At 35.7% G+C, this 72089-nt stretch overlaps 1 protein-coding gene across 2 annotated transcripts; it reads right to left on the bottom strand.

Annotated features, from left to right (window-relative positions):
• Positions 1–22704: 22704 nt before the first annotated feature.
• Positions 22705–60727, bottom strand: Plppr4 (phospholipid phosphatase related 4). Of its 2 annotated transcripts, XM_026401395.2 has the most exons (7): positions 60506–60727; positions 38131–38316; positions 31865–31994; positions 29585–29780; positions 27897–27954; positions 27093–27266; positions 22705–24030 (listed from the first exon to the last, which is right to left on the bottom strand). In XM_026401395.2, the coding sequence occupies exons 1-7, from the start codon at positions 60725–60727 to the stop codon at positions 22705–22707; spliced, it is 2292 nt and encodes a 763-aa protein (XP_026257180.2). The 2 variants fall into 2 exon arrangements, with proteins under 2 accessions (XP_026257180.2, XP_026257181.2); XM_026401396.2 differs by lacking the exon at positions 27093–27266 and having other exon boundaries at positions 60506–60583.
• Between the last annotated feature and the right edge of the window lie 11362 nt (positions 60728–72089).

Below are 72089 nucleotides of genomic sequence, written 5' to 3'. Positions count from 1 at the left end.
CTCCTATTTCTCCTATCCTCTCTAACACTTATCTTTTGATTTTTTTGTGGTAGTCATTCTAACAGGTATGAGGTGATATCTTACTGTGGTCTTAACTCACACTTCTCTAATGATTAATGATGTTGAACATTTTTTTTTCATATAACTGTTGACCATTTTCTCTGTCTCCTTTTGGGAAATGTTCATTTAAGTCCTATACTCATTTTTTAGTAAGTTTTTTTTCTTACTATCAACTTGTTTCACTTTCTTTTAGAATATTTTATGTTTTAGTCATTTATCAAATGTGTAGTGTGCAAATATTTTCTCCCATTCTACAAATGATCTTTGTACTCGGTTTCTTTTGTCATGCAGAAGTGTTTAATTTGATATAATCCCATTTGTCTATGATTGCTTTTGTTGCATGTGCTTTGGGGCTCATACTCAAGAACTAATTGCTCAAACCAATGTCAAGGAGATTCCTCTATGTTTTCTTCCAGTAGTTTTAGAGTTTCAGGTTTTATATTTAAGCCATTTTTAGTTGATATTATGTCTGGGGAGAGATAAGGAGTTGATTTCATTCTTCTGCACTTGGACATTCATTTTCCAGGACCATTTGTTGAAAAGATTGTTCTTTCCCAATGTATGTTCTTGACAACTTCCTCAAAAATCAGTTGACTGTATATGAGGATTTATTTCTGGTTGTTCTGTCATGTACCTTTGATTGATGTGTCTATACATAAAAAAATCCTGAAGATTCCATCAGGAAAATGTTAGAGTTGAATTTTAAAAAATACAGTAATGTTGCCGAATTAAAAAGAAAATATAAAAATCTGTAGCATTTTCTATACTTCAAGATCCTGGTAGCCAAAGCAATAGTGAGCAAAAAGTACTGAATTGGAGGCATCACATTACTTGATTTCAAAATATGTTATAAAGCTATTATAATTAAAAGTGCATATGGTCATAAAAATAGAGAGTTCATTATATATTTTAAATGAATGAATTAATAAGTGGTTACATTAAAGAGTATATAAGAAATAAGTTTTCAAAGATAATGCATTTTTGAAAGTTTTTACTTTTTAAAAATTTATTTGCTCTTTCTAGATATACATGACAGTAGAATGCATTTTGAAATTTATACATACACAGAATAAGTGTAACTTGTTCCAATTAGGATCCCATTATTGTGGTTGTACATGATGTGGAATTACATTGGTTGTGTATTCATACATAAGGGTAGGATAGGTATGTCCAATTCATTCTACTGTCTTTTTTATTCCCAAATCCACTCTTCCCTTCATTTCCCTTTGTCTATTCCGGTGAACTTCTAATCTTTTCCTCTCTTGTTGTGGGTTAGCATCCACTATATGAGAGAATATTCTGCCTATGGGTTTTGGGGCTGACTTATTTCACTTAGCATGATTTTGCCAGTTCCATCCATTTACTGCAAATGCTATAATTTCATTCTTTTTTATGGATGAGCAATATTTCATTGTGGGGCTGAGGTTGTAGCTCAGAGATATCATGCTTGTCTAGCATGTATGAGCCTCTGGGTTTGATTCTTAGCACTGCATATACGTAAATAAAGGTTCCTCAGCAAATAATTTTGTTTAATATTCCATTGTGTATATAGAAAACTACAGAAAGATTTTTTTTTTTTTGCAATGGAGGATTGAACCCAGGGCCTTGTGCATGTGGGGTAGGCACTCTACCAACTGAGCTATATACCCAGCCCCTAAAGAAAGAAATTGAAGAAGACCATAGAAAATGGAAAGATCTCCCATATTCTTGGACAGGTAGAATTAATATTGTCAAAATAGTCATACTATCAAAATGTCCATACAGATTTAAGGCAATTACTATCAAAATTCCAATGATGTTCTTTGTAGAAATAGAAAAACAGTCATATCATGAAATTCATTTGGAAAATAGGCCAAAGAAATCTTCAGCAAGAAAAGTGATGCAGAAGGCCTCACAATACAAGACCTTAAATTATACTACAGAGCTACAGTAACAAAAACATAATGGTATTGGCACCAAAATAGACATGAAGACAAATGGGAGAAAATAGAAGACACAGAGTCACACCCACATAAATACAGTTACAAAGGTGCCATAAACATCCATTGGAGAAAGGAGAGCCTCTTCAACAAGTGGTGCTGGGAAAACTGGAAATCCATATGTAGTATGGATTGAAATTGAACCTCAATTTCTCACCATGCACAAAAATTAACTCAAAGTAGATCAAGAATCTAGGTATTAGACTACAGACTCTATACCTACTAGAAGAAAAAATAGGCCCAACTCTACCATGATGACTTAGGAACTGACTTCCTCAGTAAGACTTCTAAAGCACAAGAAGTAAAATCAACAATCAATAATTGGGATAGCATCAAACTCAAAACTTCTTCACAGCAAAGGAAACAATCAAGAATGTGAACAGAGAATCTATGGAATGGGAGAAAATCTTTATCACCTGCACCTCAGATAGAGCATTAATCTCCAGGATATACAAAGAACTAAAAAACTTAACACCAAAAAGAAAAAAAAATAACGCAATCAATAAATGAGCAAAGGAACTGAACAGGCACTTCACAGTAGAAGAAATACAGATGGTCAAAAAAATGTATGAAAAAAATGTCTAACATCTCCAGCAATTAGAGAAATGTAAATCAGAACTATATTTCACCCTAGTCAGAATGGCAATTATCAAGAATACAAGTAACAATAAATGTTGGTTAGGATGTGGGGAAAAAGTTACACTCATATATTGCTGATGGGACTGCAAATTGGTGCAACCACTTTGGAAAGGAATATGGAGATACCTCAGAAAACTTGGAATAGAACCATCATTTGACCCAGTTATCCCACTCTTCCGTTTATACCCAAAGAACTTAAAATCAGCATACTGTAGTGAAGCAGCCACATCAATGTTTGTAGCAGCTCAATTTACAATAGCCAAACTATGGAACTAATCTAGGTGCCCAACAACAGATGAATGGAGAAATGTTTTCCTTTTATTAGTAAGTTTATGATTGGTGGGTATGTTTTCCTAGGTCAAAATTTTTTTTCTTAAGTATGAATTTTACTCTATTATCTTTTTACATCTAGTATTGATGATAAAAACTGATGCCATCTGATGACTTCTTTTCTTGTTCTCTTAGAAAAAATTAAAAATATTTTTATTGTTTTAAATTTCAATACAATATCTTGGTGTGTGTTTTTATTTTCACTAATTTGTTGAACTTTTGATGGGCTTTTTCAACTTTTAACCTTAGGTTCTTTGCTCCTGAGAAGTATTCTTTATTATTTAATTTTTATCTTAATATTAAACCAGTAACATTGCTATTCTCTGTGGGTATGCAGGTTGTAAGATTTCTTTATTTTACTTTTACACTAATATTGTTACCACTCTAGTATATGCTCTCTTACTTGCAAAATAATTTTAAAATACCATTAACTTATCTTGTGGGTAAATATATCTTTTTACATTCCTATATTTGCTTTACTGGAGTTTGGGAAGGAAGAGAAGTTACATATATGGCCAAGTGACTGTATTTAACTAGTCATTTTCCTTTCCTATTTCAAGTGAAAGAGGTGAGAAGTGATCAATATGTGTGGAACACCTGCTGCACAGTTAATGGGCTAAGATGTGTTGCAGAATCAGGATTTTGTTACTGCCACTATGCACTGTGTGATTCACAGGTGCAACTAGTCAGAGACCTGTTTCCATGGCAAGGGGCTGCTAGCCACCACTAGACATGCGTGATCTGTTCTGAGTGTTTGGAGAAGAGAATAACTCTTCCAATGATTTGTCATTTAGACTAAAATACTGTAGAAATTTCCTGTTCTAAATTTTATCAAGAGAGCATGCAGAAATCTTTGTCTTAATTTATAAAGCGGTGAGGAGTTGGAAGAGGGGATAAGATCAAATGCCAAAGAAACCTAAGGAAACTTCATTTCTCCCAGCTTTACATATTTTAGAAACCCTTTACTAAGTGGTTATTTTAGGGGGAAATAAACATAATCCATTGAATAGTCTTGGTGAAAATTTGGAAGAGGGGCTGAGGTAACATTATTGCATAAGCTTAGGTGAAAAATGATAACTTTCAGACTGTAAGAAGTTATAAAATTTACAATGAAATTTATGCTAAATGTAGCTTTAAGAGAAATCATTTCTGATCAAACGGTTATTTTTTCAGTTTTTTAATAATTTTTCAGACAATGAAATTTTTCAGAAAGAAAACTAAATATTTTTTAACTGAAGAGATCAGAATTAGGGAGAAGTTACCTCACTGAATCCATGGTTCAATTTATTATCCTGAATTCTCTTATGTAAAAATTATTGATTGATTTAGAATTTTTGAATTGTTATACTTAATGTTTATTTAATCAAAATTGCAGTTTACTTGCAAAAAAAACCTGTTAATTCTTGTTTTTATTATATTATACAGGATTTTTGTTTGTTTGTTTTTTGGTAGCAGGGATTGTATCCAGGGGAGCTTAACCACTGAGTCACATGATCAGCCCTTTATATATATATATATATATATATATATATATATATATATATATATATATATTTTTTTTTTTTTTTTGAGACAGGGTCTTGCTAAGTTTCTGAGGCTGGCCTAGAACTTGCAATCTTCCTACCTTAGCCTCCCAAGTGGCTGGGATTACAGGTGGATTCATCACACCTGGAGATATATATATATATATATATTGTGTGTGTGTGTGTGTGTGTGTGTGTGTGTGTGTATTTCCTGAATTTCTAACTGCTATCTACACCATTTAAATATAATGGTAATATCATATTTAAGTACACATTTTAATTTTAGCTGGGATTTCAGAATTTGATTAAGGAATTAATTAAAATGACATTGAAGAATTAGAAAAATAAAAAATGTGATAGGTCTCAGCATTTTGATAAGCAAAAATTGAAAGACCCAGGCTCAATATAATCTAGTAAATTATGTGTTTAAACAACAATGTAGACATTTTTGTTTAAGATAAAATGGCAGTGAAGATGTTTTCACACAGTCTCTGAACAATAGCTCAAATTTGAACTTGAGGCTTAATCAAGGAAAACCAACTGGGTTCTTAGGATTGGGGTGCAGGAGAAAAATACAGGAGCAAATAAACATGATAAACCTAGTGATAAACTTAAAACAAAGGAACACTAATCCTAGGAAAATCATGTTAAATAAGATGAAAGCTCATAAACACTTGTCCTTGAAAACTAAGAAACATAAAAGTCTAGTCTGAAGAAGAAATGTAAACACTCAGAGACAAGAAGGATAACTGAGATAGTGGTATTTAGAAAAGAAGCAAAAACAAAGTAAAATTTCAACCAGAGAAGCATTTAAGCCAGAGAGAGGGATGGTGGATATTCCTTAGTTACCCAGGTGGAAGAATTGGGGGACTTGTTTTCAGCTCATTCTGATGAATCTCAAAGCATCAAAATTTTATTTCTTGGTGGACTTGGACAGCCAAGATTCCTCAGACTCTGCCCTGACCCTCTCCTCCCAGGATGCTATTTGACACTTAGAAGCTTGAATAAATGTAGAGAGAATAGGGTGAAACCAGTTCATGTGGTAGGAGATGCATTTGCTCAACAGGGAATTAAAAAGAAGAAAAAGTACGTTTAAGAGACTTAAAGAAACAGAAGCAAAATGTGAAACTGAGGTAAGCAATGATGGGTCCTTTTGAAGAATTTAACTTCCTGGTTTCTTTTTCAACTGTAGGAAATAAACTTTGAGTGTGAAGTCTTAATATTTTTACCTCCTGGGTTTATAATTGCCTTTGGTCATTTAGATTCATTGAGATAGACTCATGTATAGTAGTGTGGAGAACAAAAGGGTAGAATAGTAATGAGAATTTACCTTCCCTATATTTCTACCTCATTAAACACAGTGAAGGAAACAGCACTGTGTTTAAGCCCCCATGTGCAAGAGCCCTTAATGGTGACAAGCAGGGAAGGCTGCAGGAATACAGCAGGAGCACCTATCACTACCACATGTTGAAAAGCAACTTAGTGAACTGCCTTTTGTCCCTAAAAATATTAGAAGGCTGTGACCCTTGAAATGGCTGATAAAAATGTCAGTGGGGTCTAAACTTATAATCTTATATTTATATTTTACTTAATTCTCACGACAGATAATTGGAAATAATCATCATTATCTTCTTTATAAATGAGGAATTCTCATGAAGGGTGAGGGCTGCCCAAGGTCATGGATCTGGTGAGTGATTTCCATTTATTAACTGAGTTCCATCCTCATTTGTGGCAGTGCCATCTGCTGCACACGTTGACCTCTTCCACCCAGGATCTGAAGTGGGGGCTCTTTCTGAGGAAGTGAATCCAGTGCTGAGCTTTATGAGAGCTCAGGTATTAGCTCTCCTGTTTGTTTTCCAGGTCTGCCATAGGATCCACAAGTTTGATGACTTGAATGATAGAAATTGTATTATGGTTTTGAGGTCTCTAAGTTTAAAATCAAGATTGTGGTCACGGTTGATTCCTTCTGAGGGCTGTGAGGTAAGGATTTCTTTCAGAACTCTCTCCTTGGCTTGTAGATGTAGATGGCTATCTTTTCTCTATTTTTTTTCAAATTGTCTTCCTCTGTATAAACCTTTATTTCTGAATTTTTCCTTTGCATATGACATTCAGTTATACTAGATTTGAACTCAAACATCTCACTGTAACTTTATTATCTCTATAAAAATTCTGTTTCCAATATGACCATATTCTGAAGTACAGACAGGTAGGACTTCAACATTTGAATTTTGGAGCCATAAAGTTCAATACATAATAGCTATTCTCAAAAGGGAGAATAACCCTGTGGGCAGTCAGGCAGAGGACACAAAAGCATGCTAACTTCCCAGGGTATGAGGCTCTATAGAGATGCTTCATTGCTGTCCCCACCCCTTAGCCTAGAACCATTATTCAGCAATACTCAAATTCACCTTCTCTTTATGCTTGGAGATATTCATGATGTGCTGCTGTTAGTTCCTTTTTGCTTTACTGTCTTTTATTGCTTCACTCACACCTCTGTGAAAAAATAAATAGTCCCTTTTTCCCAAATTTCCTCCATTAAACCCTTTAAGGATTCAATCCATTACCAACTGAGATTCTGACTGATATTTCTGTTTGATCCAATCCCTTGAAGTCTATTGTTCTCAATTTCAGGTTAGGTGAGAATTTAAGGATATTGCTATCACTGTTCATTCACAATTCACTTCTTTGGACCCTGATGGAATTTATATAGAACTCAAGAGTTCATCTTTGAAGATTAATTCCTTGACAATTCTGACATATTTTACTAAGTTGGCTTTTCACTGTCCAGGTCCGTTTTCTAATAGTAGAATTAGAAATCTCTTGTTTTTTTCTTAGCACCTGCCTTAATTCTATGTATATCCAACAACATTAGAGATTCTGCCCTGATTAGCTGATTGTGGTCATTGGAATAAGGATTTGATTATGGTGTATTGTCTGTTGAGGACAAAGCTATCAGAATTGCAGAGATAACCATGTTCCAATAATTATAATGATATACTTTGATTATGCATTTACTAAAAAATCTTCTCATTTCAGAGTAAAACTTTTCTTTTTGAATTTTAATGACTAAAATGATTCTAATGATTCTTTGTGTCCCAATTATACTTAGAGACCTATCACACTGAATGACCCTTTTGTTTTGTCTTTTTCTTCCCTACCAGTCTATGAACTCCTCATATAGAGAATTGGCATCTGATTCATACTCATAATATTTTATATAATGCTTGATGAATAAAAACAAAGAGGTTCATAAAAGCTGCCCACTATATCTTGGATCCCCCATGGCAACAGAAGTTTCTGCATATGTCCAGTAGACAAATAGAAGAGAGTGAGTTGTTGGGGTCAGCTATGGAGATTCTATTGAAAGAGATGAGCAAGATGATTCCATAGAAGGATTACCTCACCTGGAATGTGATTGAGCCTCTGAGAATGTGGAATTCCAGCAAGTGGAAGGATAAGACCACATCAGAGAAGGACAACCACAGGGTCCAAACACTGAAAAAACAAACAGTCACATAGTTCTGCTAAAAAATAAGGAAGTATAATAAAATAATAAATAAATGAGATCAATAAAGTAAAAATAAAGGATATAAGAATGTACATTTAAGGCCATTAGGTGGAATCCCACCAGCCAAGCCCACACGGACCCTTGGGCCGAGCACGGGATCTCAGAAGGGGAAGGAAGCGGTACAGTCCCATCCCCCACAGTGGACACTCCACCAAGGCAGTCAGCGGCCACCATCCGGGAAAGCTGAAGGATACACCGCCACTCTCCTTCAGAGTGAGTGCAACATCAAAACAGGTCGGTGTCATTCAGCTCACCCCCCAGACAGCGGGAATTCGCATAAAATCTCTCCTAGGCTTGCCGGGAGAGGGAGTATCAAGCTGAGCCTCCATAAAGACTAGGGGGAAACCAGAGACACCTGACCTCCAACCCCTCCTCCCAGTAGCAGCCAAAACGAAACCTGGCTAGCCAGCGCTGGGGGAGGGGCAAGCAGAAAAAAATCAAAGTGATAGAATGCCAGGGATCCCAGCAGCCTGCAGCAGGGCCCCGGAGATCCAGGCCAACTGATTCGCGTGGCCTGCCCTGCGGCTACAGAAGGCATGGCGCCTCAGTGAAGCCATTAATTAGCAAGCAGGGAGGTTAGGGAAGGCCATTAGGTGGAATCCCACCAGCCAAGCCCACACGGACCCTTGGGCCGAGCACGGATCTCAGAAGGGGAAGGAAGCGGTACAGTCCCATCCCCCACAGTGGACACTCCACCAAGGCAGTCAGCGGCCACCATCCGGGAAAGCTGAAGGATACACCGCCACTCTCCTTCAGAGTGAGTGCAACATCAAAACAGGTCGGTGTCATTCAGCTCACCCCCCAGACAGCGGGAATTCGCATAAAATCTCTCCTAGGCTTGCCGGGAGAGGGAGTATCAAGCTGAGCCTCCATAAAGACTAGGGGGAAACCAGAGACACCTGACCTCCAACCCCTCCTCCCAGTAGCAGCCAAAACGAAACCTGGCTAGCCAGCGCTGGGGGAGGGGCAAGCAGAAAAAAATCAAAGTGATAGAATGCCAGGGATCCCAGCAGCCTGCAGCAGGGCCCCGGAGATCCAGGCCAACTGATTCGCGTGGCCTGCCCTGCGGCTACAGAAGGCATGGCGCCTCAGTGAAGCCATTAATTAGCAAGCAGGGAGGTTAGGGAAGGCCATTAGGTGGAATCCCACCAGCCAAGCCCACACGGACCCTTGGGCCGAGCACGGATCTCAGAAGGGGAAGGAAGCGGTACAGTCCCATCCCCCACAGCGGACACTCCACCGAGGCAGTCAGCGGCCACCATCCGGGAAAGCTGAAGGATACACCGCCACTCTCCTTCAGAGTGCAACATCAAAACAGCGGACACTCCATCCAGGCAGTCAGCGGCCACCATCCGGGAAAGCTGAAGAATACACCACCACTCTCCAACAGCTTGCAACATCAAAACAGCCAGCAGCAGGACCCCGGAGATCCAGGCCAACTGATTCGCGCTGCCTGCCCCGAAGCTACAGAAGGCGTGGCGCCTCAGAGAAGCCATTAATTAGCAAGCAGGGAGGTTAGGGACTGCCATTAGGTGGAATCCCGCCAGCCAAGCCCACCGCCCACGCCTGGAACAGGCCCAGCGACCTGCCAGCATTGTAGTCACGACACCCCAATTGGAATAGGGACAGAGCAGAGCCGCCTTCCACTCCCGGAACAGGCCCAGAGAGCCGCCAGCGTGGTAGACACGTCACCCCAATTGGAGTAGGGGCACAGCCGCCGCCCGCACCTGCAAGGGAGACTTATCAAGTATACAAGATAGGGGGTAAATTTCAAAACACAACAGTTGCACCAAGCAGAAAGAAACTCGAGCAGTATGAAAAGACAAGGAAAGAAAGGACCACAAGCAATGCAGGTCAACTCAACTTTAGAAGAGGTAATAGCTGCAACAGATGGAATATCAGATAAAGAGTTCAGGATATATATGCTTCAGATGATCTGGAGTCTCAAGGAAGACATGAGACAGCAAAATCAGACAATGAAAGATCACATTGACAAACAAATCCAGGAAGTAAAAGATCAATTTCACAGGGAGATAGAGGTAATAAAAAACAAACAAATTGAAATTCTAGAAATGCAGGAAACAATAAACCAACTTAAAAACTCAATTGAGAATACTACCAGCAGAGTAGATCACTTAGAAGAGAGAACATCAGACAATGAAGACAAAGTATTTCAACTGGAAAAGAACATAGACAGCTCAGCAAGTCTGCTAAGAAACCATGAGCAGAACATCCAAGAATTATGGGACAATATCAAAAGACCAAATTTAAGAGTCATTGGGATACAGGAAGGCACAGAGCTCCATTCCAAAGGAATAAACAGTCTATTCAGTGACATAATACGAGAAAACTTCCCAGAATTGAAGATTGAGACAGAATCCCAAATCCTAGAAGCCTACAGGACGCCAAATGTGCAAAATCATAAGAGATCCACACCTAGACACATTATAATGAAGATGTCCAACATACAGAATAAGGAGAGAATTTTAAAAGCTGCAAGAGAAAGAAAGCAGATTACATTTAGGGGTAAACCAATCAGGATAACAGCTGATCTCTCAACACAGACTCTGAAAGCTAGAAGATCCTGGAATAACATATTTCAAACACTGAAAGACAATGGGCTCCAACCAAGAATCGTGTATCCGGCGAAATTAAGCTTCAGGTTAGAAGATGAAATTAAAACCTTCCACAATAAACAAAAGTTAAAAGAATTTGCAGCTAGAAAACCATCTCTTCAAAAAATCCTTGGCAAAACATTACAGGAAGAGGAAATGGAAAATAACATTGAAAACCAACAATGGGAGGTAGGACAGTAAAGGGGGGAAAGTAGTCAAAGAGGATAACAAATCAGGTTTAGTAACATCAATAAACAAATATGGATAGAAGAACAAACCATATCTCAATAATAACCCTAAATGTTAATGGCTTAAACTCACCAATTAAGAGACACAGGCTAGTAGAATGGATCAAAAAACAAGACCCAACAATATGCTGTCTACAGGAGACGCATTTGATAGGAAAAGATATACATAGACTGAAGGTGAAAGATTGGGAAAAATTGTATCACTCATATGGACCGCGGAAACAAGCAGGAGTGTCCATACTCATATCTAATAAAATAGATTTCAAGCCAAAGCTAATCAAAAGGGATATAGAAGGACACTTCATACTGCTCAAGGGAACCATACACCAACAAGACATAACAATCATAAATATATATGCCCCAAATAATGGTGCAGCTGTGTTCATCAAGCAAACTCTTCTCAAGTTCAAGAGTCTAATAGACCAACATACAATAATCATGGGAGACTTCAACACACCTCTCTCACCACTGGACAGATCTTCCAAACAAAAGTTAAATAAGGAAACTATAGAACTCAATAACACAATTAACAACCTAGACTTAATTGACATATATAGACTATACCACCCAACATCAAGTAGCTACACTTTTTTCTCAGCAGCACATGGAACCTTCTCAAAAATAGACCATATACTATGTCACAGGGCAACTCTTAGACAATACAAAGGGGTAGAGATAATACCATGCATCTTATCTGATCATAATGGAATGAAACTGAAAATCAATGATAAAAGAAGAAAGGAAAAATCAAGCATCACCTGGAGAATGAACAATAGGTTGCTGAGTGATCAATGGGTTTTAGAAGACATCAAGGAGGAAATTAAAAAATTCCTAGAGTTAAATGAAAACACAGACACAACATATCGGAATCTATGGGACACATTGAAAGCAGTTCTAAGAGGAAAATTCATTGCTTGGAGTTCATTCCTCAAAAAAAGAAAAAACCAAAAAATAAATGATCTCATACTTCATCTCAAAATCCTAGAAAAAGAAGAGCAAAACAACAGCAAAAGAAGTAGAAGGCAAGAAATAATTAAAATCAGAGCTGAAATTAATGAAATTGAAACAAAAGAAACAATTGAAAAAATTGACAAAACTAAAAGCTGGTTCTTTGAAAAAATAAATAAAATTGACAGACCCTTAGCCATGCTAACGAAGAGAAGAAGAGAGAGAACCCAAATTACTAGCATACGGGATGAAAAAGGCAATATCACAACAGACACTTCAGAAATACAGAAGATAATCAGAAATTACTTTGAATCCTTATACTCCAATAAAATAGAAGATAGTGAAGGCATAGATAAATTCCTTGAGTCCTATGATCTGCCCAGATTGAGCCAGGAGGATATAGACAATCTAAACAGACCAATAACAATAGAGGAAATAGAAGAAACCATCAAAAGACTACCAACTAAGAAAAGCCCAGGACCGGATGGGTATACAGCAGAGTTTTACAAAACCTTTAAAGAGGAACTAACACCAATACTTTTCAAGCTATTTCAGGAAATAGAAAAAGAGGGAGAACTTCCAAATTCATTCTACGAGGCCAACATCACCCTGATTCCGAAACCAGACAAAGACATATCAAAGAAGGAAAACTACAGACCAATATCTCTAATGAACCTTGATGCAAAAATCCTCAATAAAATTCTGGCGAATCGGATTCAAATACATATCAAAAAAATTATACATCATGATCAAGTAGGATTCATCCCTGGGATGCAAGGCTGGTTTAATATACGGAAATCAATAAATGTTATTAACCACATCAATAGACTTAAAAATAAGAACCATATGATCATCTCAATAGATGCAGAAAAAGCATTCGACAAAGTACAGCATCCCTTTATGTTCAAAACGCTAGAAAAATTAGGGATAACAGGATCATACCTCAACATTGTAAAAGCAATCTATGATAAGCCACAGACCAGCATCATTCTGAATGGAGAAAAATTGAAGGCATTCCCTCTAAGATCTGGTACAAGACAGGGATGCCCTCTCTCACCACTTCTGTTCAACATAGTCCTCGAAACACTGGCCAGAGCAATTAGACAGTCAAAAGAAATTAAAGGCATAAAAATAGGAAAAGAAGAACTTAAATTATCACTATTTGCAGATGATATGATTCTATACCTAGCAGACCCAAAAGGGTCTACAAAGAAGCTATTAGAGCTAATAAATGAATTCAGCAAAGTGGCAGGATATAAGATCAACACGCATAAATCAAAGGCATTCCTGTATATCAGCGACAAATCCTCTGAAACGGAAATGAGGACAACTACTCCATTCACAATATCCCCCAAAAAAATAAAACACTTGGGAATCAACCTAACAAAAGAGGTGAAAGATTTATACAATGAAAATTACAGAACCCTAAAGAAAGACATAGAAGAAGACCTTAGAAGATGGAAAAACATACCCTGCTCATGGATAGGCAGAACTAACATCATCAAAATGGCGATATTACCAAAAGTTCTCTATAAGTTCAATGCAATGCCAATCAAAATCCCAACAGCATATCTTGTAGAAATAGATAAAAGAATCATGAAATTCATATGGAATAATAAAAGACCCATAATAGCAAAAACAATACTAAGCAGGAAGTGTGAATCAGGCGGTATAGCGATACCAGACTTCAAACTATACTACAGAGCAATAGTAACAAAAACAGCATGGTACTGGTACCAAAACAGGCGGGTGGACCAATGATACAGAATAGAGGACACAGTAACCAATCCACAAAACTACAACTATCTTATATTTGATAAAGGGGCTAAAAGCATACAATGGAGGAAGGATAGCATCTTCAACAAATGGTGCTGGGAAAACTGGAAATCCATCTGCACCAAAATGAATCTGAATCCCTATCTCTCGCCGTGCACAAAAGTTAACTCAAAATGGATCAAGGAGCTTGATATTAAATCAGAGACACGGCATCTGATAGAAGAAAAAGTTGGTTATGATCTACACGCTGTGGGATCGGGCTCCAAATTCCTCAATAGGACACCCATAGCGCTAGAGTTAACAAATAGAATCAACAAATGGGACTTACTCAAACTAAAAAGTTTTTTCTCAGCAAAAGAAACAATAAGAGAGATAAACAGGGAGCCTACATCCTGGGAACAAATCTTTACTCCACACACTTCAGATAGAGCCCTAATAACCAGAATATACAAAGAACTCAAAAAATTAGACAATAAGATAACAAATATCCCAATCAATAAATGGGCCAAGGACCTGAACAGACACTTCTCAGAGGAGGACATACAATCAATCAACAAGTACATGAAACAATGCTCACCATCGCTAGCAGTCAGAGAAATGCAAATCAAAACTACCCTAAGATACCATCTCACTCCAGTAAGACTGGCAGCCATTAGGAAGTCAAACAACAATAAGTGCTGGAGAGGATGCGGGGAAAAGGGCACTCTTGTTCATTGCTGGTGGGACTGCAAATTGGTGCAGCCAATTTGGAAAGCAGTATGGAGATTTCTCGGAAAGCTGGGAATGGAACCACCATTTGACCCAGCTATTCCCCTTCTCGGTCTATTCTCTAAAGCCCTAACAAGAGCATGCTACAGGGACACTGCTACATTGATGTTCATAGCAGCTCAATTCACGATAGCAAGACTGTGGAACCAGCCTAGATGCCCTTCAATAGATGAATGGATAAAAAAAATGTGGCATTTATACACTATGGAGTATTACTCTGCATTAAAAAATGACAAAATCATAGAATTTGGAGGGAAATGGATGGCATTAGAGCAGATTATGCTAAGTGAAGCTAGTCAATCTTTAAAAAACAAATACCAAATGACTCCTTTGATATAAGGGGTGTAAACAAGGACAGGGTAGGGACGAAGAGCTTGAGAAGAATATTTACAGTAAACAGGGATGAGAGGTGGGAGGGAAAGGGAGTGAGAAGGGAAATTGCATGGAAATGGAAGGCGATCCTCAGGGTTATACAAAATGTCATATAAGAGGAAAGGAGGGGTAAGACAAGAGAATACAAATGGAAGAAATGATTTACAGTAGAAGGGGTAGAGAGAGAAAAGGGGAGGGGAGGGGAGGGGAGGGGAGGGGGGATAGTAGAGAATAGGACAGACATCAGAATACATCAGACACTAGAAAGGCAATATGTCAATCAATGGAAGGGTAACTGATGTGATACAGCAATTTGTATACGGGGTAAAAGCGGGAGTTCATAATCCACTTGAATCAAACCGTGTAATATGATGTATTAAGAACTATGTAATGTTATGAACGACCAATAAAAAAAAAAAGAATGTACATTTATATACTTCATGCTAAAATGCCACAATGCACTTTTTAAAAGTTTTAATGATAGCTAGTCATTTTATTCTCACAATTACACTACATTATTAATCCTATTAATAAAAAAAAACTGAATCCACTTAAAGACTCTTTTAATACTCTAAAATATCTAAAAACTATGTCCTATTAGCAGACTGGTTGAGAATTAGAGGCCAGTGGCTAGGCCAAATACCATGAAATCACTATAGGTCCTGGACTCTTATAGAATTTTGAGTTTAAAAAACAGACTCAAATGCCTGACTATCAAGAGTTTTCTTAGAATTTGGTTGTTGTTGTTTTTACTGATAGAATAAGCAGGTGCTCTTTATTTGCACTTGTCTTCACTACAGAAATCATGGTGGGGGTGAGAACATTTGAACAAACAACTGTTGCTAAGTCATAAATATTGTAAGGAGACAGCGTGTTCCAAGAACTTTAGTTTATACTATGTCAACACTTTTTAAAGATGCGTCAAATAAGAAAAGGGAGAAAAACATAATAGCATAAATTTGTTTTCAAAGTCTTAGAATGAATTTTCGAGAACTGTGAGACTTCAGAGAACAATCAAACAGCCATTTATTTTTCTTCCAAATCCTCTCATACTTCTCTTTATATGTTAATTCTATACTTTACTTGTTTTAATGACTTTTTTTTATTCACAGTAAAAGAGACATCCTGTATTCATTCAATTATTATACTTATTGAACACCTGTTGTGGTAAGAGCTACTTACAAAGAGCTTACGATTTTGTGAGCATTACATATGAAATGCCTCATTAATCAAATTGGTTAATAATAAAAATTATATGATTAAGTGAATATAGTGAACATGCACAACAAAGATCTATAAATATTCTCAAAAAGATTAGTTAGCCTTTTTGAGAAATGTGCTGTCTCTGGTATCAGAAGATTCATTCATCCAAAATGAGGTGAGTAATGTACTAATTGTGAGGGATTAAGAAGTGAACAAAAGACAGTGTCCCTTGCTGTCAGTGCTCTGGGAACACCTACAAGTTGTGTGACTGAGTATTTCACTTCTCTGTGTGTTTTACTTTTCTCATATGTAAAACATAGGTAATTATAGTGATTATACTTGAAAGGAGTAGTGATTTTGTGTAAAAGAAGATCGAAATTTAGCCTTGAAGGACAAAGGAGATTTTAGAAAGCCCCCCAGGAACCATTTTTATCTTCTTTGATCTAATTAGAGAAGGCACAAAATTTTAGCTGGTCCCAGAATTTCCTAGCTAAAGACTATATTCCTCACCTTCTCTTGTATCAAAGTTTGGGCTAGTTGGGTGGATTATAAAAGATGGATGCCACTTCTATGTCTTCTTGAAGACAAAGGTGCTCATTCTTGGCTTCCAACCTCCCTTCTGGGAAACTTGATAATTAAAGCAACCTTAAAAGCTACATGTTAAAGAATGAAAATTCCTCCCCTAGTGTGTGCTGCTTATATCTGTACTACTAATGTCACCAGATGGAATCACACAGTATGTAAAAGATTTATGTTGGCCTTTTCATTCAGCATAGTTCCCTGGAAATTCAATCAAGTTATTGTGTGTATCATTCCTTTTATTGCTGACTGATATTCTATGGTACAGTGTATAGCAGTCTGTTCAACCATTTACATATGGAAGAACCTTTAGGTTGTTCCAAGTCTTTGGCTGTTACTTCTAAAGAAGCTTTGAATAGATACGTACCAACTTTAATGTAAACATAAGTTTTCATTCATAAGAATAAATGCCCCAAACTGTAGGGCAAGTACATGTTTAGTTTCTTAAAGAAATTTCCAGATAGTTTTCCAGAGTTGGTTATACTATTTTACATTCCCATCAGCAATATATGAATGATTTAGGTTTACCACATTAATACTAGAATTTGATGTCACTATTTTTGACAGGTATGTAGATACATAGTAATATCTCTGATAGGTACGTAGTAATGGTTTTAAATTGCATTTCCCAAATAGCTAATGATGTTGAACATGTATTCATGTGGTTTTTTGCTCTCGGCGCATCCTCTTTGGTGAAATATGTGAATACCTTTTTATCCATTTTTATTTTACTGTTTTTTCTGTTTATTGTACTATTGTTTTTCTTTACTATTGAATTTTGATAATTCTTTATATATTCTGGATTTGACCTTAACAGAATGGCTCATAAAGAAAAAAAAATAAACTGGACCTCATCAAAATTAAGAACATTTGCTCAATGAATGACCCACTCAAGGAAATAGAATAGTAGTTGCTAGGGACTTGATTGAGATTGGGGGAAATGGGGATAAATGGTCAAAGGGTAAAAGGTTTCAGTAATGCAGGATGATGATTTTTCAGAGATTTACTGTGCAGCATTATGACTACAATTTGTACTATTGCATAAGTAGTACTATATTGTATATTTGAAATTTTCTAAAAGAGTAGATCTTAAATCTTCTCACCACACAAAAATGGTAACTGTGTACAATGATGGATATGTTAATTTGCTTAATGGGTAATCATTTCACAATATGTATTTATCAAAACATCACAGGATACATCTTAAATACATAAATTGTTGTCAATTATAAGCAATAAATTACATGTCCCTGGAAGGGGGCTCTGTTGAGCTCTGTTGAGAGGATGAAATGATAAATTACAGTCTCTGAAAAAATATTTGCAAACCAATATCCAATGAAGGACTAGTTCTATAAGCCAGGAATTTTCTTCTTCTTTTCTCTTAAAGTTTTATAATTTCATGCTTTGGAAATAAGTCCTTTAACTCATTTTTGAGATAATTTTTGAAAGTACTCTTTCTGTGAGTCTTTATACTCATTATTTAACCTAGTTCCAGAATGGGAAAGATTGATCTGGAGGTGGAGTGAATTATATTTTTCTAAAGATCACTACCTTTTCAAGATGTCATAGACTAAAATGTATAAGCCAAAGTAGGTGGAGGGAGGAGGAAAGTTTCTAACTACAGAAAATATCTCATCCAGTACTGCCTTACAAAGCATCCTGAGGTAAGTAAGAGAAAAAGAGATTTTGTGTGAACACAATTCTCATATATTTTGTTCTTCAAAAGCATTCACTTAAATGTCAGTTGTGCTACTTTTAAAAGGTAACTTCAGAATTTTAGTTAGTTTTCTTGTAGATAGTGACTAAGAATCTGAAGGTAGGAGATGTAAAAGAAATTAAATGGATGCTCAGCAATTTTCTCAAATAGAGTGGGTTGCGGAACCAAAGCTTCACTCATTTCTCCACTCTGTCATGGGCTGTGGTGCACAAATACACACAACTAGGGACTCTAATAATTGTCTAAGCAATGAAATAAAAATAATTTCTATTTCAAATGCTTCATCTAGATATTTTCTTGCATCCAGGTAGCATGGTCACTGAAGATTTCCTATAATTCGATCTTACTAGCATAATCCATATGCTGTTACTGAAATCTATGTTATCTTCAAACTGTGACATTTGACACTACAGAATTTTTGAAGATTTCTACAAAATAAAAGCAGAAAACACATTCAACAAACAGAGAAACTGATGTACTCAGTCATAAGCAGGCCATTCCCCATCATGCAGGCCCTGGTTTCCTTCTAGATTTAACCATCTCTATTCCTTTTGCTTTCTTTCAATAATATTCTTCTAATTTAAATTATTCTCTAAATCATGCATCAATTTCTATATTCCCTTTGAGTTGTAATATGAAATGACCCAAAGACATCAAAGACTTAACCTGTATAAGACAGAAATGACATGTCCTCTAATAATGGCTTCTTAGGTACATAACCCAGAATCATGCTTACCTTATTCCTCATGAGGAAGGTTCTAGAATGAGACATGAGGGTGTACAAGTCACTTACTTTGATATAGTATGTGGTAAAATGGCTGACTAGGTTTAGCAACCCAAATCAGTTTGCTTCTATTAAACTTGTGGTCAAAGAAGAGAATGCTACTTAGTCATTTTAGGCAAGTAAGTTATTTTTATTTTCTCATCAGTAGTTGTGATCACAGTATAAGATATGTGATACTAATTCATAGAAATGTAGAAAGGAATTTTGGATATACTTTAGAAAGGATAATATAGCTGAATGTCCTTATTTTAGAGATGAAAATATTAAGAACCAGGGAAGTTAATAGTGTATTTCAAACATTATGTGACACATATTGTTTTTTTCACATGACAACCTCTCTAAAATCAGGACATTTCCTATAATAAACAGCAGCTTATAAGGGCTGTTGGCTAGGCAGCAACTGTGATGTAATTGCTTGGTCTTCATAAATGCAATTTCTATTCAACAGTTGGACAAATTTGTTGGCATTTCTGGACAAGGGTAGCTTCCTGTTGCATTCAACATACCATTTAATGATAATTTGATGAAACCATAAATCCTGGTCATGGTCTAGAAACTTGTGCTAATACTTGCTAATGAGATGTTGAAGTTATCAGTAGTAAAACTCATATAATGGATGCTAATGGGTGGGAGAAAAGTCTAGAGCTAATAGTGAAGCAATTTTTAAAGAAAAACTGGCACAATGGATAATAATGTTAGGGGAAATATGTACATCAACTATTTTTAGTCAAAAATTGATGCAGAGTGTTGACCCTGACTCTTTCATATTTTCCTTTTTGTATGCTATAACATCAATAGCATCATAGAATTGATAGTGAAAAGGTGGATGTCTAAAAAAAATAGAATTCCTTTGCTAAGTACAAAATAAAATTTCTAGAAAAGGAAATGTGTTGTAGTTTGACAAACTCTTCTTAGTGCAATTCTTTCTTCTAAATAAATGTGAGTTAATCAATTCAGGTTCATTCTTATTTCCTCAGCAGTTTTCCTATCAGCTAACTTAATATCCATTCATACTTCGTCTGAAGTAAAAACCAAACCATTCCAATTTTGATGAAGAAATCTAATCTTTATTTCTATGATGTTAGCACAATATACTCACACAATAGCTCTGATCTGTAATTAACAAAATACATTTATAGCACTTTACAAACTTTATCAGTTTGGAAAACATTGCATAACATTTTATTAAACACAATACTTTATATATATATTATATATATTCATAATTTTATTTACTTTAAAAAGATAATTAACTCTCTTTATTCAATACTTGATTTTATCAATAAAGCACAGCCTAACAAAGGAAGAAGTGCTCCCATTAGCAAATAAGATAAATAGAACACTACGAAGAGATACCACCTGTTAGTCTGATTTATTTTAAATTAAGGTACCAGTGGAATGTAAACAAATTTTTTTGTAATCTTTTTTTTTTACAAAAGATGTGTTATCAAATATACATGCAGAGGTCTGAGTTCTAGTGTCTACCGTTATATTTCCTTAACAATGTGGTACAATTTGTTAAGTCATTAAAAACTGTAGCCTTTGGCACTTTGAGTAGAAAAAGAATATATCAATATTATGTAAAGAAAAAAAAATTCAATGACTAGAGAAGTACTTTAAAATCTTTTGTTAAGAAATAGGAAAGATTAGGAAATATCATCTGCACCTGAAATGCTGCAGCTTATTTCTTCTACAGAGTACTAAAACCAGTCCACCTTCCCCTCTGCACGCTGGCACCAGCCAGAAGGAATGTCATGATGGTGGTGATGGTAAGAAGTGGGGAAGGCAGCGGTTTACTCCCACTTCTCTCTCTGAGAAGGAAATTGCCAGAAGGGACATGGTTGAGTCTGTATTTTATTGCCAGGGTTTACAATTCTGCTGGTTTCAGCTAAATTCCTAATGCTTTAGGAGATTGGTATTTCTAGAAAGCTCTGCCCTTTTCATGTAGAAGCTGATATGATATGATAATATCCATCTCTGAACAATTCATGTTCGCATTGAAACCTGAGCTGAGATCAGATCAACCAGCTCTGTTTTTTTTTTTTCCTTTAATGCTCTTGGCAATCATCAATTGTACATTAGAATTCTTAAGAAATGGTGTAAAAAGGTTTAATACTAAATTCCAAGAACCAATATTCTTCATACCTTAAATATTTAACTTGGAAAACACTTCAAAATATTTTGTTTTCATCTTCTGGTTACTGATAGTATTGGTTTCCTTTGATTTAGGTTCAAGGCTTAACAAGATAGGTAGCAAAATCTTGTTGATGGTATGTTAAGCACGAAAACTGTGCCTTCAGATATTTTGAAGAAATACACTCTTTATTTATACAGTAAAATACTTTCACTTATCAATTTGCTTTTTTTTTCCAGATTCTTCCTGTTGGTGTCCAAAAAAAAAAATATTTTAGGGAAGGGGGTAAAATCCAACCACTCTGGCTGTAGATTTCTGGTCATCAGGATATTGGAAAAGGTTAATATCTAGGACAAAATGAAATTTTGGGATTATTATGATGGCAACCTAAGCCAGCTGGTTGGAGACACATAAGGATAGATTTGACCAACATTTCTGGCAAGATAACCCACAATGTCAAGTTTTGGCTCAGATTTCTTGTTTACAACTTCACAGCAGTCTACTCTGCTGAAGGAATGTCAGTTATTTTCACTTTTAGAGCAGGAAAACATATCATATAACATTAAATAAAATTAATAAATTAAGAGTCATAAAATGCAAAATATAAACACAACAATTTCAAAAGATTTTCTGAAACAATATGTATTTTTAAATTATGCAGATTTACTCACTGAAAATCAGATTCTTCATTAGCACTACCTGTACGTAAATAAAAAGCAGCAGAAAAACTATGCATAAAAGTACAAGTTACTTACTCCCATTCACTGAAAATATTCCTACACAAGTTTTGATGTTGAAGAAAGCATAATTTCGAAGAAGCACACATAAACCTTCCATTTTTCTGACTGTGAGAGCCACTACAGGGAAGCTGCGGTTATCCTATTCTAACACAAAGTAGCCAGCATCTTCTTAATAAAGGAGCATTTCTTTGACAAGGAATTGCACACCACTATTTCACAGCTAAATAGAGTTTGAGAGTTTACATGGTACATGTACTATAATAATCAGCACCACCCATATTGAGCTGTAGGTGCAGATTCTGCAAAATGAATATATAATACTGCATGGCCTCTGCTGTTGGGAAAACCTGTGTGTTTTGGATTCCCACAGCTAATTATAAAGAAAAATCCCCAAAGTTGGCACATTCAGGAAGTAAAATAGTATACATAGAAGGAAACCACTTTCTTTTAATACTGCCCTCTGCAAAACCTTTTGAATCTGATGATAGGTCTTAAGAAAACTCTTCACATTATCACATTAGTTAGGTTTTTGCATTGTGCTTTTCCCTCCCCCTGATGTTAAATCTACAAGTTTAGTGTGGTAGTTCTCAAGATGTAGAGAGTTCTGTGCGGATGGTGAACTATCTAATTTGGCGAGAAGGCTTTCCGACCCTCCGGAGCAGGTAGAATCAACACTCAGTCTTTTGGGAGTCGCCCCAATGATTGAATGAACGGTCATCACTCAATCCTTATAAGCCCGTGTTGGGGAGGTTCCTTTGTAGAAGATATTTCTAGTGTTTTCTGGGCTGTTGCTTCTCTCAGGGATTAAAATGATGTTGCCCTTTCTCCGAAGGGTGGAGTCGCGGGAAGAGGAAATGGACAGCGTCTCTGAGCCAATTTCACTGCCCTCCACTGGGGTGACACGAATGGTGGTGATCCCATGGTGGTGATGCTCATTGTTATCAATGTTGCTTCTCTTGCGATCTCCAGAACCAAAACTGTCTTTCAGGGACTCACAGCTTTCTGAGTCCCTGTTGAGATCGTTGAGCTCGTAAGTTTGGCGAAGGCTGCCCTTCTCAGGAGCCTTCCATTTCCAGGAGCCACTGCCTTCGCCTTCGGTGGACGGGATCTGGATGATGGGCCTGTTGTTCTCCGGGTGAGCCTCGACTCTCACGATCCCACTGGGTTCGTGGTCTGTCAAGGTTTTGTAGCGGATGGATCCGGTGCAGGAGACGGTGCTGCCCTCCGTGTTCTTGGGGCTACTCTGCAGGACGCCCTGCTGCTTGGACATGGCTATCACTTGCATGATTCGAGGCTGACTGTTGCTTCTGTTACAGGCCACGGTCTTCTCAGCTGCCTTCAACCACTTGGCCCGAGCGGAGCTACTCTTGGGGGAGGTGCTTATGTTTTCCTGGGTCTCCTCGGGGATGTGCACCAGCTGTGAGGAGCCAGGGCGGGACTGGATGGACACCCTTGGGCCTCCAGGCATGCTGTTGTTACACCCGGGGACAGTGCTCGGCTGGATCTTGAGGTACTGATTGCCAGGAGGGTGGTGGTCTCCATTCACCCCCACCCTGGATGGCTCTGAGCTTGACCTCATTTCTATGGATCTGGGGGGTGACTGCCCGGGCTCAGTCTCCATAACTTGCAGAGACAACTTCCGACTCTCATTCTTATTCTTCCACTGGGTGAGGAGCTGCTTGGATCGAGCGGAATCCATAGAGGCATGAATGCTCGCGTTTCTTCTGACAGGGTCTTCCACCGAGGGCGTGTTGGCTCTCGGCAGGGTGTTGCTGAAGGTAACCATGTTCTCCTTCCCCATGGGGCTCCGCGGAGTGATGATTTCCACGTCGGCGTTTGCCCTTTTGAGGTTTGTTAGGGAGCTGGCGTCTCGGTGGTTTCGGTTGAGGATGCCCTCGGTGTGAGCAATCCCATCACTGCTGCTGCCGTTTTTAGCGGCTAGAACCCGGCTGGGGTCCTGATTGAGATCTGTCAGAGACCGGAGGGCTTCTCTGTGCTGAAACATACCGTCTTCACTAGGCAGAAAATTCCCCACAGCATACAGGCCCTAGTTCAAGGCAAAACCATAAATATCATGCTCTAGGACGCATACCTGCTGTTTCCCCCAGAGTGCATGACTTGCATAAATAAGTCAGGTGCTAGGGGGAAGCTTTTTTTTTTTTTTTTTTTTTAACCACAAATAAACAAGACAATTATTTGGGAAAACAGTAAGCTCTGTCCTAATTAACTGAACTAATTGTACAGAAACACAGACACCATCTCTTTTTTTCCATCCTCCTGGATGTTTTTGACATTTACCCTGTGTATTTCTGAGAAGAAAAGGAGACAGTGAAAGAAATAAGGACATTTTGTTCTATCTTTCAAAACAACTCATTTTTTTTTTCAGGATTTGAGAACTTCCCTGTTGAGTGGCACCTTAAAAAATTTAAATGATTTATTTTGCCTTCTATTTTCAATCATACCTTATGTTGAAAAGCAGAAGAGTTGCAGAACAATGGATCATTCATAAAACGTGATTTCCGGTTTTGAAATGAGGTCAGAGAATATATTATCACAACTCATATTGAGGTCAGCCTTGCCTGTTTAGCCTTGTACAGGGTGCACTCAGCAGAGAGGGCAGAAGCCACTGCCAAAGTTGGTGGATCCATGTTCCTTCCAGATTTACCCTTGACCTTCAGTGGGGGAATCTTAATTAAGTTAATGCCACTACACTCAGTCTGAGCCAAATTTTACTTCATTTTGTCTTTCAATCTTTTTTGTTTGTTTGTTTGTTTTGTTTTGTTTTGTTTTGTTTTTTAGATTTGGGAAAAGGTAAAGGTAAAAGTTCAAAGTCAAAGTTATTTCTTTCTTTTTTTTTTTTTACATATAGTAGATTGAATCTTTACTGAGTTTTAAGATTTTGGGGAGGCTTTTAAGATTATGGAGCAGATATATACTTGGGTGCTTATTTCAACAGAAGGTAACCACTGTCAACCTTTTAAGATTAAACAATGGCATTTCATGGATTTAACATTATATAGAATGTTTCACAATGAAGAGCATCATGGACTTAGAACTGATAAATTTCCAATCTCAGGGCATGGAGTACAAACAAGAATGGAATAAAGTCAAGCTTCTGCCTCTATAGCTATTTTAATTCCTGATTAAAATCCTCTTAAATAGTATTCGTCTAAACTGTTACCATTGCAAGTCACCAGAAGAAGTGACCCAATGTTCTACTGATTGTATTTAAATTTGTAAGTTTGGACAACTCTTCCACTGGACAGTAAGCTCTGGATATTGTCCAATATAGTGCCCAGGATGCTTATCTCATTTTAAAATTCTTTTCATATTATGAGGCAAATAGTTATTATCCTCATTTTATAGATGAAGAAACAGGCTTCTAAGAGGCTATGTAACTTTCCCAAATGGGCAAGTTTCAGGAAAGTTGAAATTCATCCCCAATTTTTTGATCTGTAAGTCCCATACTAATTCCAGGACACTTACACCAGTGCAAAGGCAATGTATGAACTAGAGAGTGGCAGTTCTCAGCCTCTTTATTCCTACTGTAGCATTGCTGGCTTATGCACCATTTCCAGCACCATTTCCAGCACACAAATTTTAATGTGATCCCTTTCTACTCCACTGACGAAAACGTGAGTGAGAATGAGATGTAAAGTAACAATCCTGACTGTGCTAGTTTACAACATTGGAAAGTAAATCATTGCACACTTCAGTACTTTTACTATTTTTTGTAATCATCTTGTCTATTCTCAAGTGTAACAAGACCACATAATTTAGAACTCCTGCTATAGACAACTAACTTTTATTCTCTGTCAGGTCCTCTCAGTTTCCTTCATTATTACCTTTTTTTTTTTCTGCATGTTTCTTCCATATTGGTAATTCCTGGCTCCTTTTATTCTTATGATTTGGCAGTTTTATATGCTGCAAATAACTACTTTGATACTTCTACCTATAATATCCATCATTTAGAAATCTCAGTACTGATTGTTATTTTGAACCTCAGACACAACTATTGAGCTGCCTATTGATTAAATTGAACTCATCAACTCTCCTTTACCTGACCAACCTGTTTCCTCTATCATTTACCCATTCTGCTCATAAAGTTATCATTAGTTCATTCTTCCAAGCTATAAATCTGCCCCTTATCTCCCCTTCCTCCTGTTTCCTCACCCTCCACTCTTTCACATGGCCATATCCTTGAAGATGTAATTTCTTATTCTTGACTGCCCTCTTTCCTTCCTTACTCTAAGAAACTCTAATGTTTTTAATAATATAAACACATCAGGGCTGGGGTTCTGGCTCAGAGGTAGAGTGCTTGCCTACCATGCATGAGGCACTGGGTTCAATCCTCAGCACCATATAAAAATAAAATAGAGATATTGTGTCCACCTATAACTAAAATATAAATATTAAAAAACAAAAACAAACAAAAAAACATCATTTCTGTAAAGGCTTCTTCATGTTCCTTAGGCAGTTTGCTATTCCCAAAGGGCTTCATTTACACCTTATTATAACATTTAACATATTGCTAATGATAATCTTTATATTGTAAATTTCTAAAGAAAACCTCTTATTTTTCACTGTTTTAATAATCAGCACAATGCTAGAAAAGAGTGGATATTGAATATATGAAAAATGAATGAATGAATGAGCAAGTAAAATGGATAATCTCAGTTTCCTTATGCTGCAAATATTTATCTTGAAGATCAGGTTTGAAAGTAACACAATATTAGAGAATTTACAAAACAAAATTACATTTAGGTAACAACATCTGTGTTACTATGGAAATTAAACCTTCATTTTCACAAACCTTTCATAAATATTCACTTTTCTCATCTGTAAAGTTGTATTAATAATATTATATGTCATTGTTGTAAAGATAAAATACAGCAATTCTTAAATCACAACTTTCGGCTCAGAATAGAGTTCAATAAATTATTATACTGAAAGAGGGATGTGTAATTCGACTTAGAATGGAGACACAGCCTGAGCTTTGTCTCATGAACACAAAATACTTTTTGAGTAAATTATTATTGTGCAAAATATGGTATGTATAGTTCTCCATTTCAAACTATGGCTCATCAAAAATAATAATAAATTATTTACCAAATACAGTGCAATGCCTCCTCCAATTAAAAACCCACAGTAGACATCAACAGGGTGGTTCTTATACTGTGTTATCCGTGTTAGCCCGCAGATGATTCCACAGATGATAAATGTGAAGACCAAGAGGGGTTTCAGGAGCTTAGAGGAATCCGTTAATGTGGAATTGAAGTACATCTTAAAAATGAAAGAAATGGGTTAATTATGCTCGAACAGCTATTTTATTAGAAAATTCTTCTCTCTGCTATGGCTATTCTCCACCTGGTAAGAGGGGAAATGCATGACAAAATTCATCAAATAAATAACAGATCTCTCATTTAATTACATGGAAGTTTAAAAAAATGAGACAGTAGAATTAGATCACAATTTAATCTCCATGTTAGTTGTCACATAATTACAGTCCATTTTCCTCACAAAAGACTTACTGGGCTACAATGACTATTCATTGCCCAACATTTTCAAATTTACACTGACCTAGAACTCACTATTGTTATATAAATATTGAAAATTGTGTGTGTGTGTTTGTGTGTAATTCTTTTTTGTATTTTTAATATTCGTGTATTTCACAATACCCTCCCAACAAAGTATAATATTGCATTAAGAGGATACAAGATAAATAAATATAACTGTAGAAAAAAATTTACTGTACCATTTTTTTAATAGTAGCTTTTGATTCCTGCTTTTGATGCCATTGCATTGAAGGGATGCACTGTTCAAGCTTATGAACTAATTAGTCACCTGGAGACAATGATTGTTCCTCTGATTTTCTACAGGACACAATTTAATGAAAAAGAACTAACTACTTACCGAAACGTACACGGCTGCAAAGGCAGCGAGGGTCGCGTGTTGAGAAGGGAACGACTTTCTGCCAAAGGAAGACAGTCCAGTTATGTCTTTTAGCTTAGATACAATGTTAGCTGGGTGGTTAAAATGGTCAACTTAGGCCACAAGACAACAACGGTAACTTTAAGTTATGTATAGTTTTCTATGGAAAACCTGGCAATTAAAAAAAAAAAAACCTGCCACTGCTAATTACCATTAGTGTTAAAGAATACTAGGGATGTGCTTTCCTGTATTAATAAGTACCAGCTTGACAAAGGAACTTCTTGATTATGCCATTGAAATGATGTTGGAAAATAGAAATGGATTGGAAAAAAAGAAATGTTCTTCAGTATTAGAATTATGTTAAAGTAAAAGTTCATAAAAACCTAAAGATTTACAGCTTTAAAGCTTTTCTGTGATTTTAAGTATGCAATTTAATTTACAAAAAAAACTGTAAAAAGACAAAAGTATTTTCTCACAGCAGTAGATCTTCTATATTCTGGAAAGCCTAAGAAAAAATCCAATTTTAACAATATGTTTCTCAGTGTATTCCACTTTAAAATAATTATCGTCTCAAGAATGTCAGAGCTTTTTTATTTAGTTAAGCAATTAAAGGAGCAGGGTTGGTGTGCTGGATGACACACCAATAGTGGAAGAGATAACTGAAAAGGATGGTCCAAAAAGAAGACAGATTTTTTTGCTATGGGTTAAAAATTGAGAAAAATAAAATTCATGTATATTAGTGCTCTCCTAATTATTTGGTATTTATTATCAACACAGATGAAATAATATAATAGGACTGAGGAATCACTGAGGACAGTTCTTGATTATTGAAAGGTCATGAGAACTTGAATGTATATCATGAAATATTGAATTCTGATTCTTCAAGATTACTTATCAAAGTATTTTTCACTCTTCGGTAGATTTTTGAGAACTCACTGAATGACCAATCCAAATGTATCATAATCATTTATTTCCCCATATTCCTTTATAATTTATTTCTTGTAAATTTCTTAGGTAGTTTCTCCTGTCATAAAAGTTTATCTTTACTTTATTGATTGAAAAAAAATCAATGCATTAGTAGTTCTTGAGTTTTCCCTGTTCCTTATTTTCTGAAATGTAAAGCCAGAAGCTGTTCCAATCTTCTGTGTTCATTCAGAGAAAACAAATGACATTGTAGATGTTACCTCTTTCCAAACTCAACCAAAGTGAAAATTCTTGATTCTTTGTCCAAAAGATATGAGATAGATATTTACTACATTGGTGTTCAGTGTTCCACTTTAGCCAATATAAGATATATATATATATATATATATATATATATATATATATATTGACCATAAGCCATAAGTAGCCAAATATCCTAAAGTAAACCAATTGTGGTAACCTAAAATGAGTAGCAGTTTGCTTTTAGGTCATTCCAGTCATAAGGTGTGACTGGAATACTATGATATGAAGACTAGTAAGAGACTATAATGCTAAAATCTAGAGAATACAAGAAGGATTTGGAATGAGCCATCAATGGATTTCTGTACAAACACTAAAGAAATTGTTAAATTGGTGGGGGGAATCAAAGTTGTTATGACTGATATATCATGCTTAAGGTGATACCCCAAACAGTTACTGAATAATGAAAACGTTGCATGCAATGTTCTTAGATCTCAGTTTCTAACCTGCCACTGTTGATAACGGTAAGGTCAGATCCTGAGCAAATATCTTCCACAATGTAGGAATTTTCTTTGCAAGATACATTCAGAGAGGTATAGTTTGGCTTGCACACAGTCAGAAAGTATGGTGCCTGATATCCTGTGGACAGTTGTATGATATCTGTAATGAGAGCTGTAGAGCATAGTCCAAAGACATGAACACCTACAAGCAAAATGAAAAAAGCTGTTACCAAGTTGGTGGCCAGTGCCAATGCTGTATCAGCTTCAATCCTGCTTATTGCACCTTAACATGGAGACCTCAAAATCGCTTGTCATCATCAATTTCCCTAGGTTAATTTTGAGAAGATGGTATAGAAAATTTCTAAATTTCTTAACAGATACTTAAAAGCAAAATGATTATTTCCAAAGTAGTAATTTAAGGCATTTGTGTCAGTTTTGTTAAATAGGGCCAATCTTTAACATTGTCTACCATAGGCCACTTGTCAAACACCTTGCATATCTTAAGGTGACCAAATATGTGAATTGAGAGGGATTAAATTAGAAGAATGAATCAAAAATAAAAATAATTTAAAACTTGCTAGGCATTTTTTTATGCTGCCAGGACTTTCTTCTTGTGGTCCATCACTCTAGCCAACAGTTAAACCAAACTCTATCAAATCCATTCTCATTCCCTACATTCATGCTAGAATGCTAATTAAAACAGAGAAGAGGCTTGCAGGTTCTGTCATGGAAACAACAATCATAATGTAGGAACACAGCTATGGAGCCTCCCTCAGTGTTTGGAATTTGGGGATGATGTTTTTATATCTACCACCAAAATTCTATCTTTTTTTTGTCAAAAAATATGTCTGCTTGTGGTAGCTTGCTTGTCCTTGTCCTTAGGAGTCTTGCTCTGTGATTATGTACACATGGCCTGGAACTGACTGGCTCCCTACAGATTGTCTTGATTCCCTGAATTCACTCTTACTTGATTGCCTGATTCTGATTCATGAGTTACTCAGAAATCCTTAAGAAAGGCATCTGGGTAATTCTACACTAGACTCCTCTAGACCAAGAGCCCTGGCTTGCACATTACCCTGTTTTATATTTTTCTTCTCTATTTAATACCATCAAACTCACACTCTTTTAATTCCTGCTCTGCCCACACACCTGGGATTCATGACACAGAAATTTTATTTCCACCTTCTTATTCTTAGAAGTATGCAAGGACTTTTCGAAGAGTTTAAATAATAAGGGAAATGTACTTATGCTTTTGGAAAACTAGAATCTTTAGGTATACAGATGTTGAGGTGGTTGATAGCATTTCAGAGAAGGTAAATGCCCTTTTGTCCACACACTTGGTTATGTTAGGGAAAACTTTCTTTGAGATGAGCTTATGTGTCCTGGAGTTTTATTTCCTTGCCTTGGATCCTGCTAAGGGTCCTATTGTTTTCTTACCATTTCAATCTGATGCTTAGAGGAGCAGACTTTAGGAAATGATTTAGATCAGATATTTCCTCTTACAACAGAAAAGGTTGCATTTAATCATCTACCAGATATTAAATGTAGCTGCCTACTCCTTTGAACTGACATGTCAAACTTAAAAATAACTTTTACTGACTTTCTTGGAGTGAATATAAAACATTTAGGTTGGTGTGGTATATTGTGGGTGGTTACTTAACTCACTTATTAAAAAAAGGACAATGACTCAAACTAATTAATATGGTCCCATGCTAATTTAGAAGAGATGAAGACTTAGAAATTGATTCCGTTGCTGCTTAACTAGGCCTATAGATTTTCTACAGTTCTCATAGAAGAAACAAAAGAAGAGTCAGAGATTACAACCCAGGAAAAATAGCCATGATGCAGTATACTATTGTAACATTTTGACATTTCCACATAACTTCTGGATGAACACACTCCAAGAAATGGAATCACGGATGTGACTAAAGTAACTTCTGAAGAGTTATTGCACTGGCTTGCTCAAATTTTTTTTCTCCATTAAAAAAAAACGAACACACATTCAGTGAAACCATTTAAAGTAAATTCATGCTTCAACTTGAAGTAAGAAAAAAATACAATGAAATGCATGGCAAGTTAGCTTTCCAAACAAGGACCGTAACTGTAAATCATAGATTGCAGATAGCCTAAATTTTGGTGTTTTAACAGTTTCTTGTATAATGTAAAACACATCATGTACTTAAATTATACATCTAAATTATAGCTTTAGAGACTTAATATCTGTAATTAAATATAACATTTCTATTTGTAAAAACATTTCCTTTCTTTGTGACTCCTCACACCCACCAACAAATCTGACTGCTCTTCTAAGAAAAGAGTTGAAGTTGCAGCCTCCGGCATTAATGTTAGGTTCCAGTCCAACTCCATTTCTTCTTTTGGAGAGGCAACAGTAGAGAATTCCTTCTCCTACCATAATCTGAAAAAAAACAAAGGGAGTTCAGGAAAGGAGTGTTGGTATGCCTGTTATACAACAAATATAAAAGAATTATATATCATCTCAACACACCATCGGTTCAACAAAGCAAAGATGTATTTTTCTTAAAAGCTTTAGCAAAAATAAACCATTTCTCCTGGGTATCTGAACAAGTGATGAGAAGAAAACAAAATCAGGGCACTGTGAGATTTGCCTGGATCTTCTGTCCTCCTGAGCACTGCTCAAGGGTGTGAGAGCATCCTAGCATTTCAATGTGGCTGCAGCAATTGGGCTTTAACACTTTTCCCAACCATACGTAGGGATACCTACACAGTTAATCACAGGGTGAGTGATTCTATCCTAACTCTTAGAGCTTTGGTATTTCATCCCTAAAATTGTGAAAAGAAGATGAGTGGGAGAAGGTGAAATGAGAATTAGGAACCAGATTATTATATATATATATATATATATATATATATATTTGTAGATGGACACAACACCTTTATTTATTATTTATTTGTTTATTTTTTATGTGGTGCTGAGGACTGAAACCAGCACCTCACACATGCTAGGCAAATACTCCACTGCTGAGCCACAACTGCAGCCTGGAACCAGATTTTTTTCCTAGCAGATTAGGTTAACAAACCAACTTGGAATTTAGTAGAAGGACCAGTCTATGGAAAACACATGTGAGTATGAACAGGTACTACCTACAGCACAGCTGCCCCATAAAAATTTCTGCCAGGATCAAAATATGTTTTTCACTCTCTGATATGGTAGCCACTACTCACATGTAGCTGTTGAGGATCTGAAATGTAGTTACTGCAAATGAGCTGAGTACTTAATTTTATTTCCTTGTATTATAATACATTTTTAAAAATTAAATTAATTTAGACTTTAAATAGCCACAAATGGCCAGTGGTTATTTTATTGGAGAAGGCAGATGATAATAAGAGAATCCAGTTAAGCAGGTAGTATTTTTCTAGGTGGAAGACATTTAGACAATGTGTTTGAAATGGAGAGAGAACCATACCACAGAATCAGGACCGTCCTAAGGTAAGGAATGATGCACTTTGCTGCAGGATTTTAGGACATGGGAGATCTTTGAAGGAACTCAATATTACTTAAGCATTGTTTCTTTCAGGAGGTTTTCCTTGAACCCTCTTATTGTACCCTGAATTACATCTCTTTCTGTGTGGCTCGCTTAACACCTAGTCCTTTTCTCTAGCACAGCTTTATTCTAGAGCACTTTAATTGTTCATTTGATTGTCTCTCACTATGCTAGGACACTTATAAGGAAGAATCATTTCTTAGTTACCTTTTTCCTTACTGCCTCATGTATTGCCTGGCACTGCAGGATTTGTGTTTGTGACCTTGACCAAGAGACTCAGTTTTGCTAACTACCATGTACATTTGAGTTGTTACTTATTCTACACAATAAAAATAAGATTTGAATTTATGAGTTATATTTATGCAAAAATTTCAAATAGCCTAAGAAATTGTTGTGAAATTAGATAGATTTATATAAGTATAGGAATCTGAAGGAAGTAAGGTTTTATGACATAACAACTATATCTCATATATAAGAGATCATGTCAGTGTAAAGATTTAAACCAAAGTCCGGGCTAGAACTATTGTTAGATTTTCCAGGGGACCTTTCCCAGTTCTCATTACCAGTTTAGTATTTATTTTATGAAGTATTTAAAATTATAATACATAGTTTTTAAATGGCACTATGTTGGCAGTAAGCCTTTGACCTTCTCTTTCAAATGTTCAAATTGCTATACTTAGTTTTGTATGTAATGTGCCATATGTACCATTATAAAGAATTTAATTTGTATAAAAATTTAAAAAATAATTCTCCTAAAGGAACTCTGCCAATTTCATACATATGATAATCATATGGCACGAAAACCTCATTTAAGGCCAATCGGTATTGACAAAACCAAAAGAGATTTATTTTAAATAATGAAGCATTAAGTTAGCTATTTGTACTTCTTGACAAGCACCATCCTGTAGCAGCAGCACCTCAAGTCAGACGTGGAAATGTCTAGGTGCAACACTGTCTAGATAGATGTGATATCATACGCTGCTCACAAGGAATGGTATCATGACCATCTCAAACTCATCATTGGAAGAAAATTAACAGTGAAAGACACTGTTGTATGTTTAACAGAGATTGATTTCATCTTCACTTCTTCAATAACAATTCTGTGAATATTTTTGCTTTTCTCTTTCCAATTATGTGTAATAATTCACATGAATGCTAAATTACCTAAGAATTTATTGGTACAGTGCCACCAGGGAAATGTGTCTTATTATACAACACAACAGTCATTATCTCAAGTGACCTTGAGATTTCAACAGTTTTATTTTAGTTGCTTTAATATGCTTTTACTCCTATGTCAAGAAGGCATGTCAACAATGTTTGCCTTGATTATGAAATACAGAGAGAGGTTTCTGTCAGTATTTTGATGTTACTCAATTGTCCCTCTCGTGAAAGAAGACATCAATTTTCTTTTCATACTTGTATTCACTTAACCTCAATCTATATGCCATTGCATGAATTTTCAAAATGATTCAATCTGGTTTAAAGAGAATTCTCAGTGTAAGGAGACATGCTTCCTGGTGCATTTCCAAAGGCCCCAGTTTACTTCCCCCTTTTGGTTGGCATACTGACATGGTGTCAGGATTTAGGTTTGACAATAATGTTATTTGTTGCTATTGTTGTTTTAAACATAAAGCAGTTTATGACAAGTATCTTTTCACAATTGTCTGTTTTGCTCTGTACCCAAGCCTGAAAAGAAGCAACACAACTGTGTGTGTGTGTGTGTGTGTGTGTGTGTGAGTGTGAGTGTGTGTGTGTGTGTGTGTGTGTGAGAGAGAGAGAGAGAGAGAGAGAGAGAGAGAGAGAGAGAGAGAGAGAGAGAAATATCTTGGATGGGTTTTGGGAAGGTGTTTTGTAATGACTCTACTCCAGGGAAAATGTTAGAGGAAACATTGTGCTAATTATTATAAAACTCCCACCCTTAGAATAAACCCATAGGGAAAACTCACAATCCAAAAGTCTTTTTTGTGTGTGTTTTAGAAAAATAAAGCAAATCAACAAATACATTGTAATGCTTGTCATAGTGTGTTTAATGTTTAGATTTCCAATGAGTATTTTAGGAGCCCCAACACATTTAATACCCTACATGTTGGTTGTATAGTCTCCTGGATCCAAAATTAGACTCTAGGAACTATAATCAAATTATGATATAATTCGACTAGAAAATTAGATGTATGTTTCCTTTAACAATATGTAATAAAAATTATATTTCATATATATTTGCAATAAACACAGACATTTGGTGTTTTTTTCCTTAGAAATAATCTCTAAAGGACCTAAACAAAAATGAGTGTCTTATTTTTCACTCTAAAGTAAATGAACTTGAATGTTAAGAATAAAATTTTGTAACTTAAGGGCAATTTTGGAGAAAGAAAAATGTGCATTTCACAGACACCAAGGCATTTTAATTTCATGTATAATATCACAAAGACAATTAAAAATATCTAAGAAGCAAACACTAAAAGTTTTATTCTTAATTGCCTACACCAAAATCAGTGGATATTTTTCTCTGTTCATATGAAGATCCTCTTAAAGAATACTGCTGATGTGTTTGTTTTGCTTTCTCTTCTATTTGAATGAATGAACATAAAAAGCCCCTCTCTGCACAGTCTTCTTTAAAAGTCATTTCCAAATGAAGGGTTCCTCTTGCCTCCCAACTTCCTCTTCAACTGCATTTTTGGAACAATCTGATGTAGTCATAAAGATGAAAAGAAAATGGCATCCTTGACAATCAGAGAATAGAATGTTATTTTCATTTTCAGGGTCGGGAAAAAATTGGGGGAGTAATATGGGAAGGCTAGAGAAAGAATTATGATCCTAGAACAAGTTGATTACAGACACCACAGCATGGATGTAGAGAAAATGTGTGTTTTGTGCAATGTCTTCAAAAACAGAGGCAAATGAAATTGGAGTTGAATTTAGAAGTAGTGTATGTTTGAAGTGAAAGATATGAAAAACAATGTTTGAGATCAGTGATATCAAAATTTGTCTCACCTCCCAGTTCTTTACTAAAAACCTGTGAAATCAGTGTGGTAGAAAACAATTACTGACATCCTAAACTACTTTATGGCTTTCAAGTGACATGGGGGACAATCAGGGCCCCAAGATGCAAACAGTTGCCTAGTTTGCTTCCTTTCCCATTAAGGTGTGCCCAACACCCAACACCCATAGAGGTGCAACGGAGACGCCTTGTGGAAGGAATCGGTGCTGACATTCCTGGGTCACTCATTGGCAGGATTCCTGTCTCATTTCTCAGGGCTCCAGAAAGTAAGCTTTGACCCGACTCCCCTAAAGAGCATCCCTAAACTGTGTATTGAGATTTTGTTACAGGAAGTGAGGGAGTTAACAGAGGCAAGGACACAGTGATGAGGCCAAGGTCGTTGTCCCCAGGACATATAACAATGTCAGGAAATGAAGCTAGTTGAAATAAATGGTCCTGGCAGGGAGCATCACAATTAAATTTGCTTTCCAAGTGACTTGATAAGATACCCTGGTGAGCAACAACTTCCAGATATGTAAAAGGTAAGTTATTTAAATGATTAAATATCAACACAGTGTTTTTTTAGCACAGTCATGAATATTTGTGTAGTATTTTATATATTTTATTTCTAACATATCAATAGTAATAAATCTGGACACTATATCTCAATTAGGAGAAGTGGTTTTTGTTGTGATAGATTTAAAGAGAATATTCTTTCTTGTCTGGCCAAATGACTAAGTTATATATATATTCATTGAAAGTTTTTAGGAAAATGACATAAAGATACTATTATTTGGAGCCATTTCGCCCTCTAAAATGTTTCTCTGAAAGTCTCAGCTAGTTCCAAGGACATCATGAATAGTTCTAATCACCCTGAAGTCACTGTAGTTTGAATAACTCATTAATTTACAAAGTGTTTGAGTCCTTTTAAGTATGATACTAAAGTTGAGTGGAAAATTAATTTTCAGTTTTATCTTCTGAGAATATTTTATATAACTTGTTTATAGTATAATATCGCATTATGATTATTTAATGTAGGAAAAATTTTAAAAACAAATTCATAGCTATATGAAAATATGGAGTTTATAATGTTTTTGCAGAGTTTTCTAAAACTGCTGATGTATAGAAACCCAATAAGCCAATTTATTAAAATATCTTATGAAAACTCTATTTAAATGCAGCTTTTAATTAATAATTACTTTCTCTGACATTCATCAGTATCAGCAAAGCAAAATGAGAGTTTCTACTAGTAGGAATGGATATTATTATCCTTGAAACATGTTTCTGGTTCTTTAGATAGTAGTCTAGGGACAGAAGAAATGGTGAAAAGGCTTGGCTAATTTTATTTATTAATGAATTTATAAAAAATGTGTTATTTGTGATATGTGCTAATACATAAAAACAACTATGTTTTTTAATTCATTTCCAGTAGATACATGTTTTTAAATGTAAATGTCTATTCTGATTCTAAAATATCTTATTATGTATGTGCTCTCCAGGAATCTCAGTTGAATCCTTGTTAGAGTTGTTGAACCTCAGTGGTCATAATCAATAAAAAGTCTAATCTAGTTAAAATGAAACTGGAAATGATATAAAAATTCATTTTTGAGAAAAAAAAATGTGTTGGTTACTTAATTATTTTTTCCAATTTTCCAGACTTCAGATAGCAAATAAACACATGAAAGGCACATTAATTAGAAGTGCCTCAGAAATGTAAATAATAGCCATTCAAGGAGAATTATCCAATTAAAATTTTTCATAATGATTTATGTAAATCTTAATCTATTTCAACAGCTAGTAAACATGAGAGATAAATACATGTCCTAGATGTTTACTACATGCTTACTACATGTAGTTTATTAATTAACAATGTGATGCTGACAAAATATGTCAAAGACAGGATCTTCTGAGATTTAGAGTTTACCTTTTATTTGTTTTAAACTCATTTATTACACAATGTGATGCTTTTTAGTTTTCTGGGGCTGATAAAAAGAATTATGTTGTGTGTGTGTTTGGGGCGGGGGTGAGGGTGGGGGGAGGGGGATTCTTACCGTAATTGCAGGTCCAGCAAAAGCCAAGCTAAGCAACATGAGGAAAGGAATTGCCTCCTGGGTTGGTTCAATATATGGCATGCTAAGACTCCGGTCATAGCAGCTGAATCCAGAGTGTACAGGTTTGAAGACATCCGTGAGTTCAAGGAAATAGAGGCTAACCACAGAGGATGCCAATATAGGCAACTGAGAATGAAGGACATAGAAGGTCAATTTAGTCTTACTTACAAGACATACAGATAATCAGTACATCTTGAGGTAGGAAAGAGGTGGGTTTCTCCTCTTCTCTCATCACACCTGTTTGGTGTAGAATTAAATGATTCATGAGTTCTGTAGTTTCCACTTTCAAAATGTATCCCTAGTTCATCCATCTTTGCCACCAGCCTACTATGAGCCTCTTGTCTCTCACCTTCTAATTGGTGTTCCTTGCCCATTCTTTGCCTCCCATCCCACCCATTCATTTTCCACACAGCATTCCAAAAGTTCTTCTAAAAATATGTCAGCTTGTAGTACTCCCTATCTTTAGCACTCTAATGGTTCCCATTCTACTTGGATAAAAATCCAAAGGCCATACCAGGAAATGCAAGCTTCTGCTTTTTTACCCTTACTTCCATTGCTTATTCTTCTTGTACTACAATCTCATCACTCCCCGGCTCCTTGCCCATTATGGTCAAACTAGTCTTCAGTTTTGTCCTGTGACAGTCCAATTCATTCATGCTCAGGTCCTTTGCACTTGTGATTCCTGCTTTCTTTCATGTTCTTTGCCTGACACTTTGCATAGCAGGCTTCTTTTCATCATTTAATGATGTCATACCTCTCAATCTAGAGCAGTCTTTGATTCAATCCTCTATCATCTTATTTGATTTTTCCCCCTGGCACTTATCCTTACAGAAACTTCCTTGTTAATTTAATATTTAACTTACTCCCCCCCCCGCCCAGATTTCCAAATATCTTGCTAAAATAAGTGCTACACAAAATAAGAATCTATCTGTATTATTTGTTATTAAGTTCCCAGTGCATAGAATTTTTCCTGGCACATGGTAGGCATTTAATACATTGTTTAATAATTCAATGAAGCAATAAATACTTGTTGATAAACAACTAATTGAATGAAGTATAAGCCTTAATTTATTTTAATAATTAGGTTAGACTTAATAGAATTAGCAAATAATAGTACAGGTCACCCTAAAATAAAAACTTCAGATAGCAATGAATAATTTTTAGTAAAATTATCTTTCATTATTGCATGGGACAAACACACTAAAAATTACCCATTGTTTAACTGAAAGCCTAATTCACTCTTCGTCTATGTATCAACTAAACACAATGTGTTTTCTAGAGTTTGTGTAGAATTTTTAAATTATTCCTTTAACCCCTATAGTGTGCCAGGCACTCTGCAGGTACTAGCTATAATGTAATAAACACAACATAGGACTGGCCATCAAGGAGCATAAGTGTAGTGAGAGGCCTGCTCTCAGCTAAAGAGAAAATATTGTAAATGCTTTGCCTAATGTCAGACCTTTCAGAACCTGAAAATTCAAACTTTCATAGCATTGAAAGAATTGTTTCATTTAAGGCTTTACTACTTGCAGAAGAGAGGATATTTACTGAACCATATATATAGCAAAGGTGTTTTATAAAAAAAGGATTAAACATTCAGCATTTAGTTTTTTAAAAATAAATTAACAAGATGGCATTAAGCCTTTTATTCCTAAGAGGTCTGTTAGTAATGAGGCGAACATTAGGTTTGTTGGAAAAATGAGTAATGTATGATGATTAATCTGGCATTGTCTTTCTGTTTTTTAGATGGGTGATTTCCAGAGAACAGTATGCCAAAACATGTCTATTTTGTCTTATTCATGATCATTTGATCTCTACAAATATCTAATCATTTCTCCTCTCCTGAAATATATAAGAATAGATGCTTTGGGTATTAACCAACAAATCAGCACTTCATGGTACACACTAGTGACTGAAATTTTCATGTAAATCCCCATAAATATATTTTAGTTTTGATTTAACAAATATTCCATATGGCACTTGTTATATATGATATAATTTGCATTAATTTGATTATTAGTAGTAAGCTCAGTTAATTTAACATTTTCTACTGTGAAAGAAATAGGTGCTATGGCTTTCCTCATTTTGCAGGTATTTAGCAATCATCTGTAGTAAGTGGTAGAGGAGAATTCCAGTTTCAAATTCTTATGTCTTGGCCACTATTCTATATTTCCTTTAAAAAATAGGAATAGAGGGTTAAGATAATAAAACACAACTATCATCAATAAGGGGGGTACTGTTTAGTTTAAGACTTTCTATTTGAAAACTTTAGTTAAAAATACATATCACATTCATGTGGAATTAGGCCCCAACTTCCTTAATAAGACTCCTGTAACACAAGAATTAAAATCAAGAATCAATAAATGGGATGGATTCAAACTAAAAAGCTTCATCTCCGCAAAAAAAAACAATCTGTGAGGTGAATAGACACTCTACATCTTGGGAGCAAATCTTTACCCCTCTCACATCAGATAGAGCACTAACATTAGGGTATATAAAGAACTCAAAAAGCTAAACACCAAAGAAACAAATAACCCAATCAATAAATGGGCCAAGGACCTGAACAGACACTTCTTAGAAGATGATGCACAATCAGTCAACAAATACATAAAAAAATTTCATCATCACTAGCAATTAGAGAAATACAAATAAAAACCACTCTAAGATTTCATCTCGCTTTAGTCAGAATGGCAGCTATTATGCATACAAACAACAATAAGTGTTAGTGAGGATGTGGGGGAAAAGGTACACTCATACACTGCTGGTGGGACTGCAAATTGGTGCAGGCAATATGGAAAGAGTATGGTGGTTTCTTGGAAAATTGAGAATGGAACCACCATTTGACCTAGCTGTCCCGCTCCTCGGGTCTATACCCAAAGGACTTAAAAACAGAATACTGTAGGGACAGAGCCACATTGATGTTTATAGCAGCACAATTCACAATAGCTAAGCTGTGGAACCAACCTAGATGCCCTTCAATAGATGAATGGATTTTAAAAATGTGGCATATATACACATGTAATATTACTCAGCATTAAAAGAGAATAAAATCATGGCATTTGCAGGTAAATGGATGGAGTTAGAGATGATAATGCTAAGTAAAATTACCCAATCCCCAAAAAACAACTGCTAAATGTTTTCTTTGATATAAGGAGGCTGATTCATAGTGGGATAGGGAGCTAGAGCATGGGAGGTATCAACAATAGGGCAGAGGGGTGGGAGGGGAAGGGAGGGGGCATGGGGTAATTAATGATGGTTAAATGTGATGATCATTATTATCCAAAGGACAGGTATGAAGCCACAAATTGGTGAGAATATACTATATATACAACCAGAGATATGAAAAATTGGCTCTATATGTGTAATAAGAATTATAATGCATTCTGCTGTCATATATAAATTTAAAAAATTACATAAAAATACGTATCACTTACTATAAACAGGCATTATTTTAAATATATGGTTTCTATAAATTAGCAAACATTTTTTCTATTAATCTGAATGTTAAATATTTCATTTTTATACCAAATTCCATGATTCACTTTTTTCCCTCTTCCCTGGATGCCTTCTTGGGTTTTCTACATGTATTTTGCAAGTGGGAATCAAATATGAGATTTTCCGTGTTCACCCAAATGATATTTGACCATTTCATTTCTAATGCACATGCCCAAGTAAAGTGAGTTAGATTTCTTTTGAAGAAAGGGGAACAGAATTTTACCAACATAACAAATCAGAAAAGAAAATAAGTTTTCCTTAGTAGATACAGATTTACCTTTGCACTTTGTGGATAACTACTTTAGAACCTGCTTAATTGTGCCAAAGATATAGCCAAGGAATGAAAATGCTATTTTCTAGTGTGTGTGTATGTGTGTGTGTGTGTGTGTGTGTGTGTGTGTGTGTGCTCATACACGAGCATGCGTGCATGTGTGTGCTTGTTTGTACATATGTGTATAAGTGGTAAAGAACACTTAGAATAGAATTTTACAGCTGTAGCAGAACCAATGGAATCATATGACTTTCAACACAGCATGAAGTTCTATCACCAGCTCTTTCCCTTTTATTACCAGCATAACCTTGGAAACTTTTCATTACATTTCAGTTTTCTCATCTATGAAATTGAAACATTGATAGTACCCATCACCACAGGACAGTTGAAAAGATGAAATGAGGTATTGCAAACAAAATTCAACACATCTGGAATATAGTAATTTACAGTAGTCTATTTATCTGTGGGAATATTTTCTGTGGTTTGGTTACCTGTAGCTTGAAAATCTTAGGTGAAAATTGTTTAAGAAATAAGCAATGCATAAGTTTTAAATAATTTTTTACACTATGTTGTTATAATTGCTTTGTTTTATTATTAGTATTGTTAATTTCTTACAACTAAATGGCAAATTAAGCCTTATTATAACCTTATTATAAAAATTTATGTACTAGAAAAAATGAAGTATATATAAATGTGGTGATATATAAGCAGTTTCAGGCATCCTTGGAAATTCTTAGGATGTGTCCCCCATGGATAAGGGTCCAATTACTGTATAAAACTGTTTAAATGTTAACATTATTTTCCTTGTTATAAATATTGAAAACATACTTGTTATTAATCACCTTTCTCATAATGTCTTGCTTGATAATCCTTTCTGGAAATAAATTTTTTTTAGCTCTAATTCCCCACTTCTTTTCAGGAAAATTTTATATACTGCTTTTTATTACAGTTATCTACTATTAATTAGGTCTGACCTTTGCTCTGCTTCCCAAACTAAACTCTCCTAAGGCAGGGGTATAATCTTGATTATTTCTGCACTGTCAATAATAATACATATCATAGAGACTTCCAAATATATATGAATGCATCTAAAATTGGTATGTGAAGGAAAATAATTTCTAACACTAATATTTATTCATCTTAGTCCTTTTAGACATTAATCTTCTTAAAGCTGCAAATTTTTCTAGTTATATAATTTTCTGCACATGTATTAATATCTTCTATAGTTCTAAGAAGCATGAATCAAAACCTGCATTTGTTTTCAAAACAGAATCATTTTCTTCCCTTTTGGCATTTATTCCTCTGATTTTTTTACAAGCATCTTTTACTCTTTGTCTCCTACATCAATTTGTTTTGAAGAAAGAGTTATGTGGGAAAAAAATATTTACAGTATTTTAAAAATGCATAATTTTATTGAATTGTGCTTCAATACTGTGTTTTTTACTACCCAACCACAACAAGTTAATTGACAATGTGTATTTCTAATATGCTTACTTCAAAGTTATATTTCATTTTTTTTGGAAATTCTTAGCAACAGAAATTTCTTTTGAGTGTAAGAAATTTAACAAACAGTATGTGCTATTTTTGGCATAAATACAGAATTGACATACACATAATAAGATTACCTAGACTTATTTTGATTGCACTTAAGATTTTGAACAGGAGATTCAGAGATTATTAAAGGCATATATAGACAAGCATTAGGAATTTTATTCTTTTGTCATGATGTAGCGAAGAAAAACATGTGAATCAAGTTTTTTTTTTTCTGTAGCCATACAGAATAGAGAAAATACTTGAAGATTAGAAAAGTGGTTTTCAAAATGAAAAGACTGATTCTTATAACAATCATATGCTAAAAAACGTATGAGTAAAAATAATAGAGCAATTTTTCAAAAAAGAAAGTAGAACTTTCAGAGGATAGAACAAATAAAAGAAAGGTATTTTAAAAATCACATTTGGTATATAAATTTGATTTTTCTGATGCCAATTTTTAGAAGACAAATCTACAAAGTGTATCCATTTTAGTGAAATATTTATGGAATCTACCATGTCATTTTTTCTAGGTCAGGCATCCTATTTGGTTTCAGCATGGTGATAATCAGGGCAAGCTTTACTTCTCATTTGGGAGTGTTCCTTTTGTGCTCAAACAGGAGGAACACAAATCAGTTCCATTCTTTACCTTTTACATGGCCATGGTGAATTCAGGGTCATATAAGTGCCTCTTCAGCTGATGGGTTCACAATCACAAAGGGCCAGTTAACATAGGGCACTGATGGCTCATTTGCTTATTTATCCTTTCCACACATCTGTTGAGAGCCTACTGGTATGACGCCTTGTTTTAGAGCCTGGGAATATGGTCAGGATAAAAACAAAGTTCTCTTTTTCCTGAATATCTCCATTCTAGTTGAAGAAGGCAGTTAAAAAAAAATAACATCAGGAAAAATACATTTTCTAAAGAAGAGGGATGTGGTCATTCAGTGCCTGGATTCTTATTTTAGATCAAGGAAGACCTGACTTAGTAGCTGCCATTGAAGGAAGACTTGAATGTGCAAGAAAAAACTAACCATGTGTGAATCCGGTAAGGAAAAAAAAAAAACAAAATCAAACAGAAGCAGTGATCTAAGATGAAGTCAGACAGGTAGACTTGAGACTAGCCCTTGCAGAGAACTGAAGTCCAAGGTAGGGACTAGGATTTTATTCAAAGGAAGATTGGAAACATTTTAGAGGGTTGAAGCAGAGATGTCATAGGACCTGAATCGCTTCTGTGAAGATCACTCTGACTATTGAATTGAACATAGACTACTGGGGTCTAAAAGTAGAAGCAGAGTGAATTTAGAAGGCTCTTCAAAACTCAATAAATATTTATTGAATACCTTGTAAGTGCTAGCACTTTTCCAAATGTAAGGACTAAAGCAATAAACCAAGCTAGGAAGACTCCCTGGGTGATTGGAGCTACATTTCAGAGGATGCATGGCAGATCCAGAAATCCAGGCAAAAAATGAGATAGCTTTTACTATAGAGGGAGCTGAAGGGAGATTTGCAGGTCTTGGATTTAATTTTGGATATATAAATGAAAGGACTTTTATAAAGTGATCATTGAAGAAGACTTAACAATAAAGGTTGATTTGAAGGATTTGGGATGTAAGCAATTGGACAAGCAGTGTCATTTCCTGGGATGGGAAAGCCTGAGAAAATGCCAGGAAGAAGGAATCTATAGTTCTGTTTTGGAAATACTGCAATTGAGATATCTCTTGGTTATTTAAGCAGAGTTTCCAACAAGAGAGTGAAACACCATTTTGAAGCCAAATGAAGGTAGAAAGCTCAAGTCACTGGTACAGGATAATTTAAGCAGTAGCGTCCTCACTATTGAAGAACAACACTTGCCCAAGAAATTTCAAAGTTAAATTAGCTTCATTTCAACATGAATAATGTCACAAGAAGTCAAAGAATTTAATTATTCAAATTGTTCAAAGGAATATTTTTATATTAATAATAAATTTAAAATGAGAGTCCTGGAACCAATCTTGATAATATCTTAAAATTTTTTAAAAAATGAAAGAAATTAAAAAGTAATACAGGGTATTGAAATTCAAATTGGAAGAAATATTAGCAGATCAAAGCAATTTTATTAAGGACCATGGCCAGGAAGAAGATTGTCTGTGGTCAACATACTAAAATGAGGTGATTTTCCATTTCTTACAGTACAGTCTTTAGTGACATTCTGTAGTATTTTTTTTGCCTTGTAGCCAATAAATAAATGTTTCCTTCAAATATTAGCAATAATAGTACTAAAAATATAGTATAAAGCTTTATGGTTTATCAAATGATATTTGACCTGATTGTAGAACATTCAGAATAGCTACAACAGATCTCAAAAACAGGTTATGAAAACATACTGATGTTATTTAGGTCTAGAAAGCTAAATTATTTTTCATACATAAAAACACACATGTAGATACAAATTAAAAGGAACACTTTTACACTGTTGCTGGCACTGTAAATTAGTATGATGACTATGGAAATCAGTATGGAGTCTCCTCAAAAGAATAGGCATGGAACCCCAGTAAGACCCAGCTATACCACTTTCTGGTATTTATCCTGTAGAATTAAATCATCTTACTGCAGTGATACATGCATACTCCTGTTTATAGCAGCATAAATTCACAATTGCCAAACTATGGAACCTGCCTAGGTATCCATCAATAGATGAATGGATCAAGAAAATGTGGTATACATATACAATGTATACCACAGCCATAAAGAAAAATAAAATTATGGCATTTTCCATACTTTCTCATAAAAATTCTTACTCTTTCATATTTTTTTTTCTCTCTGAAATCTCTACTCTTCATTCAGAATTGAGGACTCTACTTCATGTACTTTCTATGTACCTTTATTGAAGAAACTGTTAGTCTGTTTTTGATTGAGTTATTTTATATATGACTCATTCCTGTCCTAAGGTCAGGTATTTGAAAATAATTCACACAAATCTTTGAATGATTTAGGTATCCATTAAATATTTACCAAACTTAATTGAAGGAAATCAAGAAGTTACTATAAAAGAATCTAAAAACATGGATAATTACTTACAAATACATAGCCTGTGTTAAGGAATTAGGTGTCAAGTAATATGCTGAATTGAACAGATTGCTGTTAAGAATTGAACAGATTGCTGTTCAGTTTGTACCTTATAACGTCTAAGTATCTATTAGAATTCCCAATTTACAGATGAGAAAACTGAGGCAGAGGTGGATTACATAAAATGCACAGTATTCACAAAGACAGTAAATGAGAGCACCAGCTTCCTGCTAGGTGCCTGAGCCCAAGAAACATGCTCCAGACTGCTTCACTCATGGGTCTCAACCTACTTTCCCCCCTTTGCTGGTAGAATGGTTTTGATTCCCAAGTGGTAAGGTAGTCCTGTCAGGGATACCTGTAGATTGAAGAAGAACCCCCTATTGCTCTTAATTCTTACTCTTTTAAAAACACTTTTGCTGTTCACTTTCTCCTTGTCAACTAAACAAAAATCGCTTCTTCTGCTCAAATCTAAGATCTATTCTTTCTAGAGCTCATTTCACATTGATTTACTAAAAGGAGAATATAGGGAGCAACTTCCTTGGGTAATTTAACATAATTTACAAGACAAAGACCCTGCCCAAGATGCATTCAGCAGCATGTCTCACTCTTAAGTGACAAGGCCAGTAATTGAAATCTGGTCTGTTAAGTTCCTGGAAGCCTGTGCCCCATTACATCCCGCTGATGCTTTGTCACATGTCGCCATCTGGCACTAGCTACTGCTTTTCAGGAAAGGATAGCCCCAGGCTTAAATGGGAATGCCAGCTTAAAGGACAGCCGGCATGGGATGGCCATGTGTGCAAGGGGTTTAAGTGGCACTAAATGAAGGGTGCAGGCTCCTTCAAATCACAATCTTACTGATAGGGTTTTCTGTGGTCTTGCAGGTTCTTCTTTGTGCAGTTTCTCTAAAGTCAGTCTTAGTTTTTATTTTTGGGGGGCTTATATTTTAAGAGCCTTTAATGATATTTTAGATGTGGTCTTATTTTATCTTTACTTTTGTCTTCCCTAGGGAATTACTTCTAATATAAAATACCAGCAATTGAAAACACTTAAGGTTTTCCTGCTGTCAGTCCTTCCTCTGGGCCACCTTGTCTGATGCACTGAAATATCCTGCAAATAAATGTCTTGATCAGAGTAATCATCATATTGAATGGCAGTTGCTTACTTACTGTTTTTTCCTATTCAACAATGAGGTCTTTGAGAGCAGGGAAATGATCTTATTCACCTCTTTATTCCTGACATATTAGATGACCTCAGTGTAGAATAAGTTTATGTGTGAATAATTTGAACAGAGATGACAAATGTTTAGGAAGTTCTTATAATAATAGTTTTTAAAAGTCCCCTTGTTAAAAAAAAAAAAAGCCCTGTGTAATTCTACCACACACACACACACACACACACACATACCCCTTCTGCTTTGAATGTCTGGAAGTATAGTGATTTTGACAGTATTAAAAATAAAAAAATAAAAAATAAGTCTTTCAAATAGCAATAGTAATTAATAGAGAATGGCAACCAGACCTAATATATATGCTAGCTCTAATGAGAAAAATCAGTTCTTCTATGTCCTAGCATCTGAATATGAACTACATCTTTACAGCTCTAAAAATATTAGCAACAGTCACTCACTGATTTAACAATGAAGTCTAAAATAATGATAAGTGGATGTTTTATTACCTGAGTATTGATTGAGCATTAGGCTTGGAGTAATAGGTTTTGTAATCATCAGCCTGAACCCCAGGTACTGAAGATTTGTTCTTCTTACATAATTAGACACTGAAGTATGTGCATTGTGTTGGAAAGCATTTTGTTCTTTAAACCAAATTAGAGATTAAGACCTGAGGCTGGGGACCTGTATTTCAAGTGTCGAAAGTAATTTCTTTTAAATCCTTTTTTCTAGCTGTAATTTCTCTTCCTGCTTATAATATAGCTGACTTTTAAAAATACAGTACTAGTAGTAACTTAATGTATTTTTCCAAGTACTATTTAAAGGACTTTACATATCTGAATTCATACACTCTTTACCACATCTCTTTAATGAATATACTGTTATTATTATTGCCACTTTCCTTACAGATGAAGGCACAGAGAAAGTGCATGACTTGTGGAAGACTAAACAGCTTGTTAGCTGGATTATAAACTCAATGAATCTGGCTCCTGAGTTCAAACTGGTGTTTACTATACTACTGCCTCTTCCTAGAAACTTCTGCCACTAACCTATGCCTTGCATAAGACATAATAGCAAAAATAAATACAAAGACCACTTTGTTTTACATACTGTGAATACCATTCTAAATTTCTGCTGAGTGATATTGTGCATGTATTTTTTATGTCTTCTTTAAAAATTAAGATTTTCATATTCTCAGATTAGATATGGTTAATTTTTTTCATATAGGGGAAACATACAGATGTATACCTAAGCAACCTTAGAAAGGAAACAAATAGTATCTTTGGGAACCTTTAAGTATTTCTTAATATCAAAAAAAACAGAAGTTGAAAGAGAAAAATTGTTATTATAATATGATAATTTCAGGTAAATGGGATGCAATTAAAAATTCTGTACTTGAGATACAACATAAGAAAAACAAACTTATGATTCTGAGTTTTAGAGTTACATATTACTTAAATATTATAAGTGTTTTGAAATTATTTTTTATATTGCTTACTATAATTAAGATCAATTTTATCATTAAACCATTTTGCTTAAGAACTATAAAAGTTATTTTCTGTTATGCAGTAATTGACCATTTTATTTAACAAATGTTTATTGAGTATATACTATGTATCTGATAGATTCTTATTTTACTTATTAATTATCCAGAGAATAGATTTCTATTTTGGAGAGAGGGGTGGGTACCAAGATTGAACTCTGAGGCACTCAACCACTGAGCCACATCCCCAGCCCTATTTTGTATTTTGAGAGTGGATCTCACTGAGTTGCTTAGTGCTTTATTTTGCTGAGGCTGCCTTTGAACTCGTGATTCTCCTGTCTCAGCCTCCTGAGCTGGGATTATAGGAGTGTGCCACCACACCCAGCCAGAGAAGAGATTTCTAATCTAAATGTGGGGATGAGAACCCAATACATTATCATGGGGTCTCCCTCCAGATTTGTCTCCTGCATACTTAAGTGCATTACATGCCTGCTTTCAAAATTAAAAATTTCAAATTCTACTGAAGGCCTTATATACTTTAACATTGCCTTTGAAAGGGGGGTAGTGAACATAAAAGAGATAGTAAAGGTGGACTGTTAATGTGGAACATTAATAACTTCCATTTTATTTTTTATTTTCCAGCACCATAAAGCTGTGATTAAATTAACTAAATTAAGAAGGATTGGGAGTATGTGCTTCACTATGAGATGCATCAAGAAGTCACATGAACAATATATTCAAATCAAATATAAAGTAACATAGGATACAAATACCTCTGACAAACATTTTATTATCAAAGGCTTAAAAGAATAAATCTAAGTATTGTTGCATTGCTAACTAACACAATCACTTGGAAAGGTAAGTGCACTGAATCAGGAGTAAACACACATAACATTTTTTAACTCTTTGGGAAACAGATTTTCATCTCATAGCATGCACAGATCTGTAGCAGACTGGCCTAATAGAATGGAAAGGCCTTTGAGCTGAGGGATATATAAACAGTGCTATGGATGATGAAGTTTGTTAATCAACCCTTCTACTCTCTTCAATGGTTAGCCATCCATTAGGTTCATTTTGCCCCCACTTATATGCCAAGCTTTGGCAACTTAACCAGCTGATGTGTGAAACTAAGAGGTCCCATATTGCTCTTGGAGAAAGGAAAATCCAGCTTCACTTCCAAAGTCAGTCTCTGACCCTCTGTCTTGTTAAACAGATTCTGACTAGATTGGAAATTGCTATCCTAGTATTGATTTTTAACATGGCCTGAAAAATGAAGAGACAATGTTGGAAAAGAAGGTAGAACTGAAGTTCAGCTCATTTGGCTTCCTGGGGTCATTTCCTATGAGATGCCTATTGCTCCCCTGTCCTCTACTCTTCTGCACTGACCTCCATAGTCATAGGAAAGTAAAGGGGTGGTGGGGGAGCAACAACAGACCTCATTGAATCAGACTGACAACTTCAGAATGGGTAATTCTTCAAGTATTCTGCATCTCCATTGAATAGGCATCTTTGAGGAGGCAATTCACCAGGCCCTTCTTGGTTATGTTAGAACCAACATCTGGGAACTAAAGTCTTAGATTTCTTCCTCTGTTTCTGATTAGGACTGAATAGAACACTAGCCTTCAAGGTCAACTAGAGACTAAGTCAAGGCCAAGTCTGAAGCAGAAGTTTAGTTCAGGATCTATCTTCCACATTTCCATTAACTAAGTTGCTATATTTCTTGACCAACACAATAATTAATACATCACAATTTTATTTAGAAGCCACTATCTGCTCCTCACTATTTGTATCACTCTAGAGGCTAGAGTTTGAAAATGAATTATATGAGGAATCCTAAAACATAGCCTAAAACCTAGCCTAGAAGTAACAAAGAAATAACTATCTAGCCTAAGATTTGATAATCTATCATCATAAAATAATTTTTCTTCATACATGTAAAATTTGACTAGAAGCTAGAAACTAAATGAGGTCTTTGAGTGGAAAAGTTTTCGAAAGTTCATTTCTTTATAGTAAGTATGGATTGCTGTCCATCCTTTTAATAAGATTTTCCTATGAAAAAGGCTTATTATTTATGCCCAAATCTTTACAATTCAACATACTCTATATTTTAAACAGTGTCAAATATCAGTTGTTATAACACAAGAATTTCCAGATCATCACCTAAAGGGTAAAGAACACACTGATTCTTTGAGGTTTAGCTGCTTTAAATAAAATATTTCAGTGCATTTCACAATAATATCCTAAAAAATGTCACTTACTCTCAAAGACTCAAATACCTTTGACTTATTCATCATTTTCTGGAAAGAATAATATTATTTATTTCACAAATGTCTAAGTTGGGGTGTGGCAAGATGTGATTGACACTTGGAGAGATCCTGTCGCTGAAAAGTTTATATACAGTGTCACAGGATTCTAGAAAGGTGAGAATAGCAGGGTCTTACCTGTAGTATTGGCATTCAAATCCTTGGAGCAAGGATTTGGAGAAGAGTTTTAGACTAGTAGGTATAAGGATACTTAGTAAAAGTGAATTTTCCTTTACTTACTAGGTCAAATAATAGTATCTAAGGCAAGTGGTCTCCATTTTGTGAGTATATGTGCACCTCTATCAAGGAAAAACAGGCAGTCTAATAAGGAGTTGTTGTTGTTAATGTATTTATACATTATAATGAATTGCTCCATCATTACATACACATTGTATAAAATATATCTAAATGTGTGATACAAAAGGGAGAAAAATCAGGAAACCCAATGCTGTTCCACAGAATTGAATAATATCTGAAATCACAGGAAAAGTTCAAATAAAATGAAGGATACATGTAGGTAAATGGGAAAGAAAAAAAGTCATTTACTAGTCACTTGACTTTGCTTTAGAAATTGTTAGCCATAGTATATAACTCATATATAATCAAAGGGTTCTAAAAACTCTAACTTAATGACAATATTTAGACAAGCTTGGAGAAAGTAAGCTACTTGCCTAAGACCACAAAGCTATTAAGTAGTCCAAATAAAATATGTATAATCTATGTGTATGTAAACATACACATCTTTTGTGTATGGCATGAAAAATGCTAGTATATGTGCCTTATGTAAAAATAGTTTTCTATGAAAATTAAAACTGTAAATTCTTTGTTAAATAATGTTTTTTTAGGTCATAAATCTCAGACAATCCAGAAGTATATCCTATGTCATAAAAATACGCACAATTATAATCTAGAACTGAGGGCTCATATAGATCGTGAACAGTGATTCACTCCTCAGTTGTTCATTAGTCCACGAGGCAACCAATGCCTCTGATGGGACACTCATCAACACTTTACAAATAAAAATATCTCCACAAGCTGAAAGAAAACAAAAAAAAATTATGTTTCTATTATCAGTCCCATTGTATTCCATACATTTAGTAAAAATTTTTTGAAATTCTACTACAGACTAAGAAGTATCCCAGTAGCAGTTCTATATTGTTTCCATTACTTTAACCAAAAGGCATATCATAAGCAATCAATATTTATTCAATGGAAAAATAAATTGTTATGAAAGTACAAAATAGATTATTCCCTGAGATTTCATTTAAACACCCCTTATGTTGGAGGACACTTACTCTAATTTGGTCTCTTTTGGACCATTCTGAATCATGTCTGTGGCTTTATGAAATGTAAGTTTACTCCTAAGCAATCACATAGCAAAGGCTTTTGGTGAGAGCATTATAGTGTTTCCATTCCCAGACAATATCTTTTCCACAAATAGCCTTGGTTTTAATTACCTCTATTCCCTTCTCTCTAACTTATGCTTAATACTAATGATCTGTTAGTTTTAGGATAGACAGAAGCCCTCTTGTTACTGCAAATAAGAAAGCAATTATACTCCTTTATGTTGATTGACATTATTTTCTGATTAAAAACAACCAAACAGTAAAGTACCTATGTGGCAATTGGTTCAGAGTTTAATTACTAGCAGAAAAAACACCTCAACATTAATTATGTCAAAATTAGTACTTCTGTCCTTGGCATCCATCCACATTCCAAAATCCTCTTGAACATTATTAGGAAATTACTCTAGTCTCAGTTATCTGGAAATACATTTCTCAGCTAATCTGTCGTAGAAGAAACCTTATAAATCTGATATATTTATGATGCTCATAATTAAGAGATATCACAGTTCATATACAAACTTAATTTTTTTTTCTTAAGACCAAGGTGGAAGAAGGGCAACAGTTGGGTTTTAAGAAAATTCTTGGACTTTCCCAAGTGACAGTTACTTAATTTTGTTAAAAGAAGAGTCAAACTCTTCATTTGTGTTTAAAGAATTAAATGAGATGTTGTATATGGGAAAATTACACTAAAGTATAACAGAAACTTCAAAGCTATTGATGTAAATTTTATTCTTATTTCCTCCAAAATTTCCTCTTTTCTATCTGTTGGAGTCCTCATATCAAAGGAAGTAACTGAAATTATTCTGGCAATGAGATGAAAAAATATAATTTTGAATGTTCTTATCTTTAGCTGTAACCATGCTTTCTAAAAAGTCTAAAATTTTGGGAAAAAAAAAGAAGACTCATTCATACTTGCTTTAACATGTTGTTTAGTGCAATGTGATGTCATAAAATGTGCTTAGAAGTTAGCACAACCAGCTAATGCAATGACCTGAATTTTAAATGTCATAATCCAGAGGGAAACTTTCTAATATGAGGAATTCTAGAAATAGTAATAATTAGGAAAGAGCACTAGAACAGGAGTCAGGAGACCAGGTTTTATTCCATAGTACATAATTTAGGTAACTTAAACTTTTCAAGCCACAATTTTCTTATATATGATAAAAGAAAGAGTCAGACCAGGTGCTCTTGTATTATACAATTTTATTTGACTTAATTATGGAATTTGAGTTTTAAAGAATACATGAAGACATTCCCTCATTTTTGTTTTAAGACGAGCTTGCTTGGGAAATAGCCCATGCTGTACATATATGTATGTCCAGAGGAAATCTCTTTTCTGTGAGAAATATTTATAATACATTCCTAGCCTAAAAAGCAAAAAATAGCCCTCAAATGCTTTTTAGGTAATAACCCAGCTTAGACAGTCTGAATGCTAGAAGGGTCTCCATGATTTGCTCACAGATTGGATCTCCAATAAACTCATGTGCCCTTCACTCCTGCTTTCGGTTTTCTCATACCTTTTCTCTTAACCCTGCTTGGCCAGCCTCTCTACCTCATCTCCTTGAGATTCCATACTCCATGCTCTACCATTCTCATGAGTCTACTTTCCTAAACTTTTTTTCAGTTCCAATTTTTTCCTTCCACCTCACCCATAGCTCTTCATTAATCTCCTGAGAAGACTCATGGGTGCCATTTGGCTTTGCCAGAAGAAAACTTCTTTTAAATTGAATAGTCATTGTGCTTACAAAACATCTATGCTAGAAGTGAATCAGTTACCATTAAGTGGGAAGCAGCACTAATAAAGCCAAATTCAGTAGCTGAATGTAGAGAAAAATTCCATGCCACAACTCTGACTAAGCCCTCAACCAGAATTCCTTTAAGTATGAAGCTAGCCAAGTCATGGCAGAGGTGAGTCTCTCCGCCCCTCATCACTAATTTTAGCATTTTCACTGGAAGCACCTGTGATTCAGCAAGGTGCAATCATGACTCAAGGGCCAGATGGACAAGTATTCAAATACTGGCTCGGTCACTGAATTGCAATGTGTCCCTGGTTAAAGATGTTTAATGCTCTGAGCTGCAATTTTCTAACTTAAAAAATAAAGATAATAATATCTTTTTGGTTTAGTAGTTCTTGAGACTTAAGATGACATTTCCACAGGGTCAGTCACATGAAGGAGAATTGAAATTTGATTGTCCTTTATCATCATCATTGTTATTTTTATTATTATTTAAATTCTCATGAGTTGGTAAAAGCCAACTATTTTTTTCTGTTAGAACAAACAAGGACAATGAACATTTTATGTCACTTGAAGACACAACAAAATAGTGATGGTAACTAGAAATGAAATGAAGTAGAATAGAATAGAACAGAATGGAATAGAATAGAATAGAATAGAATAGAATTCCCTCATAGTAGGTTCTATGTCCAATACTTGGTATCTGCAGAAATGTCCTCATTTAACTCTATCTCCAAAAACTTAGCTTCACTTATTTTTTCTTTTGCATCAGACTTTGTGCAGTGTGACTTGAAGAGAGGAGGAACTTGCCAGCTCATCTCACTTGGCAGAGTTTGGAGTGTTTTTTGAGCAGACTATCTCACTTTGCAATCTAGAAAAGGGGAAAAAATCTATAGCTACTATTTTGGTACATGCAATGCAGAAATGTTGTGATGTTGTATTTCCTAGTGATGTTGAAGTTTATGGAAAAGGAAATAAACTATGCATGTTTCAAAGTAAGAATATTAAATGAGTCATATAACTTTCACATGGAGCATAAGATAGAATAGAAATCTTGAATATAAGTATCTGCTACAATTAAAAAATAAATTTCCTAAAAATATTTCTATGGAAAATAATTTCAATTTTTTGAGATTAAAATATTCTGAATATGCAATGTTTCAGATATCACTGTTTTATGCTAACAGATGATATTCTCACTCCATGTGTGTTTATATATGCCAGTTTTTCAGAATTATGTGCATGTGTGCATGTGCACATGAACATGAGATATCAGTGTTTGTATCTGTAGAGCCCTGTAAAATATCTTTTCATATAGGTCAGTCATAACTCTTACACTTTCATAGGTATTAGTAATAAAAAGTAGGTCATAAAATAATGTTTAAATGAAAAGTATATCTTTCCTATTTAGTTTATATTAAGAATTTGTATCTTTTTAGCTTAAAAGGTAATTTATTATGTGTTTCATGTACTGAACTAACTGGTCTTGGAACAGATTGACTTATGAAAACAAAATTGTGAGTCTGAGCACAGAGGGACCATTATAAAGCTTAGCATAGAGGAAATTCATGAGCCACCCAGACATTCAGTCCTATCACATATAATATTGGGTTTTTAAGCTTAAAAGATCTTTTTTACTAGTTCTAGGTATGCTGTCTACAGTTCCCACCATAAGTGATGCAGCCGACACTTGGAGCGTGGTTTGAAATTTTAAAGGTAAGAGAAAATATTTTTTTTTTTTTGGTGGACCATTCCTGCTTGCCTATCTTGCTGTTTAAGCTAATAAATCATAAAACTTTGGATATCTTGTCTGAGAGTTCCTTCTACAACCCTCCCTTCCTTTTTCCTAGATTGAATAGTATAAAACTGGATTATCCAACTAGTTCCTAAAATGACCTTCTCTACAGAAAATCATCATGTATCTTTCAAACTGTCAGGTAATAAGACTGTCCTCAATGAAATACTGTATCAGCAAACAATCAGTAGTTAAACCAAAAATAAGAAAAACTCTAGTCCCTAACTTAATGTTTTGTTTACCATCAAGGTTGGTGGTGAACTGGGACAAGATTACTTGATTTTAGTGACTGAACACTTGGGCCTAGAGGCGGGGGACATAATCAGATATACCCTTAAACTGCAATTGGACCCCAGAGTTCCTCCCCACTCCTTCTCTGGCCATGGGCACTTAAGGAGGGGGTACCTAGCTGCTAACTAGTAAGCCAGCAGGGAGTGTACACTGTACACCAGCTCTCTGTGCTTAGAGACTATCAGTGGTGCACAAACTGAGCTGAGGAGGCTAGTCTTTTTCTAGAGGAAGTTGTTTCCCCTCCATCAATGTGCTCTCCCCCACTACATATGTCTTTCTGTTATTTGTTTCTTTGTTTGTTTGTTTGTTTTATTTTGAAATGGGGTCTTGTTACATATCCTAGGCTGGAAAATAATTCCTGGGCTCAAGAAATCTGTCTGCCTCATCCTCCCTTAGCCTCCTGAATGCCATTTTCCTAAGTGAATAAACAAGAGAAAGTAACTTTGCCTGTGTGAACATTCTTTCACTACCTTTAGAGACAGTTCTTTGTGAAGAACATCAGCTCTGCCTCCACTTTGCTTTGTAAACATGGGCAAAGCTGTTTAACATTTATGAGTTTCTGTTTATTCTTTGAAACCTGGATAAAAACAACCTCTGTCTGAAAGAGAATCTTTACAGACTCAACAAGATGGTGCACGTAAAGAATTTAGCTTTATTCTAAGGGTTTCACAAATGATTGCCATAGTTACTGCACAAACAATATGGCACTCCACTCTCCCTATTCATGTCCATTAATACAGATCCATTCAGGAAAACTTGGTACCCAAACCATTTCTGAAAACTAGGGAGAAAGTGGCTTTTGCTGAATAAAGAGAACACCCAAGCTAGGCCTTGTCAAGACCGATTTCTCAAGTTTGGCCTTAAAGTCAAAGAATCCTGAAAGTCAAAGAATCAGGTCAAGGGCAGTTATAAGACAGGAAAAGAAACAACACACTGTGTGCTAACTTCACCTCAGACATGATGCTACAACCTGATTATACATTCTCTATTTTAAGAGAAAAATAACAATTTTATTACATATGACCATATGTGTATTTAAATTTATATTACATGATTTCTAGCATATATGAAGACACTGAGGACATGAGAAGTAACATGGGCCAGAATTAGCCAAACAGTAGTGGCATAGATGTTACTTGAGTAGTTCCACCTGTCTGTATAACCTAAGTTGTACTCAGACCATGATGCTATTTTCCTGCCATAATTCAAGCTAAGTTGATTTCAGTGCCCTCTGTTCCAAATGAAACTTTCTCCTCAGTGCCCCAATTAAGTTTCTTAGTATCTCATACCCATTAAGAATAGCAATTTAGAACTGCCTGAATAACTTTTAAAAAGGTAGTTTAAAATGTGCCTGTCAGCATTAGACCCAGCTAGTTGGTCTGGTTTTTTGGTTGTTTTTATTTTTATTTATTTTTTGTTGTTGTTGTTTACTTTTTTCTCAAGATCTGACTCGTTTTTAGCCTTTTTTTTTTTTTTAACTTCAGTAGTGGTTCAAAGTAACAGAGGAAGCTTTGGGCTTCTATGTGATGGAAGGATATTTATTCAGGTTTAACTCTTCCATCTCTATTAGTAAGGTCTTGGAAAACTATGCTGCAAAGCAAAGTGTAATTACTCTAGAGCATCTTACTGGCATGTTAATTTTAGTTATGTTTCTGCATCCTCCAAAGGAGATGTAAAGCTTATGCTCACCAGTGTCAAAATGAGTCATTTCAAAGTGCTTCCTGTCAACCCCTTAAAAAATTGATGTACGAATGCCTTCTATATTCTGGAGGCTCTTTAGTGGTATATCATGCATTTAAGTTTCAGGGACATAATCTGCAATCTAATTTTGTAGCTTTCTCTTTGAAGTCTGTTACCCCCAAGAAATAGTGTCATAATTATTCATTCAAACTCCATGAACTGTCTTCAGTAATTGTTCTATAACTTGTCCTGCTGAGAAATTCATAGAGGATATCTGAATGGGTCAAAGTGGAAGTAGTGAATTGGGGTTATTTTCACTCATGGAAAAGATGTAACATTTGTGAGATGTTTGTTCCTAGAGACATAATTCAATTGCATTATGAAGCGCTTTTGAAATCCTAGGTTAAGAGAACCTCAATAGTGCACACTCAGATTCTTTAAGGCAATAATCTTATTTTCTGGTCTGCATCCTCTTGTCTGGAAGTGTTTTTTATGAAGCCATACAGCTGCAATATGTTTGTGGTCAGTCACTAGCTGACCTGGGGTGTGTACCTTCCTAGAGATGGAACTCAAAAATTAATTGGTTTCTTTTACACAAATGTAATAGATTCAGATGTTATTGAAAGTGCTTAAGTTTAAAACTACAGTGGATTAACAATGCCACAAGTGGCCTGACAGTTTGAACTTGAAGGCAGGTATCTCATCTTTCTATTTCTTTACCCTTTTCAATCAGGAATCTTCTGCTGCCCACATTTTTCTTGAGATAGCTCTTTATTATTTTTCAACAATAATTACCTAAGCCATAGCCTGAAAATCCCTTGTGAAAAGAGTAAGGGCAATAAATGAGTCAATTAATTATTTTGAAGAAATAGAACATTTTTTTCTTCTTTTCTGTAGGTCATGGATGAAGGGATGACCCACCATTTCTCTGAGATTTATGCAAGTCACATCCTTCTTAAAACTGAAATCAATTTTAAAAAATGTATACCATGTAAAATAAACTTCCAAATATACTATTAGATATAAAAACAGTCTAACAATATCCCTGCCCCCAAGTTTCAAGACAGGGACTCTTCCTCAATCCATATAAACCTCACAGTAAACAAATACAGAATATACTACCTGTACTTGAAAGTACTAAACCTCCATATTTGGCTGAAAAGACAGCCAAGGAAGGATATTTATAATTCAGCAATAGTCTTTTAATTCTCTAGGTAACCAAGGCTCTAATTACATAGAACATACTTTTATGGTTAAGGTCTTCTGATTTTGCAAAACCTAAGCAACACATCCTTTCTCTGCCTGTAATTTAACAAACTCCTTGCTTAAAAATGTCTTCCCAATGCAATGGATTACAGTGCATGGAGTCTCTGTACCTGTCAATCTTTATAACCCTCCCATAATATTTTCCTCCCTCAAACACTGCATTCTGTAAGTTAGAGGTTCATTATGAATACATCTACCTATTATTTGCTTATCTGCTTGACACAGAATAAATTCACAGATACAAATCATATAAAACCAGATGATGTCATTTTTTAAAAAATATATATACGTATAATACATTTTTTTTAACCATGGAGAAAGACCAGTCAGTAGCTTGATGATTGTTGCCTGGAAATGAAGATCCAATTGTAGAAGCAGATGCAAGCACCATAGTAACTCTAATAGGAGAAGGTTTGGGGGATGTTAATAAAAAACAACAATCCTAATACTAAACAAACACTTCAGGTCCTCATAGCCAGGGGCATGGCAGTGTGCACTTGAATTCTCACCCAAAGCTCTCAGAGTTCTAGATACATACTCGGCAGACTAAAGATACAAATCCCAAAATGTGTGCATCATGGCCCCTCTGGGGCACTGATGGCCGTTATGCACACTGGCACAACAGGGCAGGGAACTAGACCCACACTCACACAGGTATCTCTTCCCTGCAGGCCACCCAGCAGCGACACCTCTAGTGGTAATCACCCTGGGCTGGCAGGTATTCACAGGCACACTCAGGGGAGCTTTGGAAAACCCTGGGAGGGGGTTAGGGAAAGGGTCGGTCATTTGGGGACAGCAGCGCGCACCCTGACACTATCTGCTTGCCTCCTATACTGTCCAGGACCTGAATTCACTCCGGAGGTGCCCGGAAGATCTGCATTATGCCAAGGCGGTGGGCCAACTCACCTCCACGAAATAAAAGCAGGGCAGGAGGGTGACGCTGTCCTTGATCACTTTGCCCTTTGGCCTCTCCTTCGCCGACATCCCGGCCGTCTGCCCGGGTCTGCGTCCTCCGCCGGGCGAGGTGTGCACAGTGCAGCCGAGGCGAGCTGCCTCCTCCAGCCGCAAGCGCCCGGCGCGGCTGATGTCACATTCCCCGCGGGCACCGCTGGAGCCAGCGCGCTGCATGCAGCGCCCCCGCCTTCTCCCCTCCCCTCTTTGCAGCAACCCAGCGGACCCTGAGCCGGCAGGTCCTCTGCCTCCCTTGCTCTGGCTCCCACTCCTGGTTTTCTAGAGAGAGACGTCCAGCTCCCTCCTCCAAGCTGTTGCTGCAATGGCTTCTCCTCCCCTGTCACCCTCTCTAGGCTCTCCACCGCCTTGGCAAGGCTCCAAGGATGTGGGAGCTTGACGTCAAGAATCGCAAAAGAGGGAAGCTCTCCTGGTGTTTCTGCAGTAGCTTGGCTGAGGTGCTGAGGCACCCAGTCCCCTCCTGGGAAGCCACCTGGGTCACTCCAGAAATACTAACTTGAGGACTCCTGGAGAATAGCAGCTGGCCCAGCATACCACCCACAACAAGAAAACCAATCTCTACCTTCCTGAAATAAAACTTGCTCTTCTTTCTGAAAATTAGGCCCTGGTAAGAACTCACTAAGTCTGGCTGCTCGCCCCTTCTGAGGATCTCTGCCTGGGAGGATTCCTGACACCCACTGTTAAATACTATCAGCTTTGGGACATGGTCCCGGTTTTCCTGCTTCAAAAGAGGCAGATGGTGCAATGCACATCCTCATTGCACCCAAAGTCCAGGACATATTCTAACCTTACTCCTAGTACAATGTCAGCGTTAAAACCAACAAGTCTTCAGATGATTTCTGGTGGTGGATGTGGCTGCTCTCAACTTTGTGATTCTTTTGGCAACTCAAAAGTGCAAAGTGGTTCAGAGGAAAGAAACTTTGCATGAAACTTTGCATAACATTAATGAAGATAACCCATTTCCGTTCTCACATACCCTAGGCCATTTCCAACATCTTCAAAATCTCCTTATCAAGCGCGTGACAATCTATTCCTAGTCCATTTTTCAGCTGGCCTTCTCAGTTTCTACCCCAATAGGTCTTTGGCAATATGGAGACCACACCATCCACTAACGTAGTTAAATGTTTCATTGTCATTACTGCCTCAAGTCCTCATATACCTCTGCCAACACTGGGGTTCAATCCAGCAGAGTCATCACTCATTTCCCCTTTCCAATTTACCATACTCACCTGCAAAATCTCAGCCTTAGATTAAAGGAAGTCTCAGTTGTTCCAGAACAACTGAAGGTGGCTGGAGAAAAACGTAAAATTGCATAATCTTGTCCCTCCGAACAAACTTTAAGCAGGTCCACTACCTACAATCCTAGTGTTTTTTCAGTTTGTTACTACTATCCCATTCATACCTTCTCCTCATTTCTCAAATTTCTTCATTCTCTGCTAATGGCTTCAAACTCATTTCTTTCATAAAATATAAGTCCTACAAGAGAACTATCCCATCTTCCAGAACTAGTTGCTAGCCCTACCCCAACCACAGCTACCTCCATCTCTTGACTAGATTGGCACAATTAATAGGCTCCTAACTATCCTTCCAGCATCTTCCCTTACCACCTACCAACTATAAACTAGTCATTACATAGAGTGAAAAGTAAATTCATTTGTGTTATTTCTCTGCCAAAACTTTCTAAGGCCTTCTTCTCACTGTGTTCAGCAGAAAAATCTAAGCTCCTCATCTTTTCATGAGTCTCACTGGCTCTGCCTGGTTCTTAGATCTTGTTCACATAGCTCTATGTCTCAATGGCAAGCGACTCAGTCTAGCTTTGTACTGCCTCAGGGTCTTTGTACATAGTGACTATTTGTTCACAAACTCTGTTCTAGAAACATTGCTTGGTTAACCCCTTAATCCATGCCACTGCTCAAATTTTAGCTTATCAGGGAAGTTTTCCTTGACATACTCTTGAAGTAGCATTCGTAACACCAGACTTTTCTTTTATTCTTTAATTTTGATATTATTTTCTTTTGCTTTATAGAACTTATCACTATCTAATAGTGTAATAAGTATTGCCTTGTTAATTTTTTTTTCCTGCCTTGTCCACTAGAATGTAAACCCCATAAGGTCTAGGACCTTTTCATCATGTGGTAACAGGAACTGTGCTTGGCAAAGAGAAGGTGTTCAGTAAACATTTGTGAAGAAATGAACTGATCAATTAAATTGAATGATGTATATAAAATCATGCAGCACACGTTCCTTGCACATATTATGTATTCAATAATTGTTGGTTGATTCCATTTGTTAACTATTATGTAACTCATCATTGACTATACTTCTCATTACTACCAAAGTTACTTTGTGTGTTGGGGCAGACTTTTTTTTTAAATTTTCTTAGTAACTAATAAAAGTTATAATTCTTGATTAAGATAAAAAGCAAGTTAGAATAATTTTAAGTTGTTATAACTTATCATTCTGGAAATTGCATTTCTACAAAAGGGGATATAAACAGGAGACTAAAATTATAGCTTCCTAATTCATTAGTAACAAACTGAAGTCCTACAATAAAATATCAGAGATACATGCTGAATACATGTTGACAATTCAAGAAGTTCTTGAAATATTAGAAAGGAACTCCTCTTCCCTCCCTAGCTGGTCTGCCCTGATAGATCTTCCATCCTTGTTAAGCATCAGGAAATGCTTGAGAATTCAAAGCCAATTCTATTGCAAATCCTTTACTCTTCCCTACCCTAGATTCTCCTTCTTTCTCTCTTTTCTTTTACAATATTGTATTTCTTTTTATTTTATTTAATTTATTTATATGTGACAGCAGAATGCATTACAATTCTTATTACACACATAGAGCATAATTTTTCATATCTCTGGTTGTGTACAAAGTATATTCACACCAATTCGTGTCTTTATACCTGTACTTTGGATAATAATGATCATCACATTCCACCATCATTTATAGCGCTATGCCCGCTCCCTACTCCTCCAACAACTCTGCCCTATCTAGAGTTCATCTATTCCTCTCATTCTCTCTCTCCCTATCCCATTATGAATCAACCTCTTTATATCAGAGAAAACATTCAACATTTGGTCTTTTGGGATTGGCTAATTTAGCATTATCTTCTCTAACTCCATCCATTTACCTGCAAATGCCATACCCAAAGGACTTAAGAACAGCATACTACAGGGACACAGCCACATCAATGTTTATAGCAGCACAATTCACAATAGAGGATAATTCATAGTGGGAAAGGGAGCTGGGGCATAGGAGGAATAGAGGAACTCTAGATAGGTAGAGGGGTTGGAGGGGAAGGGAGGGGGCATGGGGTTATTAATGATGATATAATGTGATAATTATTATTATCCAAACTACAGGTATAAAGACATGAATTGGTGTGAATATACTGTGTATACAACCAGAGATATGAAAAATTGTGCTCTATATGTTAAGAATTTTAATGCATTCTGCTGTCATATATAAATAATAAATAAATAAATAAATAAACAAACAAATAGCATACAGGGACACAGCCACATCAATGTTTATAGAAGCACAATTCAAAATAGCTAAACTGCGGAACCAACCTAGATGCCCTTAAATAGATGAATGGGTAAAAATATGTGACATAATAAGACAATGGAATATTATAAAAGAGAATAAAAACAATATTGTATTTCTGATCTATATAATTTCACACTTATGTCAGATTATTTTACAGGTCCCCATAGATACTAAACTCAATGATAATGACTTACATTGGGACAACATTTTGATGTATGTTCCAGGGGCACTCTATCATAAAGCCACATCCTCAGCCCTCTTATTTGTTTATTTATTTATTTATTTATTTTTAAATTTTGGGACAGAGCCTTGATAAGTTGCTGAAGCTGGCCTCAACTTGTGATGCTCTTATCTCAGTTTCTTTAGTTGCTAGAATTTTTGGCATATTCTACCATGCCCAACTGTACTTCAACTTTTTCATGCACAAAACACTGCTGTGATATGAACAGGGCAAATATTTTCCCTATTTTATATTTTAAAAAGTCATAGATAGAACTCAGATGGAAAAATAAGTAAAAAGTCAAACACAGGTCCAAACCTGTGAAATATTTCAACTCTGCTCTTGATAGCAAGTCACTTAATATCTATGAGCTTTGGTTTTCTGGTATATAAAATGGGAAAAGTTATTGGCAATAACTGTTGCCATGCTCTGTAGCTCAATTGTGATCATATATGTGAAAGCACATGGTGAATTATAAAAACCAGTTAATCTATTCATCTATCCATCCATCAACCTATAAAAATTTATTGACCTTCTACTATGTGAGAGTCACTTTTCTCCTTACGTAACAACTGTAAAGAAGAATAAATAGAGTATCTTCTCTCACAGAATTCACAAATGATAATGCAAATGCAGGTGGAGTGAAGAAAGATCAAAGACAATAAATTAGTCATAATAAAACAAATAATGTTCACTATAAACTAGTGCCTTTTTTAAGTGCTTGATAAGTCTTTTAATCCTTATGATGTAGGTACCATTACCATCATATGCTACAGTTAAAGAAATTGAGACTCCAAGGGTTATGTGTTATTATATGTAAGAATAACAAATATAATTAGTGAGACTGAGATTTAATTAAATTAAATTAATTTATTTATTTAGTACCAAGGATTGAAATTAATTAATTAATTTATTTAGTACCAAGGATTGAAATCAACTGTGCTTAACCACAGAGCCACATACCTAGGCAACCCCTTTTTTATTTTGATTTTGAGACAAGATCTTACTATATTACTTAATACCTCACTAAGTTGATGAGGCTGGTTTTGAACTTGGGATCGTCCTGTTTCAACCTCTGGAGCCTCTGGAATTACAGGTATGCATCACTGCACCCAGCAGGGCTGAGAGCTTTTAATCCAGAAGGTTGTTCCAAGTTCTAGGATCTTAAGAGTTAGTTATATATGCTGCTTCTGCTAACAAATTATAGCTTGTAACATACATTACTTAAGAAACAATTATGGTGCAGTTGTAACTGTGATGAGAAACTTCTTAAGTGTGGTGCCCAAGGAAGGACTTGACTGTTTTGACACTCAAGTGACTTATATAATTGAGGCTACCAGACAACATTCCTGAACTAAAATCTGTGCTCCATCCCATCTTCCCCATGTAAATGCATATTTGGATGTTAGATGTTGCTGTAGGTATACTAATTGTATCTCTTTATATAGTAATAGCAGCATTAAAACAATTTAAGATGCCTTCCAGAATTTAAACATTTTTAATGAAAATTCTCTTCCAGTACAATCAAATGAAAATGGCACCCACTGACAAGTAGCACCCTGACATGTTACAAGACTAAGGACTTCACAGCACAAATAACCTACATAAAATATGCCTGAAAATGTACTTGACATCACTAGTAAAACTGTCAGAGTCCTTAGATAAGAAAGAAGTAGTTTTTCTATGTACTGGATTTGGATGCCAACAGCCAACTACAAACTGCTTTTCAACCTCCTGGCAACTATTCATTCTTGGGGTATTTGCATGTAGTTTATCTTTAAGGTCATAAAACAGTGTATTTAATTTAGTAATGTATTTCCCCCAAATTAGCCTACTCCTTAGCATTTTAAGGAGACAACAAAGTAAGGTTTTATTGTATTTTCTAGAATAGTATGTCTTTGAGGAATTGAATATGCAGATGTGTGAAGTACTTATGTGAAAAGGGATTAGATGATGTGAAGATAATGTTCCCTCTCTGGCTTCACCCTGGACTCATTATGAAGCTGTGGATAGGAATATTTTAATACAGGAACTCAGTTTTCCCATCTAAAAATGAAGGAGCTAGATGGGTGAAGTGGACATCTGCCGTCTGCTCAGGATACATTGTTTCTTCTTTTTGTGATGGCTTCTTGGATTTTCAGAATGTAAATTCCCACTCTCATAGTCACAGCTAGACTGTAAGGGGAGGTGTTCAGCCCTCTTCAGGCAAAGAGCCAGGATGGTGAAGCAATCTAATTTGACTATGTTACCCCAGAAGTTGAATCTTCAAGGGAGTGATACAGAGAAAATTCTTGATGTCAATTCATGCAAGAAGAAAAAGAATGGTGATTAAGGCTGGTCTTTGATTCTCTAAACTATCCTTTCCACTTTTCTTTTCAGAAGTCTGGCTTTTCTACTTTCTATTGTTTCTTTGCATTTAATCATTTCCTTCCAGATAAATTCCTTTCCCTTCCCTTCTCTCTCTTTCTTCTTGTCTTCCTTTTCTTATTAATTCAGACAGAATTCATTTTCAATGCCTGTAAACAACCTGAAATTTCCAACTAATACAAAGAGGTCACTTATTAAAGGATTAACTAAATATTTATTTCTAGTTACTTTAACACTAAATTTACCTAACAATAATTCTGGCAGGTGATTTTTTTAAAGCAGAATTTTATATTTTTCTGCTATCAATGATTTTGTCCACCCTAGTCTCCTATGACTCCCTAATAGAACATGGTAGAAGGTGTTTTACACAATTCTCATGAGCTCCCTCTCCCAAAACATGTCTTCTCTGAGAGACAGCCAGAGCTACCCCCCAAGAAATTCCATAGCAGTTAACTCAGGGAAGGAAAGGAAACCTTAGATTGTGGAGCTTGACTTTGGGTGTGCATTGGCATACTAATATGTTGGGATGGGTTAGGATCATCCCACAGAACCTCTCAGGGGATTAGAAGGGTCTGAGTTTTAGGAAGACTCTGTATTTAGGGCCTCAACTCAGATTGCTTCTTTGCAAGAATCCTGGTTGGAGGTGGAGCAGAGTCTGACAGCATGCCCTGGGGGCTGCAAGCAGAGAGACAAGAACTGCATATGAACCTGCTGCTCCACCCCAGTACACTAAACATAGCCAAGAAGGAGCTCCACCATTTGGAAACACACTGAAGGTATGACTGTACAGCCAGTTTCAGGGCACAGTTACTGCCAACAGGGCTCCAGGTGTGACTTGGGGGTGAGGTGTAAAGAGAGTGAAGAAACCCAGCTGCCCCCTTACAAGTGCAGCAAGGGCAATGACTGTGTCTCCTTTTACATCTGGTAACCATCTATGGGTGAGTGACTGACGTGTTTTTTTTTTTTTTTCCATACATTTAAGCTAGCTGCATAGCACTTGCTCTACAAATATATCACATTCTACAAATAAGGGCATCATTTTTATTTTAAAACATTTCATAGAAAGAAATTTAATTAGATTTTAAAACATTCAGTTTATTATAAGAAATTTAAGTATTACTTTTGTCAAAGCAGACCTGTGTAGTTTCATGGCTTGTTGTATTTTTAATGACTGTAAAACAACAATGTCAGATTGTATCACCTTCTTGTGCAGTCTCTCTTCAATGGTGACTACCAAGAATGTAAAGAAATTAAAATGAAAAATTCTGTGAGAAAATGTGTGTAGCCATTCTCTGTACAAAACTATATTCATGGAATTAAGATTAAGTTTTTTATTTAGAAATAAAATAGATTCTATTTGAAAGTATTATATTTAATATATTTCCCTAAAACGTGGTTTGTTTCATGCTTACATGTTATTAAAATGTATTTAACTGTTTTCTACCAAGTTCTGCATAGCTGACCCTAATTCCCTTTCAACTTACCCTAATGTGCTATATTATACACTACTTTGTGTATGAAAACGTTAAGAAATTCATGCACATAAACAGCAATTCCTTTTCCTCCATTGTCACGTTATGAAAATAGTTCTCTATATTTACCATTATCTTACTGGTAAATAACAAGCATCGACTCATTAAAATATAAAATGGTCCCATCCACTTGTCTAAAAATCTTGTTACCTTCTTTGATTTATTTGTGACCTTGCCTCCCTCTTTTTTTGGTCTCCATTTTTTTTTTTTACTTTCCAATAAATTTTTCTCTTTGATGATTTTCTCTTCCATATCTCCATGGGCATCCATTTATACTTGGTTTCCTACAAAAGTCCAAGCTCCAAGCTTTCAATCTTGTTCACTGCACAACACCCCTCTGCTTCACTAGGTACTTCTATCTCAGCTACCCAGCTTTGAGCTTTATTTTCCCCTTCTAGACAGTGTCCTCTCCTCTGAGAAGCATGTTGAAGCCATATGTGGGCCAAGTTTATTTTGCTTCTGTGCTTTCTTTCATGCCATTCTCTTCTGGAATGTAGTTATATCTCACATTTCTGAATTTCATCCTTGTTACTCAGATGTCAGAGACCTTGCCCTTTCTCTTTTTTTCTCTCTCCCAGAACACAAGTAGTCTTCATTATGCACTACACAATATATTATGAACTGGTTTTTTTTTCTATTTAATATTTTCTATCATTGTTCCTTCACATTGAAGAAATGAATTGGAGAAATGACAAAGTCATCTTTCCTCTGTCCATTCCCTCCTTTCCATTTCCACTCCATTTCCCCATTTTGTTTAATTCATCATTACATCTATGACATTATAATAGCCTCCTGGCTAATTTCCCTGACTTCAAATATTCCTTTTTCTGACCAAGTCTATAATTTTGTGCCAGGAAAATTCTCCTAAAGCACAATTTCAATCATACCACTCCTTCACTTAAAAATACTTGTGATTGGCTCTCCATTCCCTAGAAAATTATATTTAAAAACTTTAGACTGATGTAAGGTCTTCCACAGTCTGACACCCACCAATCTTTCCATCTCACCTCCCATTCTTTCCTCTAAAGACACTAACTACAGACATCACTGGGTACATGGTATTACATAAACCATTTTCTCCTGCATTATAGCCTTTTATGTGCTCTTCATTTTTCCATTCTTCAAGTTTCAAATCAAAAGCAGTCCCCTTATGAAGTTTCCTTGATCTTTCCCAGCTCTGTGATCCTTTAGGATTTCCTTTGGAAATTTTTTGAAGATCACATTATATTCTTCCCTGATTATCTTATTTTTCCCCAAATGTATTTTGCTCCTAGGAAGTATGATCCATGTCTAATTCATTTTTTTTCTTTTTAATACTTAGCATAGTATTTTGTACATATCAAAACTTCATTGAATCTATCTTGAGTAAATAAATTTCATAATTTCTACTCTTCCTTCTATAGTGGTCAGCAGAGCACCAGAACAATGTAAAGATTCTGAATGAATCATTGTCAATTAATGTAGCATTTTATAATTTGTGATTCTGTTGGGATGAGCATGCTCTTTCTCTCTCCCATTTTCTCCCACAACAATTTGAGAAGACTGTCAAGTCTCACAAGAAGTGTGAAAGGAGTCTGACATGTACAAATGAGAACCTATATTAATTAGCTCAGAGTGCCTCCTGTTCTCTCAAAGCTTTAGTAATTATCCCTTGGTTGCATAGCTAGAGGTTGTATTAGAAAGAGTCCTACATGAGAACTTTCAACATCTCTCTGAAGCTACTGAGAAAAGTGCTTTCAAGAAAATACATGTTATTCCTCCCTTTTTTCTTTTCTCAGAACCTAGCCACCCATATCCTCTCTTAAATATTTTTTTCCCAAATTCTCTCAAATTCTACAGAAGATTCACTTTCCCTCTGCACTTTTCCAGGGTTGTCTTCATGCTATGAAAGCTCCAAATGTTTTCTATAACACATATGTTAGTTGTCTGCTTTTTTTGTGTGTACATGTCCTCGTATGTGTGTCTTGAATACATCTTCCCAGCTGTCCTGTATCCCTTAGTGGTTGTCCTTCTCTGTAGACAGGGACTTATAAATTATTTGTCAGAGTAAACTACAATTTCCCTATATGCTTCCTTAACTTAACTGCCATGATGATAATCATTATGCTTCACAACCAGTTCTAAGAAAAATCAAGGCCAGCTGATTTTAGAAGGAATTAATACAAGGAAGCATCATCATGGATAGCAAAGCAACATAGGATGATGAAAATCAGGTGTTCCTAACCTTTGCTGACATTCGTACCACTTCTGTTCATGCAGTATATTCTGTAAGGACTTACGGAAAGAGCTGAAGCAAGTTTGCTCCTAGTATGGAAGTATTGCTATGGTTTATTTCAATTTCACAAAAATATATAGAAAACATGAAATTATACACCTAAAATTTCTTATGTTTTATATATATATATGCATATATATGTATATATATATATATATACACTCACATATATATACACACATACACATACATAATACACTCATTAATATTTGAAAAATAGCTATTTTCATGCTGGAGTTTATTTGATTGACAAAATTTATGTAAATATGACTTTGTACAGGTGTGGAGTCACAAATGGCAGAGGCGCTCTGGCCTACTCTTTGCAAATGTGGAGATGGTGCTCATTTAAACTCTCAGATTCATTGACTCATCTGCTATGTAGAATTGTGTGCTATTAATATATAATTCAATGAGATATACTATTACAAATTTTTTATGAATTTTGAGAGGACTTCTTCTCCAAATACAAGGTAATATGTGATTCTGGGTCATGGGGACATTGTCATATTTCACAATGCTAATCATGGGTGAGTACATAACTGAAGTGAGGTCAACATACAGTTCCCTACATCCTCTGGCCTTGGAGACCTATTCAGAGATGGTCATAAAACCAACAGGAGCCTAGCAGAGTACCCTCCCAGAAGTTTCATAACTACAGTCAGTGGTACAGAGAAGAGTGCCCTTCTCTAAGGTCATGTTTCCTCAGTCACATGAAGAAAATCTCAAGTAGTAGATAAGCATAGGTTTTTAGTCCCTGAGTCAGCCACCCAGGAGAGCTCCAATGTCACCCCTCTGAGGTTCAGCCATGTAAGTCAGTAGCCATCTCTTTCCCTAACAACATTTACCTCAATTATTTTTCTTTAAGTTCCTATTACTTTTAGTCAAAAATTTCTTTGTAATATACATTCTATAAAGTTCACTGAGTGTATATAGTTGTACAAATGATTTTGTATGAGTATCTTAAGGTATGAGGTGTTAGCAATCAGTGTCTAATTGATTTCAAGCTACACTCAATCCTGAAATGTGTCATAATAGACTACAAATCACACCTTAAGGCAAATTATGCATCAGTGCATCATTTGGTGCCACCCACAGCTTTCAGGCAGGTAATAACAAGGATGTGCATCAACCCCTCTTAAATAGTGATGTGGAGCTTCACTAATTGTAGGCATGCACAACTTGTCCATGTGCACAACTCACTGAATGGTGAATTGGCAAGTTCTGTGGTGGGTCTGCACTTACAAGGGGATGCCAGAGGAAAGGTAAGTAGAACATAAGCAGCTTAAAGGAGTCAAAATATGAAGTGTTGGCATACTTTGCATTTTGAAAAATCGAGTTTCTCTTTAACTTAGAATGTCTAGCCCTTTCAGAAAGGGCTTCTTGCTTCCCAAGAAAATGATCTCACATTTCTGGGTAAGAGTTTCCTTTATAAGTCTACATTTTAATTTTATGAAGAAAAACTGCAGTGTCATTCCACAGGCCAAAAGAGAAGCCATCTTGAAGCAGATCTTTGCTTGGGAAAGAATTGTCATAGGTGAAACTAAGTTAAATAGGACCCATCATCCTTA

The sequence above is a fragment of the Urocitellus parryii genome, chromosome 11 (assembly GCF_045843805.1).
Source record: "Urocitellus parryii isolate mUroPar1 chromosome 11, mUroPar1.hap1, whole genome shotgun sequence".
In the NCBI taxonomy this organism is placed as follows: Eukaryota; Metazoa; Chordata; class Mammalia; order Rodentia; family Sciuridae; genus Urocitellus; species Urocitellus parryii.
Note: the sequence above shows the minus strand (reverse complement) of the source record. Positions and strands in the feature narration are given on the sequence as shown.

What these genes read in the sequence shown, in the direction of transcription:
- Plppr4 (XM_026401395.2), bottom strand. Translation starts at nt 60,727, where the DNA reads ATGCAGCGCGCTGGCTCCAGCGGTGCCCGCGGGGAATGTGACATCAGC. An exon ending in CCTGCTTTTATTTCGTGGAG is followed by an intron (nt 38,317 to 60,505) that starts GTGAGTTGGCCC and finishes CTTCATTCTCAG; the next exon opens with TTGCCTATATTGGCATCCTC. An exon ending in TTGCAGCCGTGTACGTTTCG is followed by an intron (nt 27,267 to 27,896) that starts GTAAGTAGTTAG and finishes TTCATTTTTAAG; the next exon opens with ATGTACTTCAATTCCACATT.